The sequence below is a fragment of the Macaca nemestrina genome, chromosome 15 (genome assembly GCF_043159975.1).
Source record: "Macaca nemestrina isolate mMacNem1 chromosome 15, mMacNem.hap1, whole genome shotgun sequence".
NCBI lineage: Eukaryota > Metazoa > Chordata > Mammalia > Primates > Cercopithecidae > Macaca > Macaca nemestrina.
Window position 1 is genome coordinate 11,171,194 of NC_092139.1, and position 71,175 is coordinate 11,242,368.

Genomic DNA, 71,175 nt, shown 5'->3' on the forward strand with positions numbered 1-71,175 from the left:
CCACAACCGCGCCCGGCTAATTTTTTGTATTTTTAGTAGAGACGGGGTTTCACCGTGGTCTCGATCTCCTGACCTTGTGATCCGCCCGCCTCGGCCTCCCAAAGTGCTGGGATTACAGGCGTGAGCCACCGCGCCCGGCGAGACGGGGTTTCACCGTGTTAGCCAGGATGGTCTCGATCTCCTGACCTCGTGATCCGCCCGTCTGGGCCTCCCAAAGTGCTGGGATTACAGGCTTGAGCGACCGCGCCCGGCCAACCCCTAAGTTTTCATACAGAAGCTATCCATTCTCTCGGCATTGGTAGGGTTGAAGCTATAGCTTCAGAGCTATAAACTCTGAAGATGTCTCAAATGACTCCCTAATGGACTAAAGTGTTTCTCATGTTAAAAGTATGCAAATGGCACTTAATCAAGTGAAGGAAGACTCTGTAATTCAGTAAATAAAGCTGAGAGTGTTACTGTGGTCACCCTGAACTCATTTGCATACAAGCTTCTCTTGTTTTTAAAGCAGAAGGAAAAAAAAGAGGAGGAAGAAAAAAACATCCCAACGTTCACCACACGTTCTCAAAATAAAAATCTCATAAGGCGAAACCGTTAACAAAGCAAAAACTGCTTAGTATGGATGAATCCAAAATACATTGAAATTATTTTCTAAAATGCAGACAGCAAGCATAGAACCTGCCTCAGGTCCTCTTATGGAGAAAATTGCACAATGAAACTTTTTGTCATTCATGTCTGTTGTGTTAGGTCAGGGCTGATTCTTTTTTTATTTTTATTTTTTATTTTTTATTTTGTTTCAGACAGACTCTCGCTCTGTCGCCCAGGCTGGAGGGCAGTGGCGCATTCTCGGCTCACTGCAAGCTCCGCCTCCCAGGTTCACGCCATTCTCCTGCCTCAGCCTCCTGAGTAGCTGGACTACAGTCGTCCGCCACCATGCCTGGCTAAATTTTTGCATTTTTAGTAAAGACAGGGTTTCCCTGTGTTAGCCAGGATGGTCTCGATCTCCTGACCTCGTGATCCGCCTGCCTCAGCCTCCCAAAGTGCTGGGATTACAGACATGAGCCACCGTGCCGGGCCTAAAGATTGACTTTATAAGTATCTTTAGGTGTTGCCATTTTATTTGGTTAGGCCATCTAGTTCTGGGGATGTTGTCAAGGCTTTTCTGAGATTTTACTCAAGGGCGAGCAAAATAGAGCAGGTGTCCTATGATTAGTTACTGTGCCCTTCACCCCACCACTGCCCTAACCCCGAAAAAAAAGATTCTAAAATAAAAAATAAGAGAAGGGCTGGGTGCGGTGGCTCATGCCTATAATCCCAGCACTTTGGGAGGCCGAGGTGGGCGGATCACGAGGTCAGCAGATTGAGACCACCCTGGCTAATACGGTGAAACACCGCCTCTACTAAAGTACAAATAATTAGCCCGGCGTGGTGGCGGGGCCTGTAGTCCCAGCTACTCGGGAGGCTGAGGCAGGAGAATGGCGTGAACCCGGGAGGCGGAGCTTGCAGTGAGCCGAGATCAAACCACTGCACTCCAGCCTGGGCGACAGAGCGAGACTCTGTCTCAAAAAAAAAATTGACATATGTATCTTTTATGAAGTTAAAACATAATTCTGATATCAAAAGGTACACAGAGAAGTCAGTCTTTCTCCCACCCACTGTGGTTCCCCTGACTGTCGAGTCCTCTTCCCCTTGCAGGGTCATTCCTAGGACCAGAGTAAAGATTATTTATGTATTTATTTGTGAGACAGAGTTTCACTCTTGTTGCCCAGGCTGGAGTGCATTAGCATGATCTCGGCTTACTGCAACCTCTACCTCAGAGGTTCAAGCGATTCTCCTGCCTCAGCCTCCTTAGTAGCTGGGATTACAGGCATCAGCCACCACATTCGGCTAAGTTTTTTTGGTAGTTTTAATAGAGACCCAGTTTCACCATTTGGCCAGGCTGGTCTTGAACTCCTGACCTCAAGTGATCTACCCGCCTTGGCCTCCCAAAGTGCTGGGATCACAGGCATGAGCCACCGCGCCCAGCCCGTATTTACTTATTTTTATTTGTATAAAAATGCAAAGACGGCTGGGCGCGGTGGCTCAAGCTTGTGATCCTAGCACTTTGCATGCTGAGGCGGGTGAATCACCTGAGGTCAGGAGTTCGAGACCAGCCTGACCAATATGGTGAAACTCCATCTCTACTAAAAGTACAAAATTTAGCTGGACTTGATGGCGCACTCCTGTGGTCCCACCTACTCGGGAGGCTGAGGCAGGAGAATTGCTTGAACCCAGGAAGGAGATGTTGCAGTGAGCCAAGATTATACCACTGCACTCCAACCCGGGCGACAGAGGGAGATGTCGCCAAAAAAAAAAAAAAAAAAAAGTGAAGATTAGCTGGGTGTGGTGGCATACTCTTTTAGTCTCAGCCATGATCCCGACATTATACTCCACCCTGGACGACAGTGCAAAGCAAGACAAAGACCCTGTCTCAAAAAAAAACAAAAAAACTTTACATTATTATTATTATTAAAATTATTATCAATAATTAGAGACAGAGTCTTGCACTGTTGCCCCAGGCTGGAGTGGAGCAGCATGATCATGGCTCACTGCAGCCTCTAACTCTTGGTCTCAAGTGATCCTCTCAACTCAGTCTCCCAGGTAGCTGGGACCACAGGCACATGCCTCCACGCCCTGATAATGTTTTCTAGTTTTAGTAGAGACATGATTCTGCCATGTTACCCAGTCTGGTCTTGAAATCCTACCCTCTAGTCATCCTTCAGCCTTGGCCTCCCAGTGTGCTGGGATTCCAGGTGTGAGCCATTATGCCTGGTCTTACATTATTTTTGACACCTAAAAGAAATGATCATTGTAAAGTATCAGATAAAGAGCAGGGGTCAATTAAGTACTATGCCATTTTAATTTTTTTTATTAATACATAAGGGTTGTACATATTTTGAAGATACATATGGCCATTTTTTTTCTTTTTTATCATCCAGACCAAAATGTCACAAATGGCCTTTTTTTTTTTTTTTAAAGCTGCAAGAAGGCAGCAAAATTGGAACAGTGGTTATTTCTGCATGTTATGTATTGGGTTTATGGGTGCAATTTTCAAATTTTCTTTTTCTTTTTTCTTTTTTTTTTGAGATGGAGTGCAGTGGTGGGATCTCGGCTCACAGCAAGCTCCGCCCCCTGGGTTCACACCATTCTCCTGCCTCAGCCTCCCAAGTAGTTGGGACTACAGGTGCCTGCCACCACGTCCAGCTAATTTTTTGTTTTTAGTAGAGACAGGGTTTCACCGTGTTAGCCAGGATGGTCTCGATTTCCTGACCTCGTGATCCACCCACCTCAGCCTCCCAAAGTGCTGGGATACAGGCGTGAGCCACCGCGCCTGGCCAATTTTCAAATTTTCTATAATGATATGTAGGGCTTTCTTTTCTTTTCTTTTTTTTTTTTTTTTTTTTTTGTGACAGGGTGTTGCTCTGCTGCCCAAGCTGGAGTGCAGTGGCACAGTCATGGCTCATTGCAGCCTCAAAATCCTGGCCTCGAGCAATCCTCCTTCCTCAGTCTTCCAAAGAGCTGGGATTACAGATGTCAGCCACCACACCCAGCCAAGTAAGGCTTTCTAATCATAAAAATAAAAAAGTATTCTTTAAGAATTATATATTGCCGCCTGGTGTGGTGGCTGACGCCTGTAATCCCAGCATTTTGGGAGGTTGAGGCAGGCAGATCACCTGAGGTCAGGAGTTTGAGACCAGCCTGGCCAACATGGTGAAACCCCGTCTCTACTAAAAGTACAAAAATTACCTGGGCTTGGTGGCAGGTACCTGTAATCCCAGCTACTCTGGAGGCTGAGGCAGGGGAATTGTTTGACTCCAGGAGGCAGAGGTTGCAGGGAGCTGAGATCACACCATTGCACTCCAGCCTGGGCAAAGGGCAAGACTCCATCTTAAAAAAAAAAAAAAAAAAAATACATTGCATGACTAGTACGAAAGAAGACTTAAAAAAAAAAAAAAAAAAAAAAAAAACAACTGGGTGGGCATGTTGGCTCACGCCTGTAATCCCAGCACTTCAGGAGGCCCAGGGCAGGCGGATCACGAGGTCAGGAGTTCAAGACCAGCCTGGCCAAGATGGTGAAACCCCATCTCCACTAAAAATAAAAAAATTATCCAGGTGTGGTAGTGGGCACCTGTAATCCCAGCTACTTGGGAAGCTGAGGCAGAAAATTGCTTGAACCCAGGAGGTGGAGGTTGCAATGAGCGGAGATTGTGCCACTGCATTCCAGCCTGGGTGACAGAGTAAGATTCCATCTCAAAAAAAAAAAAAAAAAAAAAAGAATTATACATTGCATGTCCGCTAATCTTTCCTAAGTGACCTTATAAAATGTGAGGACTCTTGTATTTGAAATATGGCAGATACGCAAACCTAATAATAATGTTCTTCAAGTTTAGTGAAAAGTTAACCTGAATCATTCTGATTCATTTATGGTGGCTTCTACTATATGCTATTTACATTTGCTCAACACGCATGTATAGTTGAACCACAGATATCATCTGAGCACCTATCCTCACATTTGGAAGATGGTACTTTTTGTTTTGTTTGCTTTTTCTTTCTTTTTTTTTCCTTCAATTTTTTGGTTTTTCTCTTTTTTTTTGATGAAGATGGTCCTTTTTAACACTGTGCAGGCTGTTCTGTATGAGATCAATAAATACTAATTAAATTTGAAGATTGAAGATAGGATTAGCTTTTCAAAGGGTTGATCTTGGGACTTATAATAAGTCTGAGAATGGATTATAGATACTCCACCCTAATAATGCTATAAATACCTCTGATGGTGGTTTCTAGGCTTGATCAGCTTAATGATTCATTTTACTTGCAGTGATCTTTTTCAGTTGTGTGCCTGTGTGTGCTTTAAAAAGGACAAAAATAAGTTTGGAGAAAAAAAATTTTAATTGCTTTCAAATGTTCCAATAAATTCAAACCCGTATACTCTTGCTCAAAAATTTCCTTGCTAGGTTATTACATACTTTGCCAAATCTCTCTAGCTTTCTCCTATTTTCTTAATCTTGGGAACTATGGAAGATTTTAAGTGTTGCTGGCTGGTCAGAAAATGTAAATGTTGGCCGGTCGCGGTGGCTCAAGCCTGTAATCCCAGCACTTTGGGAGGCCGAGACGGGCGGATCACGAGGTCAGGAGATCGAGACCATCCTGGCTAACACAATGAAACCCCGTCTCCACTAAAAATACAAAAAAATTAGCCGGGCGTGGTGGCGGCGCCTGTAGTCCCAGCTACTCGGGAGGCTGAGGCAGGAGAATGGCGGGAACCCGGGAGGCGGAGCTTGCAGTGAGCCGAGATCGCGCCACTGCACTCCAGCCTGGGCGACAGAGCGAGACTCCGCCTCAAAAAAAAAAAAAAAGAAAAAAAAAAGAAAATGTAAATGTTTTCAAGCAACTTAATTAAATGTCATAAGAGAGAGTTTTTAAAAATCAGATATCCACTCATAAAAACAGCTAAAAGTTTAAGAATCAGCAAAAACCAGGCCGGGCGTGGTGGCTCACGCCTGTAATCCCAGCACTTTGGGAGGCCGAGGCGGGTGGATCACAAGGTCAGGAGATCGAGACCACGGTGAAACCCCGTCTCTACTAAAAATACAAAAAACTAGCCGGCCGTGGTGGCGGGCGCCTGTAGTCCCAGCTACTCAGGAGGCTGAGGCAGGAGAATGGCGTAAACCCAGGAGGCGGAGCTTGTAGTGAGCCGAGATTGCGCCACTGCACTCCAGCCTGGGCGACAGAGCAAGACTCCGTCTCAAAAAAAAAAAAAAAAAAAAAAAAGAATCAGCAAAAACCATCTTAGGTCCCCGAAGAGAAAGAGTATATACATTTTTCACATTCTTATTTAAATAACCATCTGTTATCTGCAAATGTAGTTCCTACTGAGAACATCCAATAAATGGCCGGTTTGTGACTAAGGAAATACTCTAGCTAACGATTCACTGATAGGCAAAGAAATATCAACAAGGCCAGGAGGCCTCATTGGTCGCTATCTAACAGACCTGGTAACGGCAGCAGTACCAGCTAGATGGCAAAGGAGCAGTGGTTGTGCCCAAACCATTACAAGTTTGCTAGGATTATTTCAGTCCATCTAGCAACTCACTCCAGGTGGGCAGCATTTAGGCTGGATTCTATGCAAACAGAACACAATAGGATACACTGGCAATGAGGGGTGCCCTTGTGTTCTAGATAACAGAAGCTTTGAATTCTTATGCGCTAAAATTGTAGTGTTTCTGTAATGGATCCACAGTGTTTTGCTGCATACCTTGAAAACCAAGACAGACATAAAATCTTTAAAAACTTAGAAAAAGAAAAAGGAAAAAAGGCTATTTTTTTTTTTTTTTTTTGAGTCTTGCTCTGTCACCCAGGCTGGAGTGCAAGGTGATCCTCCCGCCTCTGCCTCCCAAAGTGCTGGGATTACAGACGTGAGCCACCGCGCGGCTACATTTCTTTAAAACCTCTGAAGTTAAAAGTAAATAACTGTTACAATGATTACATCCAATATTTACAAGTAGAACGTGTTTCCTGAGAATTTGCCCTTTCATTTCAGGTTGCAGTAGTGCTGCCACCACGTTTTCACACGTGATCAAATATATCCTATTAGAAAACCATGTAATCTTGTTTGGAAATCTTCCTCAGGCTTTGGCATCCTGTAGGAGTTCTGCCAGAGAACTTTAATGCAAATCATAAATTTAAGTCATAGGTACTAAAAAAGAAACTTCTGGTCCAGGACTTTGAATCTTTTGACTTTTAATAATCAAAAAAGCTGTATTCTCTTTCGTTTAAAAAATAGAGACGACTGGTGGTGGTGGGGGCTGGCGGGGGGTGGGGTGGGGGGATGTGTGGCTCATGCCTGTAATCCCAGCAATTTGGGAGTTTTAGGTGGGCCGATCACTTGAGGTCAGGAGTTCGAGAACAGCCTGGCCAACATGGCGAAACCTCACGTCTACTAAAAATACAAAAATTAGTCGAGCGTAGTGGTGCATACCTGTAGTCCCAGCTACTTGGGAGGCTGACACATGAGAATTGCTTGAACCTGGGACAGGGAGGTTGCAGTGAGCCGAGATCATGCCACTGCACTGCAGCCTGGGCAACAGAGTGAGATTCTGTCTTAAAAAGAAAAAAAAAAGAAAGATTAAAAATAGAGACAGGGGTCTCACTATGTTGCTCAGGCTGGTCTCAAACTCCTGGGCTCAAGTGATCCTCCCACCTTGGCCTCCCAAAGTGAAAGTTGTCCTTTCAAGGTGGTCAGGTGTTCACCTACTCTGCCTCCAGCTGTGATTTCAGTATATACGGGCATCCATAAAGTCTGGAAACAAAGAATCTACGTCATTACAAACATCCTTAATTTGTAAAAATTAGAATACATACAATAGAATAGAGTATAATAGCATAAAGTAGGATAAAACAAAACAGAGTAAAAGGAAATAAATTAAATAACACTATGTCTCCAGACTTTATGAAAATCTTTTACGTGAACTTGAGGATGTACTGAGCCAGTGGAGTGGCTGGATGAAATGGGAACTCCACTGCAGGAAGTGGTGTTTTCTGATGCTGCTAATTAAGGAATGTGGAACCCTTCTTTCTGAGTCAGCTCGGCAGTATGTAGAATTCTGTCCCACTCAGTGCTTACATGATTATTGCATGAAACTTTAGAAATAAACCAGAGTATCTTGCCACTTAACACTCAAGAGGCAAGAGGTGGTGTGTGTGTGTGTTTTTATTTTTATTTATTTATTTATTTATTTTTTAAATTTTATTTATTTATTTTTTTTGAGACGGGGTCTCGCTCTGTCGCCCAGGCTGGAGTGCAGTGGCCGGATCTCAGCTCACTGCAAGCTCCGCCTCCCGGGTTCACGCCATTCTCCTGCCTCAGCCTCCCGAGTAGCTGGGACTACAGGCGCCGGCCACCTCGCCCGGCTAGTTTTTTGTATTTTTTAGTAGAGACGGGGTTTCACCGGGTTAGCCAGGATGGTCTCGATCTCCTGACCTTGTGATCCGCCCGTCTCGGCCTCCCAAAGTGCTGGGATTACACCGTGCCCGGCCGTGTGTGTTTTTAAATGGTTCCTAATCTTTAAAATGGTTAGTTGCAGCTGGCCTTTTTATCAGTTGATCGTATTTACAGCAGTCTCAGATGGCATGGTGCCGTCCCAAAAGATTTGGACCATTTAGGAGCTCACATTTTAAGGTACACAGGCTTATCATAGCATTCTGAGGATTCACTAGAATTACACGGCAAGAAAAACTTTTCTGTGGGACTGTTTACTATTCTTATTTTTAATTTATTTTTGGTAAAATAAATGCTAATTTATTTCAAAGGTAATACAAGTATATTATGAAAAATAGAGAAAAACAGAAAGTGGAAAAAGGGTCATACATATTCCATTATTGAAAAACAACCATCAAAAAATGTTTAAATGTAACCCGTCATAAGATTAAGGGTAAAAAAAAGAAAAAAGGAAACAATTTTAATAAAAATTTTGAAATGTATGCAAAAGTAGAGAGAACAATAAAAATAGCGTAATGAGTAACCCCCCCATACCTGATGCCCAGTTCTAGTTTCAAGATGTTAACCGCATTTGGTTCAATTCTCTTCTTTTTTTATTTACTAAAGTATTATAAATTCTCATATATCATGTCATTCTTCTACATGCTTCAGTATATATCTTTATATATATGTATACATATTCTGTAATAATCCATGCCATTATCGCAGCTAATGAAATTAAGTTTTTTTGTTTTCATATAATATTCAGTCTGTACTAACATTTTTCTGATAAAATTTATTTTAGTATTTTTATGTATATTATATCCTTTTTTCTTTACTAATAGAAAAAATTAGAGTTCGTTAAAAATACAACTTTGCATCTCGGTTTTTTCATTTGCTATTATAAATATTTCCCAATGGCCTATTTTTCAAAACGTTCTAATTTTAAAATGACTGTGTGTAATCGTGTGGGGATACATAACTTGGGTGACTAACCACTCCTTTATTTGTGTGCCTCCACACATGTATGGAGAGTGAACATGTATTGCTGTCCCCCTCGTAGTAAATCTTGTTACCACGAAGATCTTTGTTCTTAACACCTTTTCCTACATTAGGGCTGTTTCCTTAGGATTGATTCCAGGAGTGTTACTGCTGCATCCAAATGTATGAACATTTGTAAGGCCCTTGACTTGTCTCATTGAGTTGTTTACAAAAGGACTGTACCAATTTACACTTCTACTTACAAAGGATGAGAGAGCCTCTATTAAAATGTTTAAAGGCTGGGTTTTTCAGAGCTCTTATAAATCATTGGCTACAAGAGGCTGACTTAGGTTTGTCATATGGTCATAGTCATCTCAAAATAAATAAATATGCATTTTCTATAGCTATAAAAACATGGCATGCGCAGACTGCTAAACAACCACAAAGTAACTTTGATTAAAGGAGGAAACTGGTCTACTTGTTGAAAGTGTGGTAATGAGATAGTTTCCACCCAGCCGGGAAGCGCGGCCCGGAGGGGGAGGGGAGCCTGCATTTCTTCATGCCTCTACCCATCCTGAAGAAGGTAGAAAGGAACAGGTCAGCGTTCTCTTCGTTTACTTTGTAATTTTTTTTAAAGCTGAATATTTCATTTGTTTCCATATGCCTGAGTTGATGATGCCAAAATACGGTTGAAAACTAGCAGAAAAGTTCTCGTGGCAGGGGTTTCCTGTAAACAAACCCCATACTACTGGGTAAGAGAGGATTAGAGCAGAGCCATTTTAGCTGCAACTCCAAATTCTATTTTGTTTCCTTGGGGACATGCTGTTTTTATTTGTGGGCTTCAAATAAAACTGCTGGAGAAACGGTTTATTTCTGTTCAGAGCATTCTTATTTTCTTTAAGGAATATATCCTATCAGTTACAAATCTTTGTAGAAAATTCAGCTGTATTGCTTTGGAGAAGTTTATGTGTCAGTTTTGTGTTTTTTTTTGAGTCAAGAAAAAAGGAAAAACTCACTACTGTTATGTTTATATGAGGGCAAAAAAAAAAAAAAAAAAAAAAGAGAAGGAAGTTGATAATACTTAGCATGACGGTCTTTAAAATCCAGCATCTGAATTTTTAATTCCTCCCTCCCCTCCTTTTTTAAGAAACAGTACAGGAAAGATGGTCTTATTACCCTTGTTCGCATTTCACTGTTTTCACCCCACTCAACCAGGACGAAGTGTTTCCTCAAAGCAAGTGGGAACAAAACATAATCTCTTAAAATATTTTTAAGAGAACATGCTGACTTGGTCTTTGTTAAAAAAAAAAAATCAACAAAATGTGCTAACCACATTAAAAAAAAAGTTGTTCAAGGAGTCAAAGGGATTAGCCCTCATTGAAGGGCTGTTTGAGAACAGGCAGCCTTCCGGGGCGAATCCTGGCTAACGTCATTTTGGCGGACGTTTATTGCGTGATCGCCATGTGCCAGGCACCGTTTTAAGGCTTCATGGTGATGAGGGCATTTAACCCTCGGGACCACCCATTCTGCAGGTGAGGCTGGGAAGCAGGTGAGGCCAAGGCCCTGGTCTCCCAGCGGCTGAGGGCGGCGCAGGATTTGAGTCCCGGCGGTCTCTGGAGACTGGGTTCTGAGAAAACCCGCTGTGTGAGTGCTGGGGGACCGCATTAAGCCCTCCGCTAGAAGCGGTGAAGACGCTTTGGGCCAACTCAGTTCCGAGCGCCAGTGTAGACGCGTGGCTTCAGGTTGTCCAGTAAGCCGGTCAGGGGTGTGGCTCTGATCCTAATCTCATCTCCGGTCTTCCCCAGTCTCAGGGCCCTGTGGGAGGGTGTGGTTGAGGAGGACACACCTACCTGGAGCTCGTCGGTTTCACCTCCGTCTCTGCGGTGGGGTCGTCCACACCTTCCCTCTGTTTCCTCCTAGGCCTGGCTCGACCTCCACTTTGGAGAAGGTGCCCCAGGAACACTGAAGGGCAGGTCGTCTCCCACCTTCTATGAGGATTGCCCAACTCAAGGTATACCCTTCAAAGAATTCCACTTGCTTTGTCTACACTGGGCGATCTAGCTGATGATTGAGCGACTCAAGTTCTGGAGGAGACGGATCCGGGTTCAGACTTGATCTCTCCCTTCCCTACTCTGAACACCCTCTGGTATAAGAGCCCTGGCAGGTCCCTGCGCGGGTGAAGGACGCGTCTGTGGGTGTCCGCCCTGGTGTTCAGAGCGGGCATGTTCTGCGGCCGCGGGCGATGGTCGTGATCATAATAGCGTGACTTAATTGAGCGCTGTGTGCCACCCCCCACTTTCCCCACCCTGCGCCCGTTACCACGAGTGAGGGCTTGCTTATTCCTCCCAAATTCACTTGTCAGCGAGTACTATTTTTTAAATTTTATTTTTATATTTTAATTAATTATTTAATGCATTTATTGAGACGGAGTCTTGCTCTGTCGCCCAGGCTGGAGTGCAGTGGCGCCATCTCAGCTCACTGCAACCTCCACTTCCCGGGTTCACGCCATTCTCCTACCTCGGCCTCCTGAGTAGCTGGGATTACAGGCAGGCCACGGCCAGGCTGTATTTTTAGTAGAGACGGGGTTTCTCCTGACCTCAGGTGATCCACCCCGTCTGCCTTGGCCTTCCAAAGTGCTGGGATTACAGGCGTGAGCCATTGCACTCGGCTATTTATTTTATTTTATTTTTTTAAGATGGAGTCTCAAATACAAAAAAATAATTTTTGTATTTTTATTAGAGACAAGGTTTCACCATGTTGGCTAGGCTGGTCTCAAACTCCTGACCTCAAGTGATCCACCCACCTTGGCCTCCCAAAGTGCTGGGATTACAGGCGTGAGCCACCGCGCCTGGCCTATCTATGTATCTATCTATTTTTTGAGACAGAGAATCGCTCTGTTGCCCAGGCTGGAGTTCAGTGGTGCGATCTAAGTTCACTGCAACCTTTGCCTCCCGGGTTCAAGCAAGCGATTGTCCTGCCTCAGCCTCCTGAGTAGCTGGGACTATAGGTGCGTGCCACCACACCCGGCTAATTTTTTGTATTTTTAGTAGAGACAAGGTTTCACCTTGTTATCCAGGATGGTCTCGATTTGACGTCGTGATCCGCCCACGTCAGCCTCCCAAAGTGCTGGGATTACAGGTGCGAGCCACCGCACCCGGCCTATTAGTTTTTATTTTTATTTTTTAAATAAATTGAGATGGGGTCTCACTATGTTGCCAGGGCTGATCTTGAACTCCTGGACTCAAGCAGTCCTCCCGCCTCGGGCTCCCAAAGTGCTGGGATTACAGGCTTCAGCCACCATGCCTGGCTAAATTTTGTATTTTTTGTAGAGATGGCGAAGGGGGGGGGGTCTCGCTATGCTGCCCAGGTTGGTCTTGAACTCCTGAGCTCAAGTTACCTGCCCACCTCAGCCTCCCAAAGTGCTGGAATTACAAACGGGACCCACTGCGCCCGGCCATTAGGGTGTGCTATTATCCCCATCTGTAAAATGGGGAAAATGGAGTCAAAGAGAGTTCAGAGGAAGCCCCAAAGCGGCACATCTGGGGAATCGAGTTTTGGTTTGAACCCAGAGAGCCTTTTTTTTTTTTTTTTTTTTTTTTTTTGAGACGGAGTCTTGCTCTGTCACCCAGGCTGGAGTGTAGTGGCCGGATCTCAGCTCACTGCAAGCTCCGCCTCCCGGGTTCCCGCCATTCTCCTGCCTCAGCCTCCCGAGTAGCTGGGACTACAGGCGCCCACCACCTCGCCCGGCTAGTTTTTTGTATTTTACGGGGTTTCACCTGTTAGCCAGGATAGTCTCGATCTCCTGACCTCGTGATCCGCCCGTCTCGGCCTCCCAAAGTGCTGGGATTACAGGCTTGAGCCACCGCGCCCGGCCCAGAGAGCCATTTTCAAGAGCTCAGCCCTGACCTGCTGCGGGGTCACCGCTCCTAGGTGCTACTTTCTACTCTGGGAGACTTGGATTCCGACTCTGCGGGGGGATCTCGAAATGGGGTATGGTGTGCTTGCCCCAGAGTTAATGCCCAATCAGTGATCGTTATTATTATTGTTTTCCTAAGGCCAAGGTCAACCACTTAGGACAGAAAAGAATGGTATGAGTCAGCATGGCTTTTGGCGCTGGATCTGGGCTGGAACCCCACTTTCTTCTAGTTGTAGATCTTCAAGTAAGAGAATTAAGTCAGAAAGTTAACCTCAGGCCCCAGTTTCCTCATCTGCAAATGGATTTAAGCATGAAAGTTATCAGGAGAACTAAGTAACACCATAATATAAATCAGCTTTGGAGCTGAGAGTGGCACATAGCGGGGCTGCAGTAAATCGTTTTGTTTTTTCCCTTTTATTATTATTACTGTTTTGAGGCAGAGTCTCTGTTGCCCAGGCTGGAGTGAAGTGGCTCAATCTCTGCTTACTGCAACTTCCGCCTCTGGGTTTCAAGCGATTCTCCTGCCTCAGTCTCCCAAGTAACTGGGATTACAGACATGTACCACCATGCCCGGCTAATTTTTGTATTTTTTAGTAGAGACAGGGTTTCACCATGTTGGCCAGGCTAGTCTGGAATTCCTGACCTCATGTGATCCTCCTGCCTTGGCCTCCCAAAGTGCTGGCCTCCCACCGAGCCTGGTCTGTTTTTCCCCTTCTTATCCCTCCTCTTCTCCTCCCCATTCTTCCTATTTTATTTATTTATTTTATTTTTTGAGAGTATCGGCCAGGCTGGAGTGCAGTGGCCCAAACACTGCTCACTGCAGCCTCGACCTCTTGGGCTCAAATTATCTTCCTGTCTCAGCCTCCCGAGTAGCTGGGATTATAGGCACGTGCCACCAAGCCCGGCTAATTTTTATTTTTATTTTTATTTTATTTAAGACAGAGTTTCACTCGTTTTGCCCAGGCTGGAGTGCAGTGGCGTGATCTCGGCTCACTGCAACCTCTGCCTTCCGGGTTCAAGTGATTCTCCTGCCTCAGACTTCTGAGTAGCTGGGATTACAGGCGCCTGCCACCACTCCTGGCTAATATTGTAATAATTTTTGTATTTTGTAGAGACAGGGTTTCACCATGTTGTCCAGGCTGGTCTTGAACTCCTGGACTCAAGCAATCCGCCGGCCTCGGCCTCCCAAAGTGCTGGGATTACAAGCATGAACCAGCCACTGCGCTCAGCCCTCTTCTTACTATTATTATTATTACTGTTATGGTTGTAAAAGTACCTGAAATAGATACATTTAAATATCTGAGTGATTTCGGCAAAGGAGAGAGACCCTGCGTTACTATTTTAGGAGTGCTCTTGACTGTGTCAACCCGTTTAATACGCCACTTACTAACTGAGCCAGGTTATTTTGCTCAAATTATTCAGAGCTCTCAGGCCCATTCAGAATGAAATCCAAAATCTTTATCATGGCCAGAAAGATCCGTGCAATCAAAATGCACCATCCCCATCCTAATTTCCTGGCTTGTCTCTACACCAACCACAATGCCATGCTGGCCTCCTTTCTGTTCTTTGAAACACTGGGCGCACTTTGCTTCAAGGACTTTGCTTGCCTGTCCCTGAGCCTGGAATGCTCTTCCCCTAGAACCTCTGTGGCTCCCACTGTCACCCCCTTCAGATCTTTATTTAGATATGTCTATGATGAAGCCTTTCAGGGCCAATCATTTAACATTTCCCTCACCATCCCTCCACTCTGTAGCCCCTTTGCCCCTTGTATTTCTCTCCATAGTACTTATTATAATATCTAACAGACTATAATATCAAATGTTAACTCCATGAGGATAGGCATTTTGATCTGTTTGGTTTCCTGTGGCATCTCCAGCACCTAGAACAATGCCTGGTACGTGGTGGGTGTTTACTATGTACGTGTCACATGAGAGAATAAAAAAAACGAGTGTATTAAAGAATCCAGGAGCCGGGCAAGGTGTGTCATGCCTGTAATCCTAGCACTTTGGGAGGCTGAGGCGGGTGGATAGGCTGAGGTCAGCTTGGCCAACATAGTGAAACCCTGTCTCTACTAAAAATACAAAAAATCAGCTGGGTGTGGTGGCAGGCGCCTGTAATCCTAGCTACTAGGGAGGCTGAGGCAGGAGAATCACTTGAACCCGGGAGGCAGACGTTGCAGTGAGCTGAGATCACACCATTGCACTCCAGCCTGGGCAACAAGAGCGAAACACCGTCTCAAAAAAAAAAAAAAAAAAAAAATCCAGGGAGGCCAGGAGCAGTGGCTCACACCTGTAATCAATCCCAGCACTTTGGGAGGCCAAGGCGGGCAGATCACTTGAGGTCAGGAGTTGGAGACCAACATGGTGAAACCCCGTCTCTACTAAACATTTAAAAATCAGCCAGGTGTGGTGCATGCTTGTAATCCCAGCTACTCAGGAGGCTCAGGCAGGAGAATCGCTTGAACCCCAAAGGTTTCAGTGAGCTAAGATCGCGCCACTGCACTCCAGCCTGGGCGACAGAGTGAGACTTTGCCTCAAAAAAAAAAAAAAAAAAGAAAATCCAAGGAGCACAGAACAGCTAAGTATTGGGACAGCTAAATATTGATTGGAGCACTTACTGTGTGTTGACCATTCCACAACATGGAGGAAACCGGTCTTCCCTTGGAAAAGCCTCCACCCTATACAGGTGGTAAGAGAAACAATATACCCAGGGCTAGGCATCATGCAGACAGTGTCATAAAGGAGGCATTGAACAAAGGAGAGAGTAACTGAAGGAGGTGGCATTTGGAGTGACCTTGAGGCTGATTAGGGTGGTTACAGGTTGATGTTTATATATATGGCATATATGTTGGGGGATTGGGTGGCAGGGGAGGGGTGTAGGCTGTTGGAATAGAGCAAAGAGAGGAGTAAGTATAGAATGGTTTATCAAATGTTTATCCAAAAGCAGGATATGGAACTAGTAAACATTTTATTCCTAAGTTTTTGTGCTGCACAGTAATTAACACAGTGGGTTTTTTTTTTGTTTGTTTTGAGAGGGAGTCTCTCTCTGTTGCCCAGTGGCGTGATCTCAGCTCACTGCAACCTCCACCTGCCAGGTTCAAGTGATTATCATGCCTCAGCCTCCCAAGTAGCTGGGATTACAGGCGTACGCCACTACGCCCAGCTAATTTTTGTATTTTTATTAGAGACGGGGTTTCACCATGTTGGCCAGGCTGGTCTCAAACATCTGACCTCAGGTGATCAGACCACCGCCGCCTCCCAAAGTGCTGAGATTACAGGCGTGAGTCACTGCACCCGGCCTGTTGTCTATATTATATATACAGATTTTTCTGAGACGGAGTCTTGCTCTGTCACCCAGGCTGGAGTGCAGTGGCACGATCTTGGCTCACCGCAACCTCTGCCTCCCGGGTTCAAGCGATTCTGCTGCCTCAGTCTCCTCAGTAGCTGGGATTACAGGTGCCCGCCACCGCACCCAGCTAATTTTTTTTTGTATTTTTAGAGGAGACGGGGTTCACCATGTTGGCCATGGCTGGTCTTGAACTCCTGACCTCATGATCCGCCCACCTTGGCTTCCCAAAGTGCTGGGATTACCGGTGTGAGCCACCGCACCCGGCCTGTTGTCTATATTCTAAAATTTGGATATGGTATGTTTTATGTGGCCATTTTCTTTTGATGAATATGTAGGTTGTTTCTAGCCTTTCACTATTGTAAACGGTGCTGCATCCTTGTGTATGCTTTCTGCATGAGTGATAATTCTCTAGGATACTGTAATTATATGCTTGTCTATTTTTTTGTGCTTTAATTTATTTAATGTCTATGTTTTCTGTTAAAATATAAGCTCCATGAGGGAAGGAATCCAATTTGTTTTGTGCCTCACTCTTGAATTACTATCTAGCTAAGTGCTTGGGAGAAAGGAGTGGTCAATAAATATATATTCAGTGAATTAGGCTGAAAGATTGGCTGGGACCGTGGTGTGGTTCTTGTATCCCAAGAGAGGGAGCTTGACTTATTTTGGAAAAGTAAAATTTTTTTTTGGAGAATTTCACACAAAGCAGTAGCAGGATGGTTATTAGTGGAATTTAGGAAAAAGTATTCTGGACTAGAAAGAAGGCAGGTACAGGAGAAGCGATTATGAGATTATTACACAGGCCAGAAGGAAACAAAGAAACATGGGTGGTGAGAATAGAAAGGAAACGGTACATTTCAGAGAGATTAGAAGGATAGGATTTGTGAGATTTACTAACTAGCTATGAGGTGTGAAATACAGAAGGCATAGAAGGAAAGTTGATATCTAGCATAGAACATTTTAATTTTACAAACATTTATTCTCTCCCAGCTCCATGGAAAAGGCACTCACTAATTGCTGTTGGTATATTAATTTGTATTACCTTTTCTTCCCCGCTTTCTTTTCTTTTTTTTTTTTTTTGAGACAGGGTCTGTGGCCCACGCTGGAGTACAGTGATGCCATCTCGGCTCACTGTAGTCGTGACCTCCCCGGGATCAAGAGATCCTTCCACCTCAGCCTCCTGAGTAGCTGGGACCACGGGTGCCAGCCACCATGCCCAGCTAATTTTTCATAGAGACAGGGTTTCGCCACATTGCCCAGGCTGATCTTGAACTCTCGGGTTCAGGTGAACGCCTTGGCCTCCCAAAGTGCTGGGATTATAGGCATGAGTCACGGTGCCCGGCTTCCTTTTCAAAAGAGATTTCAGCTGGGCATGGTGGCTCACGCATGTAATCCCTGTGCTTTGGGAGGCCGAGGCAGGCGGATCACCTGAGGTTAGGAGTTCCAGACCAGCCTGGCCAACCTAGCGAAACCCTGTTTCTACTGAAAATCCAAAAAGATTAGCCGGGCGTGTTGGCGGGCGCCGTAATCCCAGCTACTCAGGAGGCTGAGGCAGGAGAATTGCTTGAACCCAGGAGATGGAGGCTGCAGTGAGCCAAGATTGCGCCATTGCACTCCAGCCTAGGCAGTCAGAGCGAAACTCCGTCTCAAAAAAAAAAAAAAAAAAAAAAAAAAGATTTATAGTCTGTTAGAGTCTGGTGAGGAAGAGGGTCCTGTACACAGGTATACCAAGAACTCAAGGGAGTGACACAGGTGGGAGGAAACTAGCCCTCAGGCAACCAAGTGAAACACTGTATTGCTGTTCCAGAATGTGGGGAGGGGAGGACAGTGGGTGAGGACATTTCAACCTTGCCCCAGAGCCACACATGACTGACTGGTAAACATCCTGGAAATAGGGGGTCGAGAAATATGCATCAGTGTCAGTTTTGAGAATTGAGGAAATGTAGGTTGGTGTTAAAGGGGGAGTCTGACTTTGGGTTCAGTTGGTGCATTGGCTTTACTGTAGTCGGGAAAGTGGGGAAGCAAATTATTAGCTGTGTGACCTCAGGCAGGTTACTTAATGATCCTGAGCCTTAGTTTTCACTTTTCTCTCTCTTTTTTTTTTTTTTTTTTTTGAGATAGGGTGTCACTCTCTCGCCCAGGCTGGAGTGCAGTGGCGTGATATCAGCTCACTGCACCTCCACCTCCCTTTGTATTTTTTTAGTAGAGACAGGGTTTCACCACGTTGGTCAGGCTGGTCTGAACTGCTGACCTCATGATCCACCTGCCTTAGCCTCCCAAAGTGCTGGGATTACAGGCGTGAGCCACCGCACCCAGCAGGACTCCAACTTCTTAGAGTTTGTCATGTCCTCTTTGTTAAACCAGGATGGGGTCTTTAGGAGATACTAGTATCTCTTGGGAAAGAAAGACTTAGTTGACGTTCGATGGTTCCTTTGGTTTTATTTCCGTTTCATTTAGTGACTTCCCAGTGCTCTTGGAATAAAACCCAGAGTCTTAGCATGGTCCACCAGATCTTGCCAGCCATGTTCTCAGGACTTTTGTTTTGTTGTTGTTTTTTGAGACAGGATCTTACTCTGTTGCCCAGGCTAAAGTACAGTGGCACAATCTTTTTTTTTTTTTTGAGACGGAGTCTCGCTCTGTCGCCCAGGCTGGAGTGCAGTGGCGCGATCTCGGCTCACTGCAAGCTCCGCCTCCCGGGTTCACGCCATTCTCCTGCCTCAGCCTCCCGAGTAGCTGGGACTACAGGCGCCCACAACCATGCCCGGCTAATTTTTTGTATTTTTAGTAGAGACGGGGTTTCACCGTGGTCTCGATCTCCTGACCTTGTGATCCGCCCGCCTCGGCCTCCCAAAGTGCTGGGATTACAGGCGTGAGCCACTGCGCCCGGCAACAGTGGCACAATCTTGGCTTATTGCAGCCTCTGTCTCGCTAGCTCAAGTGATCCTCCTGCCTCATTCTCCTGAGTAGCTGGGAGTATAGGCACACAACGGCTAATTTTTTATTTTTTTGTAGATATGGGGGTCTCGCTATGTTGCCCAGGCTGGTCTCAAACACCTGGACTCAAGCACTATTCCCACCTCACACTTCCAAAGTGCTGGAATTACGAATTACAGACGGGAGCCATCTCACAAGCCATCTCGCCCAGCCGGGGACTTTGTTTTTATTCTAAGACGCATGAGGGCTGTGTTATCGGGAATTTTGTTTTTATTCTAAGATGCATGAGGGCATGACATAACCAGACGACGGCTTTTGAAAAGGTCAGTTGTGGCCACTTAGAATGGGACTGCCTACATTTCTGCCCTGTAAACACAGGGACCTTGCATGCAGAGACAAATCAGCAGCTGGAAATGTGTTTTGGGAGTTGAGGGGAGAGTTCCAGGTGGGAAATATGTACATTTAGGAGCTTTCCAAATATTGATGGCATGTTGAACCTTCGGACTGGATAAAATCACATGAATAAGAAAGTGTTGCTAGCATTGGGCATGTCAGCACCTGGAAGTCAAGGAGAAGAGTCTAAAGAAGGAGCCACGGGGTCTGGGAGGGAGCAGCCAGAGAGGACTAATGGAGATCAGGAGAGCATGGGGATCCAACTGCAAGGCAGAAAAGAGCTCTATCAAGTGTTGCAGATGTGGCAAATACCAGGGAACAGTGAACTGGTCACTGATATCCTGCTGCAACGAGAGTCAAATCTCCGGTCTTCACATGGGCCTGCCTTGATTTCTTGCTCCTCTGTCCCTACCCTGTCTTCATTCCATGGCCCCCAGACACACTGGCTGCCCGCCAGTTCTTTCTCCAAGCTTGGCTCTCTTCCTCTCTGGTCCTTCTCCCCTTCTGTTCCCTCTGAATGAATGGAACCCTCTCCATCCTGGTATGATTTGCCACCTGACTTCCTGGAGGGTCTCTGCTCCTCAGGGAGCCTCAATTTAAAACAGCAGGCTTTTCCCCTCTCCTATGACCCAGTCCCAGTAGGTTGCAAATATAACTACCGGTGTGTTGTCTGTTTCCCTCCAGAAGATAAGCCCCAACAGGACAAGGAATTCATTTGTTTTGCTTACTGCTCTATCTCCCATGCCTAGAACAGTGCCGGGGCCCCCAAAACTCTGGGCTCACAAGCTCTGTAGTGTGTCTCATTTCATTCTCCAGAGTCTTGAAGAAATGTGACTACTACTTATATAAGTAACACAAACAATTATTTTAATTGTCTTCTTCATCATCTTCATCATTTCCCTTTTATAGATAAGGAAACTGAAACCCAAGAGAGATTAAATAATATTCTAGGCCTATGCAGCTCTCCAGAGGTAGAATTTGAGTATCTGAGCCCAAGTTATTGGAGAGAAAATGTTCATAACCAGGACACTATGTCAGAGCCTCCCCCTCTCCTCCCCCTCCCAGAGAACCAGGGAGTTTAAACCACTCTCAGAAAGAACAGAAGCCAAGTTCTTGAAGAGAATGAGAAAAGGGGTGCTAGGCTAGGGGAACCCCAGGGCTGAAGGCTCTAGGTCAGAGAGAAGGCTGGAGTTCAGATGCCTAAGTGAAGGGCTTGCCAGGACTTGAGGCTGGAGTTAGGCAGGGGCCAGATCTGCAGGGCTGGTGGGGCAAGCTATGGAGTTTTTCTTCCCTCAAGGCAATAGGAAGCCATTAAGGGGTAGTGAACTTATTTGATATGCATGGTAAAAGACTTGGGTCTTTCTGGGTAAAAATCTTGGATTATAGGTAGAGAAAGCATTAAGGGAAACCTAGAAAGGAAGAAATTTGGAGAAACCTGTACATACAGTACTGTCTGTGTCTGGAGGAGAACATGTGGTGGCACTGACACCCTTTTTTCCCTTGCATTTGGGCCCCCATGCTCTCCTGAGGTCCCTCAGACCTTACTGCCTGCTCCTTCTCAGTCCCCTTTGCTCTCTTTCTCTTCTCCTTGACTTCCGGGCGCCGAACCACCCTAGGGCCCAATACTAGCACCTCTTTTGGGCAATTTTATCCAGTCTGATGACTCAACATGCCATCAGTATTTGGAAAGCTCCTAAATGTGCATGATTCTCACCGGGAACTTGCCCTTCCCAACGCATTTCCAACAGCAGACTCCATGTTCACGTGCATGGCACCTGCCAGTGGCACCTTGGTGTAGGCTTTTGTTACCGATAAAGGTAAATGGACACAATTGAGACATATGAGGGTTTGCTGACAGATGCAAGGTCTGTGTACGGTGGAGTAGGGTGGAGATTAAATATCCTGATTAGATTTTAAGATTTTGGCTGGAGATTATAATGATGATTGAATTTCAATTAATGTTAGTTACCTTCTTCTTCCCCTCCATCCCTCATTCCAAAGCTACCCGTTTGGAATATCTGATGAAGGCAGAAAACTTTAAAGAGGTGTTCCCAGTGTTGTGTTTTGTGTGCCATTTTTAAGGGAGTTTACATTAACATTTTGAGTGAAGGTAATTTCAGAAAACGATCCAGAATATTAGGAGTCATGAGTTGTGTTTGCAGTGGGGGAGGGCACTCATCAAACGCACCAATGGGACAAATCCAGTTAAAAAATGCTGTCAACCTTATCAAGATTGACTAATCCAATCAAGTTGGGAGGGTACTAAAACCTTTATTTAAATTGAGCCTTATTCTTGACCCCTCCCTTTTTGGTGTGCTTATAAAAACCAGCAATCACATCTCTTCCAGTATTGTTTAGAGCCAGGTAGAGTGAAGTCCTGTCCTAGAGAGTTATCAGGTTCCAGACCCTGCCTTCTCTTCTGAAAGGTAAGTTCTGCTATATATATATATACACATATATATATATGTTTTTTAATTGTATATTATTGTGATACTTTACAGAGGAGTGAGTTGCATGGGATCAAGAAACTTAATAGAAAAGAGAGCAATGTGTTGCTCCTTCGAGCTGTTTGTTATTCCTACTTACTTCAGTGCATTCAGTCTTGTTCAAAGGGCTGTCCCTGTTTCCTTCTCAAATGTCCTTTGTAGTTTGCAGATGCTGGCAGGTTTGCCTAACTTTTTCATGTTCTTTTCCTGCTAACTCCTCGCTGCAGTTTTTCAGGTTTTCCTGCTCTGAACACTGAATTCTTTTACGTCCCGTATCTATGTTGGCTCTGTTTCAGCTCCAGGGATTTACACACAGTTTCCAAATAGTTTTTCTATAATAATTCCACAGTAAAATAAAGACTTGTGAAATAAGATCATACCTCATTCTGTTCTTCTAATTAAGGCTGAGTCTCAACAGATGATTCCAGTAAGTGTTAAATACAGCAAATCAGAAGTTTTGGTTTTTTTCTTCTTTTTTTTTTTTTTTTTGTTATGTTACTAGCTCTGAGCATGAGCATGCTGGGACTGGCAGGATCTGGATAGAAAATCAGATGTTGACTAAACGAAGAGGCCTTATATCACTAGAATTAAATCAGAGATAATGGTGTGATTTTATAAGCGCATACTAGGAAATACGTCTTAAGGAGGGCCTGTCTGTTTGGATAATTGTGAAAAATGAAGTGTAGCTGATGTTTGCTGCATTAAAACAAGGTGAAGTGGAGCTTTTCTGCCCTTTCTCCAAGTAACATATGCAGAGCTTTTCTTTGGGTTCCATTCTTTGTTTTTGTTGCTGGCATCTAGTAGCACCTGACTCCTTTAGAGATGGCCTAGGCAGGGAGTGATGGCGAAGCTGGATTTCTTGTGGGTGGAGCTAAGCGTAGGAAGACCAACGTTCGATTTTCAATTTTCACTTCGTGCAATATGAGTTCCTGGATTTTATTACAAAACCAAATGTTTCCAGTGTTCTCCTGTTACTTTTGGAGTTTCCATATTTTAATTGTTTGAACTATACATGCTTTCCAAATAAATGTGAAGTATGAGTCTCACATTCTAAGGGAAGAATGTGTCTCAGGGAAGCCCTCCCGGGCGAATTCAGATCCCTCTATGTCCTTCGGGAAACACAGTATGTATTTGCAACCCAGCAGTCAGTCACTGGCAGAATTTTGCAACGATTTCCCAGTTTTGTTGGCAAGACTCCAGGAGAAGGTTCTTTGTAATTCTTTGCTCAAACATAAGGAGGATCACATATAAATAAAACTCTTAGAAGATAGATCAGTGAATATAATCATCTTTCAATTTTAAAAGCTACAACATAATAAGGCACTTTTTTTCTTTTTTTGAGGGAGGTGGCGAAACAGTAACAAATCATGATGCTATAATGTGAACAAAGTGGTAGCTTTGGAGGGCACAGGGGAAAACAAGCACAACCGTTTTTGCTCAGAAAATACTTCAGTAGCAACAAGGTCTGAGAGCCAGGAATCTCCTTGTTCTTACTGAAACGATTATTTGTCAAAATATTTGATTGTTTCCCTATTCCCCCTGAAAAGTTTGGACTTTTCTTTATGCTCGATTTTGACACTGGAATTTTTAACTATCAGTGCTATTGTGTTTACAGCATTCAAGATCTCAGAGTTCAAAGGTTATCCATTAACATGTAGAATGAGGCTACACTTAAGGCTCAACCTGGTTCCACTTGTTCAGTTTCTTTGTTGTGTAGCAAGGCTCATAGTCATTTGTTTTCATAAAGTTAAATGAAGTTTCTTGTTTATGAAGAGTGTTTTTGGACTGTGTTTTAGAATGTGACAATAAGATTAAAAAATATATTTTAAAGAAAGGTATTCATCTTTTGTGACAAAAGGAATCCTAATACTAAAAGTGATCAGTATCAGTGGACTTGAGTGAAAAAAATCACCCAATTTAGGTTTTTAGTGCTGGCCTAAGAATCTACTGGCACTGCTAATTAATTGTGAGTAAGTAATTGATTCACTTCCTTTTTAAAAAAGACTAACCAGACCATATGTGGGGTTAGTAGTTATATATAAAATGACAGCAAAACATGACACTTGGCAAATTCTTCCCCTTTGCTGAGCTAGCTGTCTTCTCAGATTCCTTTTCCTATTTATTAAGATTGCATTGCTCACCAGCTCCGGATCATTTCTGTAGTGCGTTCTTTCTTTTGATTTAGGAAATACATATTTTACATGCTTTTCTTGATGTGTTTTAAAGTTTCATTTTGGATATGCCGAAGGCCAGTAAATAAATATTTGGCTATTTTGTTGGTAGCGACTTGCATAGATCCATTTCACATTTGCATTAGTATCCATTTTGGGGCAGAAAAGTTGGGGGTGTGCTTGTTGTGTCTATGGTTCCTCGAGGCTTACTTAAAATGGGGAAATATCACAGGCTTTGGGAATCAGAACCTATTTTTGTCCTTTTTTTTAGCAAGGAAAAAAAAAACAGTTGGGAAACGCTTTAAATGAGTTGGGCGTAGGGAGGAGGGGGAAAGGGTAGCTTTTTTTTTTTTTTTTTTTTTTGTCCCCACTTTTTTTGTCCCCGGTTTCCTCCAAATGGATTTCTATCAAAACCAAGTAGATTCTTGGAACCTAGACTAAGTTTAGAAATCTCAAGTTAGAATAGCGCAAGCACGGCCCTTTCAGGAAAAAAAAAAAATCAGAACAATTAAATAGCTTTCTGAAGATACTCATTTAAAAACTGTTTATCTTCTCGACCTTCTTCACGCTTGAAGAAAATCTGAGGTGTTTTTCGCGCACAGCTGCCTTCTAACCCGCGCGCAACTGCGTTAAGGTTTTTGTTTGTAATTCGGGGTGACTCAGGGGTTCGGGCCCCGGACCCCTCCCCTCGCCCGGGCACACCTTGCAGAGGAGAGGGGGACGGGGGAGGGGGACGGGTCTGCGCCTGCGCACACCCTCGCGGTCCCCCTCCCCTAGTACCTGTCGCGGCTACGGCCGCGGCGCGCGCCCGCCACGTTAAGCCGGATGGCGGGAGGAGGGGTGCGGGGCGGAGGACGCGGGGAGGGTGGCACGGCGCGCGCTCGCGCTCGCTCGCTTCCCGGAGGCGGAGTCGCGGCGGGGGGCGGAGCGGGGGCGCGCCTATGCTGCTCACGTGGTTGCTGGGGCGGGGCCGGGCGCGGAGCGGGGCGGGGCCGGGCGGCCGGTGAAGGCAGGGGGCGGGGCGTCTCCGAGCGGCGGGGCCGAGGGAGGGCGCAACAGCTGCTCCCTGAACACTTTCTGACCCAACAGTCCCCCGGCGCCGGACGCGCCGCGCCCCGGCGGCTCTAGGGACCCCCCGTGCCTGCACTGTCCCCGCGCGGACGAGTAGGGGGCGCCCGCGCCTTTGCCCCCCGTGCGCACCCCCGCCCCGCTCACCTTAGCCCCGCGCCCGAGGTGAGCCCGGCCCCCAAATCTTCCGGGCGGGGGTGGGGGTGGGGGACGCTTTTTTTTTGTCGGGGGGGGTCTTGGAAGCGCGAAGCTACGAGGCGCCCCGGCGGATGGCTGCATCCCTCGCCCGGGGCTCCCCGTGTCTTTTGGGGGGCCGGGTGCGGGCGGGGAATCCGGGAGGTGTCCGCACAAAAGGCCGAGAGAAACTCCGCGACGCCTCCCTCCCTCCCTCCGCCCTCCCCGCCCCCTCCCCTCCGCGTCCGCTCCTCCTCATTCAAACCCGGCCGGCCCGAGTGGTGTCAGCTCAGTCCCGGCCGCCGCCGCGCGAGGAAATGGCCGAGGAGCCGGAGCCGCAGGTAAAGGGGGCGCGCCCCCCGCCCGGGCCACCCGGGGCGCCCGCCCGGTCCTGCGGAGGCTCCCGCGCCGCCCCCGAGGCGCCCGGCTCGTTGTCTTGTGCCCCCCAGGATGACCCCAGTTCCCCGCCTCAGCTTTCTATCCGCTCCTCTAGGGCGCCCCCTCCCCAGCCGGCTCCGGCGTTTCCGCCCGCGGGAAGGTGCGGGCGATTCCGGACTGCATCCGCTCTTGGCCGTCACACTCACGCCGCACGATTCAGAAGGGCTTGGGGTGCGGTGTCCCCAGAATCTCCTCCAGGAGCAGGGGTCCGGGGGCTGCGGGGGTGTGCGGTAGGGGGTTGTTCCGAAAAGTTGCGTCGCTCCTCGGGGCGGGTCTCCCAATTTGCCCACTCGGCCCTTGGGGCGCGGGCGGAGAGGGTACGTCGGCGTGGGGTCCCCCGCGATGCCCGGGAGGGGCTGGGGCAAGTTGGAAACGGCCAAAACAATGCGTCCGGACGGGCATCCCCCGCAAACAATGGCCGGGACGGTCCACACGGGCCGGGCGGAGGGCGCGTCTAAGGGACCGCGGGAGGGGCTGGGCCTCGCCGCGGACCCCGACGCGCGCCCCGGTGATTTCCTCGGGTGCCCAAAAATCTGTCCCCGGGAGTCTCGGGGCGCCTGCTCATCCCTGAGCAGGGATGCACGGGCTGCGTTTCCTGGATGTGTGCGATAAGGTGGCTTTTTTTCCCTCTAATTTTAAAGATTTTTATTTAAGTCTTAATGTTGTATAAAACAATGTCTTTACAACTCAATTGTAGTGGAACACCCAAAGCCAGCTGGAAGCAGAACTGGGAGCTCTAAAGGGCAGGAAGGATTGAAATGCCCAAAAGTGCTGCTGCTTTTTTTTTTTCTTTTAAAGGGAAGTTTCTGCCAGGAGGTGCCGAGTGGTGAAACCGCTCAGTTTCAGATGCACAGCCCTCTTGTCTCTCGATTTGGCCCCGACTGCGAGCGGGACGGGATGGTGGAGGGGCGGAGGGCGCTGCTGGGGGCTCAGGAGGCTGGATTTGGGGCCGCCTGGGCGGTCCCGCCCGAGGGGCTAGAGCCGGCACGCGGGGCGCGCAGCCGGAACCTGGATCCCGGGGATTTGGGAAGACGTTCAGGGCCCCGGTTGGAACCCACATTTTGGGATTCTGGGTAGGGCCACCGAAGACGGGAAGGCGCATTCTTGGGCGGGTGGGGTGGGGGTGGGGTGAGCAGGCGGGGAGTTTTCCGCCAGGTTTAGTTACAGGAGCTAGAAAAGGCCCCTTCTGGGACCCTGGCATCCGGGCCACCCTGGGAGCCCCAGAAAGTCTTTTCTCTTTTTCTATTCTCCCCGCCCCCCCCCCCCCCCGCCCCAGAAAAGGATAGTCATTTCAGGTTTAAGGCTTAAGGCTTTGGTGTATTGTTCCACTTCGAAATTCCTTGAGCCTCAGTTTATCTTCTTGAATCAGCCTATGGGGCTTGAAGCGTTGAACATTCCTAAACACAGAGGAAGTAAATGGCGGTTGCAGTTGTCCATTGGCCAGTTTGGGGGTCCTGTATTATTGGCCACCGTATGTCCTACAGCGTAGCTAGGTTTCTTAGTTTTCTAGATCGTTTGGAAGCATTAAGCTGTATGTTTTAAGAAGCCTAGGTCTGATTTAGTTCAGGTTGATTCAATTATGTCTTCATCGCTTTTGAGTTGGTTGAATGACTTGACATGAGATTAAGCTCAACAAAAGAAAAGGCGAGGTAGCAACAGCTGCCGTCCAGGCCTGGCCACTAGGTAGGGGTCTTAGGAGGCCTTTTACCTTCTCTTTTGTATATGTCAAGAAGGACATTTACAATATTCTTATTTTACTGTACTTTTTTCCCCGAAATGGAAGTTCTTTCTTGACTGATATCAAGAATTAAAATGCTAAGTTTTATGATACTTAGACATTGAGTAATAGATGTAGTTTCTAAAAGCCTTTATGTGTCTGCAGTGACAAGTGTAGAGGAATAACCTCATTTCTTTTTCTCTGAAAATATAACAGGCAAGCCATTAGTTTGTGCTTGCTTAGTTAATGTGTGCTAAGAACTTTTAAGGTGTGTCCTTAATGGTAGATAACTTTTTTCCTTCTGAGAAGTCATATTTATTTTAGATACTGTTTTGTTCAGTGTTCCAGAGACTAATAGTGTTTCGATTTGTTTTGTTTCCTAACCCTGATGTTGCTGCCATTTTTATTCGGTTATACAAGGATTAAATTCAAGAGGCAGTGACTTACTTAAAATTCAGTTGTCAGTAGTTACAAGGCAGATTTATAATTTATTTTAATTGTTAGAATAGGATTAATAATCTGCTTGTTTGGAATTTTAATTATTTGGCGTGATGAGGAAAGCTAGTCCTTTAGATAGAATTGTGTCTTTATTTGCCTACAGAAGGAGGAAGTAGAGGACAAGATATGACTTTTATTGGTGAAGGACACACACTTTTTTCTTTAGTGTCCCACTTCTTTTAATCTTTTTGTCTTCACAACACTTTCCTAACGCTTTGCAGTTTGACCTTTGCTGTTTTTTAATAACTTGTGAGATCGAAGTTTAGCAGTTCTGTTGGGTTCCTATTCCCTTTCACTTCTTACTCAGAAAAAGGAACTAATACACCACTTAGAAAAAATGTGTAGAAAACTTTTCTCCCCTTTACCCTGAGGAATCTATTTTGGTAATAGGTCAAAATTTTTTTCCAGGTAGTAGGGGAGGAAGGAGGAGCAGTGAAGGTTTTGACTTTGACTGCCTTTACTTTTAAGGTGGGGGTAAATTTGCATTTTCTTTGTAAGCCTCCATTTTTGGCAGGAAAACTTCAGGGAGGAGTAGGAGCTCCTAATCCCCTTCCAGTGGACTTGTTTTGGAGGAAATCTGAAAATAAGACTTAATCATCAAGTCACTTATAAACTGATGAAATAATTAAGGAATATAATGGCCTGGCAATGACTAAGTTCTTCTATCTCCTCATTGCAGATACATGCTAATCACTTTTTTCTCTCTTAACAACATTTATTATGAAATGGCATGTTTTCGCCACAGCAGGGTAGCCATTTCCCAACCCTGGAGCACTCCTAATTCTGAGATGCCTGATTAGAGCCTCGGGGGTCCCAGAAGATGTGCTGTTTTCCCACTTTATAAAATTACATTCTTTTCTCACAGTTGTCACAAACATGATATTGGTTGGTAAGAACTTTGGAGTAGTTTTAATGACTCTTGACTGCCTCAAAGATGGCACTTTAAAAAAGGAGCTACTTTTATCTGACGCTATTTGAAAGTAAATGATTGGACCCTTTTTATGTTTTATATGAAGCTTTGTTTCCATTCGCTTAAAAAAAAATCCAAATTGTCCCATCTCCTGTATGCCCGTATGGCCTGTATGTTATAGATTTTGAGGTTGCTGGGTATGATTTGTTTTAAATGATTCATTCCTAATTTCCCATTTCAGTTTAATCCCTGAGCAGAATGTTTAATGAATGAATTGGGAAGGTGAAGCTGAAGGACTGAGCAATGGCTGTTTTCAAGCCTTAGAATTAGAAAGTAGGAATGAAAAACATGAGAGAGTTGCATAAACTTGAGTATTGCACTAATAAATGTAATAAGATTTTAAATCCAGTTACTACAATTGAAATATACAGAATTAGTTTTTAGATTACTGGGATATTAAAAAATAAAAACCTGAAAGGTATTTACAGAACAGCTACCAAAATGGAATTAAAGGAATCTCAATCTTGTTAAATATTCTAAAGAGTGAAGGGTTTGGTTACAGCATGTAAATTAAACTTGAGACAATGGCGGGGTGGGGGGGGGGGTCTTGATCCGCACACCTCATCTCCAGATTTTGGCGGGGAGGGGTGTTAACTAGTTTAAATGCACGTGGAAGAAAAAACATATTACACAAAGACGGCAGGAAATTTCTTAAATTCGGGTGAAGGAAGCCTGATTATTGAATATCACTTAAGGGCCTCATTTTAGAGGCAGTATAAAAACTTTCCTGAAATGCTCATGTTTTTGGAGTAAGGTGAACTGGGTTATTTTTCCCCAACCAGTAATAACAGACAAATTTGCAGTGGTATCTGGGGCAAAGGTTTTTGAATTTAGACCACGAGGGCAGATAGAAATCTGACTTGAAGGAAGTAGAAGAACAGGGACCATTCTTTCCTAAAATCTGCAGCTCACGATGACATGCTCAATTCTTGTACACATCTATCTTCCAGATAAATAGGGGGGAAGCCCCTGCTAGCCAGCTGCCGCCACATATTACCCTTTTATATTTAACGTTGGAATGCTTTCCATTTGAACATTTGTTGACTGACTGTTCTGAACATCTCCATTACTTCCTGCCCAGGGTATCAGCATAACTGAGTTACTGGAAATTTGGGGACAGTTTGGTAATTTTATGATAAAGTTGAGAAATAAAATTACTAAACCTGAAAAGACAGCTGAAGAAGTTGTATGAGAGAGTTAGTTGGATTCCTTACTTAGCCTTTGTTCTTATTAAGCTTTACAAAACTTGTTTCTGACCTCCACATGCCTGTACTTCCTATGGAAAAGCTCCCCTAGACTCAGAAGCTAGGTTTTTAACGGATTCGTGTAGTGTTTCTGTATTGGTGTTCCATTATTTTCGGGTGTGTCTGGAAACCTTTGAAATTTAAAATAAAGTTAAATGGACCGGAAATGTAGACTCTAGACATTTCTTGAATCAAACTTAGGAATAATACTTCTACCTGTATCAAATAAGGATAACATAAAGCATCTCAGTTATACTGAAGAAGTGTGTTTCTTTCTTTTGTAATCAATATATATATTTTTTTCAGTTTATAAGTCTACTGAACAGTGATTGTATTATTAATTGAAAGGAGACTTTTCCCCTTGATTTTGAAAGCAAACAGGTGACTGGAAAGAGCCAGATACACAACTTTAGTATGTAGTCAACAAAAGATAGGATGGCAATATTTAAATCTTGCAGAAGAAAGATGTTATGCCTTAAAAGGCATTGCCTAAGCTTGTATTGAACTAGGTTACTTGAATTGTGTTTAATTCAGAGCGCTCACTGGAAAAAGCGGTATGGTGTAGTGGTCTAGTCATGGGCTTAGTTATTTGTGTGTGTGTGTGTGTGTGTGTATATATATATGTGTGTAATACACACACATTCAGTGTTTTCATTGCAGAGAGTTAGTGCAGGTAAAGATAGAACAGTTTATTTAAACAGTTTATTAATTTGCTGAAATCTTTTTGGTGCAGTTAGGCCTGTCAAATTTTTACAGATACAAGATTGTACTGGTTAAGTAGTAGTAATAGGAGAAATGGATAGCAATGCTTAATCTTGCTTAATTAAAGTTTTTAAAAATTCACTTTCCTTATAACTTTTTTTCAGATCAGGATGTTTTTAAAAACTACTTTGGAGATGACAGTACCTGTTAATATTGAAACTAAAGCTACTGTGTTATACTTTAAGTTCTTATTAAGATCCCTTAACTGACCTTAACTGATTTTATGATGAATCAGGCAGTTTCTAGTTAATGACACTCAAATATGCTATATGATTATATTTTTATAGTAGTTTGATCTCTAATCCTAGTTATAATTGGTAATTTATGAACAATTTCAGCAAAATGAAGTTATTTCCTTTACGAGCTTCCCAAGTTTGAAGAGTTGAGGTTGTAACCTTAAATAAAAACTTTGAATATTCCAATCTTTTTTTTTTTTTGCTTAACTTGGAAGCATCTTTCCACAGCTATATTAGGAACGTTGGGTTGACCATTTAGCCTCATGGGTGTGACCCCTAGTAATTTCCTTGAAACAGTGTTGAAGAATTTAGAGCATTAAAAATAAAAAATAAAAAAAACCTGTAGCTTTTTGATTGTTAGTAGACGGCTCTACAGAGTTTTCTTCACTTGTCAGATTAAGAAAAAATACTGTGTGTAAAATCCAGAGGGAAAACTTTGAGAAAAAGTGTAAACTTCTAGCCCGGTCTTAAAGATTCAATTTTGTAGTTTTCAGGGTACAAATGCATTGGCCAGAGAATAGATATTTAAGTTGAATTTTTTAATAACTCCTGATTTGGACACTTCAGTAACTCGGGAAAAAGTAGCTTTATTAGCAGTATGACAGATTGTGTATAAATATAATTTTTCTGTGTTTTTGAGGACTTTGAATACCTTATTGCTTCATATTATGGTAGATACATATTTCATATCAACAAGGTAAGATAACCTGTTAAGCCGAAACAAAGAAGCTGTGCTGTTTCTAAAAATTAACAGTTTGAGTACATCTGGATGTAAAGAAAAATATTCCCAAGTTACAGTAATTGTGAGCAAAGTGGCTGTTGTACCTAATTAGTTGTACTTAAGCACAGATTACTGTGGTTTTTATTAAGCAGTGTATAATGTGTCGTATTTGCTAATTTCAAGATCTACAGGTAGTGGTAGCTTTAGTCACAAATCAGTGTGTAATTAGTGATCTGAAGAACATCACATTTCTAGTCCAGCCTTTTCTAGCAATATGGTTCCTACTGGATTTCAAAGATTATGCTCTGGCAAATTGTAAAAGTGTCTACTTAAATAATCCCAATATAAATTAAACCCTAGTATTTTCTCAAAATATGGCTCTACTGCATAGCCACTTGCCTTAGGTGTTAGGGGGTATTTGAGTTAAGGTTAAGTTCTGTCGTTTACTGGAGTAAAGATTTTAAAATGTTTTTAAACATTGGAAAACATTTTTGTGAAGTACTTTTCAGTAAGCTTAGTGTGTTCATAATGCTCACTTCCTTGCAAACTAGAAGCATTTAGATTATGGTGTTGGATTATAATATCCTCCTTTTCCCCTTCAGTTCTTTGTCAAGAAAGACAATTGGCTCTATCAGCAGTGCCATCAGTTTACTGCTGCCTTATGTGTGCAGGAGTGTGGCGAGCTGGAGGCTTCTGGGAAGGCTTATGTTTGTGCACACACCCCATTCAATTGGAATGGTGATTTGCTGTTAGTAGATTAGAATTTCTATTTTGCTGTATTCCGTTATTAACGTCTTTATTGTTACAACCACTTTGATTACTGATTAGCAAATTGGTTTTAATCGATGTAAACCTGGTTTAAAATTATTCATTGTTTTAGAGTTTAAGGAAGTGTTCTGTCCAGTATGTTACAGTTTCTAAGTCCAAGAGCTGAAGGCATTTGCTGTCAGAGATAGCCCTAGGATGCCCAGCATTTTTGTTTTGGAGGGCCATAAGTGGAGTGAGTATAAATTCAAATGGTGCAGTTTTTTTTTTGCTTGTGCTGATCAACTTTATGGTGTGTTTAATGCAATTTTTTTTATTACACTCTTGAAGTTGCAGAATGGCAATTAGATGGCAGCCACTGATAGCCATGTAGAAGTTTTGATGAATATGCAAGTTAATTTTAATTTCTGATCAGTTACGGTTAGTGACTGTGGCCAAAACATGTGTGTACTGATTCTACACGTATGCTAATTCCATGACGTTTATTCACCAGCTGTGTGTTGAGTGGCTGACCCTGTGTCCAGCACCTTGTTTCAGGCATTGGGGGCAGCAGTGGACAAGACAACAGAGTCTTGGTCCTGAGGTGTTACTTTTCGAAAAAGACAGTTACAAGCAAACATGATGGTTTTAGATCTGGACAGAAGTTCAGAGGAATTCATCCCCGAGCTGTCACAATGCTTTGGGGGTAGGGTGTGCTGGGCAGTCAGGGATGGCACCTTTGGGGTGCCTAAGGATTCCTGTGACCCTGGGAGCTTAGGACAGTTAGGCACAATTGATTATCAGAGTCTGTCTCAGAAGCCTCCCTGGAGAAAGAATTGCTGCTGTTTTGCCAGGAGGGTTTCCTTCCCCATCTGACCACAGAGGAAGACCCCTTGGCCTAGAATGCCTGCCCTCATCGCCAGGTCTCCCAGGCTGTTCACCCTCCCAGGCAAAGTGGAAGCTTCCTCTCTTCTTAGATCGTTTCCCACTGAACCTCCTTCATTGTCCTTCACTGCAGTGAAATAATCCTACAAGGTCTTGGGTGGAGAGTAATGGTAACTTCAGATAATTGAGAATTGGAACCAAAACATTCTTCTATTAGTAAATGTTTTCAGTAAGTTATGCTGTTTCCCTGAGTGGGAAATAATAAAGACCCTCCATCGTGTTTCTTTTTTTTTTTTTGGGGGGGAGACAAAAGTGTTGCTCTGTTGTCCAGGCTGGAATGCAGTGGTGCGATCTTGGCTCACTGTAACCTCCACCTCCTGGGTTCAAGTGATTCCCAAGTAGCTGGGATTACAGGTGTGTATCACCATGCCCAGCTAATTTTTGTATTTTTAGCAGATAAGGGGTTTCACCATGTTGGCCAGGCTGGTCTCCAACTCCTGGCCTGCAGTGATCCACCCACCTCAGCCTCCCAAAGCATTGGGATTACAGGCGTGAGCCATTGTGCCCGGCCTCACATCTTATTTCTAATCCCGAGACTGAGTGTAGAGCTGGTGTCTGTTTTTGGAAAAGATGTCAGTAGAGAAGTGGAGTTCCCCAAAATTACAGTTTCACATATTAGTCAAGTTTCTAAAATACAGTAATAATGTTGAGAGCTGACATAGGGACTAACTTAGATTTTTTTTTCCCCCAAATTCTCACCTAACTTTGATTTTGCTAAATAAGGACATTTAAAAACAAAACAAACAAAAAAACTCCACTATTGCTTATTGCCACTATTTGATTTTTTGAAAAATAAGCGTATTTTAGCATCTAAAAGTAGGAATGACCTCAAATAAATGAGGCTTTGTTCTTGGCCAGGGAAAACGTTGTCAGAGTTTGATAACTGTTTTTCTAGGGTATGTGCTGTTATTCAGTTAAAATATTGCCTGGGATGCTGGCATTCACTAAATACTTGTTGAATAAGCAAATGAAACTTAAACTTCTGTGTATAGAAACCTAAGTTGTCAGACTCATGTCCAAATATCACTTCACATTCTGATTAGCAGAGTAATTGAATATTCTTTTCAGTGTGTAGATCTATCCCCAGAATCACAGAATATTGGAACTGTAAAGGCCATCCTATAGTTTAACCAACTGCATTAAATACATAATAGAAGGAGGTGGTATGTGGCAGTGACAGCTTGAAGGTTGTGACTAGAACTCGGGTCTCTGGTGTGTTCTATTATATCACACCAAGCTGGTCACCAGCCCATGTGTTGATCCTCCATTGTGATTGCAACAAAGAAAAGACTTCAGGACATTCTTTCTTTTACCCTAATCCTTGATCTGCAGTCTTATTTAGAAAAGCTTAATGTTAAAGATCTAGTTTATTCGAAACTAAAGATAACAAGGAGTATGAGAATTTATTTCGGAGTGTAAAGGAGATGTTTCCTTGCCTTCTCTGAGCCTACAGGCCCTCGTTACTCTTTAAGGAAGTAGAGAGAGGGAGGAGAATAAAGTATGGTTTTGTTTTTTATGGTTACTTTGCTGGGAGTAGTTTGCATCCCTTTTGATTTTCTTGGGTGGAATTAACTGACTTAAGTTTTAAGTAGTTGGGACTATTTAAAAACAATGCCTATCCAATGTTTGCCATAAAGGCCCAGGGTATTGGCTTTAGAAGTTAATTCTTCTCCAGGAGTGAAAAATTAGCTTCTAAACCAGAAGCAGCGGAGCTAAATAAAGTAATTTTCCACCTGGCCAGTGCATGATGTGAAAGGTAGATTAAAAAACGAGAGGACCCATTTTCTGATGAAAGACTAAGCCCTGTTGAAACAGCCCTGTTGGAGGATTTTATTTTAAATCTATACATTCACAAAGGAGCTTTGTGTATGTCTTTCCCTATTTGTTGTTTGGACTAGGAAGCCCCACCCAGTGCTTGTTGAAGGCAGAAAGTTGTTGAAAGCAAGCCGGGATTTGAACAGTGGATTGAGGTTTGGAATATACAGTGAACCAAAATATATCAGGGTTCCCCTGCCCAAGATGAGTGACTGTTCTGAGGTGTTTCATATTTCTTGAATGGGGATTTTAGGAAAAGTTTCTGTATTTCTGTGCTCATTTTGTTGATCTCTGTATGTGCAATCTCTGAGGGTGTGTTTGGGCACTTAGATTTCTTGGATGCAGATTTGCTTGTATACAAAACATTTTAAATTGTTTTATATACACTGGATTTAAAATTTTTTAGTTTACTAAATTTTTTCATCTTAATTTTCACAGTTCTTACAGTCTTTAGATTTAGGAAGGCTGTTGATGGCATCCACATGTGCATCTTAGTGACATTTAAAATGTGTTCAGCTGAATTTAACCATTTCTGACCTAAAACTTGACATTTTAGATTTAAGTCAGTAAAGCACTGATTTAAACTGGATTTTAACTGGATGGAATTCTGATTTAATAAGTGTACTGACTGGATAAAATGCCAGTGATTTAATTAACAAGCATGTTTAACAGGATGCTGTATATATTAGTTAAAAGTGAGGCAATTGAATTAGGTATCTTCTCTGCTGCATGGAAAAGACCGTCTGACTCACCCACACCAGCCTTCTCTCTGCTCTGAGTGTAGCTAACCGTTTCTGTTTTTTTTCCTCTAGGGTTTGGAAATCCCTTGTCTCCAGGTTGCTGGGATTGACTTCTTGCTCAATTGAAACACTCATTCAATGGAGACAAAGAGAACTCATGCTTTGTGCTGATTCATATTTGAATCAAAGCATTGGGGAGTCTGTATGCCTCGTTTGTGGAAAGAACCAGTGACACCACCACTGAGCTTCCTAAAAGTTCCGAAGAAGTTAGAGGACTAGACACTTTCTTTTGAACTTTTATAATAAATATTTGTTCTGGTTTTTGAAGCCCAGGGCTGTTAGAGGGGTGAGTGACAAGTCTTACAAGTGGCCTTATTCCAACTCCAGAAATTCCCCAAGGGAACTTTGAGATTATATGCAATCGAAAGTGACAGGAAACATGCCAACTCAATCCCTCTTGATGTACATGGATGGGCCAGAAGTGATTGGCAGCTCTCTTGGCAGTCAGATGGAGATGGAGGATGCCATGTCAATGAAAGGGACCGCTGTTGTTCCATTCCGAGCTACGCAAGAGAAAAATGTCATCCAGATAGAGGGGTATATGCCCTTGGATTGCATGTTCTGCAGCCAGACCTTCACACATTCGGAAGACCTTAATAAACACGTCTTAATGCAACACCGGCCTACCCTTTGTGAACCAGCAGTTCTGCGGGTTGAAGCAGAGTATCTTAGTCCGCTTGATAAAAGTCAAGTACGAACAGAACCTCCCAAGGAAAAGAATTGCAAGGAAAATGAAGAATTTAGCTGTGAGGTATGCGGGCAGACATTTAGAGTGGCTTTTGATGTTGAGATCCACATGAGGACACACAAAGATTCTTTCACTTACGGGTGTAACATGTGCGGAAGAAGATTCAAGGAGCCTTGGTTTCTTAAAAATCACATGCGGACACATAATGGCAAATCAGGGGCCAGGAGCAAACTGCAGCAAGGCTTGGATTGTCCCGCGACGATCAACGAGGTCGTCCAGGTGCACGCGGCTGAGAGCATCCCCTCTCCTTACAAAATCTGCATGGTTTGTGGCTTCCTATTTACAAATAAAGAAAATCTAATAGAGCACAGCAAGGTGCACACCAAAAAAACTGCTCCCGGTACCAGCAGCACGCAGACAGACTCTCCACAAGAAGGAATGCCGTCCTCCAGGGAAGACTTCCTGCGGTTGTTCAACTTGAGACCAAAATCTCACACTGACACGGGGAAGAAGTTTGTCAAATGCATACCTCAGCTCGATCCGTTCACCACCTTCCAGGCTTGGCAGCTGGCTACCAAAGGAAAAGTTGCCATTTGCCAAGAAGAAGTGAAGGAATCGGGACAAGAAGGGAGCACCGACAACGATGATTCGAGTTCCGAGAAGGAGCTTGGAGAAAATAAGGGCAGTTGTACAGGCCTCTCGCAAGAGAAAGAGAAGTGCAGACACTCCAACGGTGACGCGCCCTCCGTGGACGCGGATCCCAAGTTACCCACCAGCAGCAAGGAGAAGCCCACGCACTGCTCCGAGTGCGGCAAAGCTTTCAGAACCTACCACCAGCTGGTCTTGCACTCGAGGGTCCACAAGAAGGACCGGAGGGCTGGCGCGGAGTCGCCCACCATGTCTGTGGACGGGAGGCAGCCGGGGACATGCTCTCCTGACCTCGCCACCCCTCTGGATGAAAATGGAGCCGTGGATCGAGGGGAAGGTGGTTCTGAAGACGGATCTGAGGATGGGCTTCCCGAAGGAATCCATCTGGGTAAGCTGCCCTGTCTCCCTCCCGTGCTGTTCCGCCTGTGTCTGTCTGTCTGTCTGTCTCCCCCTCTCTTCCCATCTCTAGACAACGCTGGCCAGGAATGGAATTTGGAGAGCCAGAGTCAAATCCAGGCTCTTTTTGGTATCACTCTGTGTAAGCCATTTAACTTCTCGGGGCCTTAATTTTCTCATTTCTGTAATAACAGGGTTGAGTTAAAAGGTCTCCTTGTTCTGAAAATCTTGTGTGTTTTTTTTTTTTTAAACGTTGAACGTTTTGCTCACAAAACATGGTGTTTTTTTTTTTTTTTTTAAATAACTTGTGCATCCAGTCCAAATGCACTGCTTCTTAACTGGGATGATTTGCTCCCAGTCAGTATCTGGCAATGTCTGGAGGCATTTTGGTTGTTATACTGTGTGTGGGGGTGTGTGCATGCACGTGTGCTTGTGTGCCTACCGGCATCCAGTGGGCAGAGGCCAGGGACACTGCTCAGTATGGTACAATGCACAGGACAGCCCCATCATCAAAGAATTATCTGGTCCCAAGTATCAATAGTTTAATCATTGAGAGACCCTAGCCTTCACCTGAGGTTTTCTGGTGTTCCTGATCTTTTCTGTAGTGAATTTCCAGTGGTCATAAGAGGTACTGGGAGTGATGATCAACTAGAGCCAGGAATATTACTTGGGCAGCCATTTGGTGCTGTCCGAAACCCTATCCATTCTGTCTGGCAAGCTGGTATCCATTAATAGGTACTTCAAGAACCCAAATGATTTGTCATAAAATACAAGGAATGTGGGCACACCAAGACATTTTTAAGAAAGCTCATTTGCTCAGCAAAATCTTCAGTGTACTAACAGCATTTATAGAAACAGAAGGCGATCACTGAAGGCATGCTCACATAATATTCCTGAACCTTGGTGGGCGTTATCTAGGGCAGAGGATTCCACCTGTGTTTGGAGTTGTGCCCATCCTCATTGTAGCCAGAGCTTCTCCTATCAGAGTTTAATATTTTGTTTGAATAGAGGATCCTGCTGCTTAAAACAGTTGGAAAAGACCCCTGATGGGCAGGCCATAATTGACAAGTGAATGATGAGAACATGAATTGGTCTTGGGGAAGCCTTTATTAAAGTGGTCCTCGGTTCAAACAAGTTCCTTCTCCTCTCAGTGTAACTTGGCTGTGTGTGTGAATTCTTTGGAGAACTGTGTATATGAGACCCATGGTGAATTTGCCCACACAGTTGATCAGACTCGTCCTTCACCTGCTCTTCAGGCAGTGCCAGTTCCTTTTCTGATCATGTGATTGACATGAGAACTGTAGTCTGTATATCACATCTTTAGAATGTTTTTGAGTTTCCTGGGACACAGGAAACCTAGCACTTAGCATACTACAAATCTGACGTCTTACTGGCATCATAAAAAGAGGCTTTAAACACAGACTCCAGTTAGCGAAGTGGTTTCTGCTAGTGCCGGTACTGTTGAAGGGGCCTTGTGAGATGCCCCAGTGCCCTGAAAGAAATGAAAAGACCGGTTACTGGTGGGTGGTGTGGAAAACATGGGCTAGATCATCAGGCAGGACCGAATGCCTGGCTGTGGGTGGAAGCACCACAGCTTGGCACTGAGTTCTCGTTCTACCACTGCATTGTTTTGTGACTAATTATGAGTTGCTTAACCTTTCTTTGCCACTGTTTCCCTGTTTGCAAAATGGTTCATTGACCCTTGTCTTCCACCTCCCAAGGACAATTTGAACAGCCTATTTGTAAAAAGATCACAGTCCTTTAAAAAATATAACTGTAAAGTCAGAGGTGATGCTTGAAAGAGCAGGAATCAGGTAGATGTGGAAATGTCACGTCCTTTGTTCTAAAGAAAAGGCATTTCATAGCTTTTTGGATATGACGCAACATACCATAAATCCTGACACCTAGTTGGGAGTCGGAAATTGCAAGAACACCCAGTTATAAACCCAGCTAGTTTGGGTATGCTTGTAAGAAAAAAAAGCTGGCCATTCTGTTTTTGGGGAATTGATTTTCCTAAACTTATATTATCTTAGTAGTCTAGATTTATCATATTGTACTATCAACCTGGCTTTTTTTAAGATTTAAGAAGATCAGGTAAATTTTTTTAAGTCTTTCTTTAGACTATAGATCAAGGGTGTGTCTGTCTTACAGGTGGATAGTCATATGATCTACAGTAAGGGGACATTTATTTAAAAGTTAAACATTCATGTGTGTTGGGGCTGGTATTTTAACGGCGGCACCTCTCAGTCTTTTGGAGGGCCGGTGTGTGTCTGAAGTTCTGTCCTCCTTCGAGTGGACTTCACTGATGCACGTGAGACACATTGTCCTATTGTCCTGCAGAGACTGAAGCTAAACACTGTGTCATTTAGGGACAGGTTTTCATTCGTCAGATCTGTTTCGCCCACATGAGTGTTTGTGGACAATACAGCCTGCTTTCCAAAACTTTGCTAAATTTTGACAAACTTTCCTAGGTGCTTGCCGGATGCCAAACTTTCTTTTCTGTTGAAGATTAAGTTGTGCTTGCTGCCCTCTAGTGGTCACTTGTTTAATCTTACCCTTAAACGGCTTATTTTTCCCATGGTGGTTGGTGGTTTGTAATTGGCTCATTTTTCTAAATGATTCTGAAGAAGATCATTTTTCCCGCCAGTATGTGTGTCCACCTTCAGTTTGCCAGATCCTGCCTGCTCACAGAGATACTGAGAACCGGAAGCTGTCCGGGCAGTTCGGTCTATTAAATTATCTTTTTTGTGATTAAGGCAAACAAAGAACTGAATCTTTAATGGTGTACTCTGCTGTACCCAGAAAAAAAAAAACAAAACCACGTTACAACACTCTGAAACTTCAGACAACCTCAAAACAGCATTTGGTGTGTGTCTAGCCTTTTCTAACCCGATATTATATTAAAGAATTTTTTCATGCTTTCCAAAAATGTTTGTCAAGAACATTTAAGTCAGCATGCCTTATTCCCGTACTTCAGCTACCTTTTTATATAAATGTTTCTGTTTTTCCTTTAAGATAAAAATGATGATGGAGGAAAAATAAAGCATCTTACATCTTCAAGAGAGTGTAGTTATTGTGGAAAGTTTTTCCGTTCAAATTATTACCTCAATATTCATCTCAGAACGCATACAGGTAAAGAACTTTTATATTTTTAACCATGCTTTAGTTAAACATTATGTAGTTATCTCTCTGATTTTTTTGGTGGTGGTGTTCAGATACTCTGCCAGATCCTTGGACTAGCTTAAGGATAAATATGTAGCGTGTTGATTACAGCGGTTATTACTATTTTTTTAGTGCCATTGTAATTTGAGCCTGATGCAATCAGTCAAGTTTTTTGTCTTTTGAGATGGAGTCTTGCTCTGTCACCTAGGCTGGAGTGCAGTGGTGCAATCTCGGCTCACTGCAGCCTCCGCCTCCCTGGTTCAAGCAATACTTCTGCCTCAGTCTCCCCAGTAGCTGGGATTACAGGCGCCTGGCACCACACCCGGCTAATTTCTGTGTTTTTAGTAGAGATGGGGTTTCACCATGCTGGCCAGGCTGGTTTCGAACTCCTGACCTCAAGTGATCCACCCACTGGGATTACAGGCGTGAGCCACCGTGCCTGGACAAAGTTCATTTGTTTAGTTTATGACTGCTATATCCTGACTCTCATCTTATTAAAACTACAATATTTTAAAATGCTGCATCTTATGTCTTTATGATTGAGAATGAAATGAGAATCTATTTAGTAGTCTTGAGATTGTGAAAGGAGCTGTGACATCATGGTGTAGGAGGCTGCGTAGATTTGAAATTTCATCTCTTCCACTTACTATCTGTGCACCCTTGGGCAAGTTATTTAACCTTTTTGTGCTTTTAGTTTTCTTCACTGTAAAAGTGGAATAATACCTATTTCCCTAGGGCTGTTAGGAAGATTAAATGAGTTAGAAGTGTTGCTGTTAATTTTTCTACTGAAGATAGGTATTCACAATTTCACATATTCATTACAGTAAGGGTGATAAAGAACTGATGAGAAATACTAGGTGAGACCGGGCGCGGTGGCTCAAGCCTGTAATCCCAGCACTTTGGGAGGCTGAGACGGGCGGATCACGAGGTCAGGAGATCGAGACCATCCTGGTTAACACGGTGAAACCCCGTCTCTACTAAAAAATACAAAAAACTAGCCGGGCGAGGTGGCGGCGCCTGTAGTCCCAGCTACTCGGGAGGCTGAGGCAGGAGAATGGTGTAAACCCGGGAGGCGGAGCTTGCAGTGAGCTGAGATCCGGCCACTGCACTCCAGCCTGGGCAACAGAGCGAGACTCCGTCTCAAGAAAAAAAAAAAAAAAAAAAATACTAGGTGATAGCAGATAGAGAAAGCAAATGGAGGAAAGAAGCCTGTTTTCTCAGTCAATAGCCCTTTGCTCTATTTCAGTGCTTTTCATACACTTCTCTAATAAAGTGCCGTATCTTGCCTTAGGTGAAAAACCATACAAATGTGAATTTTGTGACTATGCTGCAGCCCAGAAGACGTCCCTGAGGTATCACTTGGAGAGACACCACAAGGAGAAACAAGCCGACGCTGCTGCTGAAGCCAAGAGCGATGGTAAAAATCAGGACACTGAAGATGCACTATTCACCGCGGACAGTGCGCAAACCAAAAATTTGAAAAGATTTTTTGATGGTGCCAAAGATGTTACAGGCAGTCCACCTGCAAAGCAGCTGAAGGAGATGCCTTCTGTTTTACAGAATGTTCTGGGCAGCGCTGTCCTCTCACCAGCACACAAAGATACTCAGGATTTCCATAAAAATGCAGCTGATGACAGTGCTGATAAAGTGAATAAAATCCCTACCCCTGCTTACCTGGACCTGTTAAAAAAGAAATCAGCAGTTGAAACTCAGGCAAATAACCTCATCTGTAGAACCAAGGCGGATGTTACTCCTCCTCCGGACGGCAGTACCACCCATAACCTTGAAGTTAACCCCAAAGAGAAGCAAACGGAGACTGCAGCTGACTGCAGATACAGGCCTAGTGTGGATTGTCACGAAAAACCTTTAAATTTATCCCTGGGGGCTCTTCACAATTGCCCGGCAATTTCTTCGGGCAAAAGTTTAATTCCAAGTATCACCTGTCCATTTTGTACCTTCAAGACATTTTATCCAGAAGTTTTAATGATGCACCAGAGACTGGAGCATAAATACAATCCTGACGTTCATAAAAACTGTCGAAACAAGTCCTCACTTAGAAGTCGACGTACCGGGTGCCCGCCAGCGTTGCTGGGAAAAGATGTGCCTCCCCTCTCTAGTTTCTGTAAACCCAAGCCGAAGTCTGCCTTCCCAGCGCAGTCCAAATCCCTGCCGTCTGCGAAGGGGAAGCAGAGCCCTCCTGGGCCAGGCAAGGCCCCTCTGACTTCAGGGATAGACTCTAGCACTTTAGCCCCAAGTAACCTGAAGTCCCACAGACCACAGCAGAATGTGGGGGTCCAAGGGGCCGCCACCAGACAACAGCAATCTGAGATGTTTCCTAAAACCAGTGTTTCCCCTGCACCGGATAAGACAAAAAGACCTGAGACAAAATTGAAACCTCTCCCAGTAGCTCCCTCTCAGCCCACGCTCGGCAGCAGTAACATCAATGGTTCCATCGACTACCCTCCCAAGAACGACAGCCCGTGGGCCCCTCCGGGAAGAGACTATTTCTGTAATCGGAGTGCCAGCAACACTGCAGCAGAATTTGGTGAACCCCTTCCAAAAAGACTGAAGTCCACCGTGGTTGCCCTTGACGTTGACCAGCCTGGGGCCAATTACAGAAGAGGCTATGACCTTCCCAAGTACCATATGGTCAGAGGTATCACCTCACTGTTACCGCAGGACTGCGTGTATCCGGCGCCAGCGCTGCCTCCCAAACCGAGGTTCCTGAGCTCCAGCGAGGTCGATTCTCCAAATGTGCTGACGGTTCAGAAGCCCTACGGTGGCTCCGGGCCGCTTTACACTTGTGTGCCTGCTAGTAGTCCAGCATCCAGCTCGACGTTAGAAGGTATTGCGTGAGGGGTGTCGTGTTTCAATGGCACTGATGCCTACGGTGACTAACAGCTAATCCATGCATTCTCAATGGAGATGGTACCACTCCCAAGGGTCGGGGGTGGGCAGCACAGAGTTCTTAGGGGTCACGGAGAGAAGCATTCTTAGATACGGCAGTGGTTTGTGGTCCTCCAAAGCTTACTTTGTGGGTGTAACTCTCACCCTGAATATTTTATTCTTTTTATTTGTTTAGTCTTATTTTATTTTTAGAGAAAGGGTCTTGCTCCGTCATCCAGGTTGGAGTGCAGTGGTGTAATCATAGCTTACTGTAGTCCGGAATTCCTGGATTCAAGAGATCCTCCTGCCTCAGCTTCCCAAGTAGCTGAGACTGTGCTGCTACCATGCACAGCTGATTGTTAAATTTTTCTTGTAGAGATGGAGTTGCCCAGGCTGGTCTTGAACTCCTGGCCTCAGGTGATCCTCCTGTGTTGGCCTTCCAAGTATCTGAGACTATAGATGTACTCCACCACGCTTGGCTAACTTAAATTTATTTTTTTGTGAGACAGGGATTTGCTTTGTTGCCCAGGCTGGTCTGAAACCACTGGCCTCAAGTGATCCTCCTGCCTCAGCCTCCCAGAATGCCAGGATTACAGGCATGAGCCACCATACCCAGCCTTATTCTTGAGTAATTTTTCTTGTTCGTTTTATTTTTCTGTTGTGGGAGTGATCATGGAAACAGCGGGTGAGAACACTGGTCTATCTAGTCCATTCTTGTCTTGCTGTTGAAATTCCAGATGCAGCCAATTTAGGCCCCATCTTGCCTCACTTCATCGCAGCCCTTTTTCTTCCTTTGCACATTTATGGCGTGCTCAGTAGTCACTGCCAGTCCACCTGGAGTTGCGGGGTTTTTTTGTTTTGTTTTCTTTTTTTTTTTTTTTGAGACGGAGTCTCGCTCTGCCGCCCAGGCTGGAGTGCAGTGGCCAGATTTCGGCTCACTGCAAGCTCCACCTCCCGGGTTCACGCCATTCTCCTGCCTCAGCCTCCCGAGTAGCTGGGACTACAGGCGCCCGCCACCTCGCCCGGCTAGTTTTTTGTATTTTTTAGTAGAGACTGGGTTTCACCGTGTCAGCCAGGATGGTCTCGATCTCCTGACCTCATGATCTGCCCATCTCGGCCTCCCAAAGTGCTGGGATTACAGGCTTGAGCCACCGCGCCCGGCCCCCTGTTTTGTTTTCTTGAGACGAGTTTCGCTCTTGTTGCCCAGGCTGGAGTGCAGTGGTGCGATCTCGGTTCGCTGCAACCTCCTCCTCCAGGGTTCAAGCGATTCTCCAGCCTCAGTCTCCTGAATAGCTGGGATTATAGGTACATGCCACCATGCCCAGCTAATTCTTACATTTTTAGTAGAGACAGAGTTTCAGCGTGTGGGCCAGGCTGGTCTTGAACTCCTGACCTCAGGCGATGCGCCAGCCTCGGCCTCCCAAAGTACTGGGATTACAGGTGTGAGCCACCACGCCCAGCCTGGGGGTTCTTCCTCGGGTATTTTACCACTCCCTGCTGGCCTGTAAACTTCTTAAGAGCAGAAACCACGTTTTATACGTACACGTCAAGTCACATGCTTCCCACACAGGGCAGAATTGGGGGGCGGGGGGGCGCCTAGTAAGGACCACATGAGGACCTTTGACCTGGCAAGAGCAGAAAGCATAAGAAGTTCCAGTTAAATGGTCTTGTGAACTGTTATGCTGTTAAATGTCGTCAGCCCTCCATATCCTTGGGTTGTGCCTCAGTGGATTCAACCAACTGCGGGACTGAAATATTGGAGGGGAAAATGGGATGGTTGCATCTGTACTGAACATCTGCGGATTTCCTTCTTTTGTCCACGTTACCTAGATAATACAGTGTAACAACTATTTACATAGCATTTACTTCGTATTAGGTGTTGTAAATAATGAAGGAGATAATTTTTTTTTTTTTTTTGAGATGGAGTCTCGCTCTGTTGCCCAGGCTGGAGTGCAGTGGCGTGATCTCAGTTCACTGCAGCCTCCACCTCCCGGGTCCAAGCAGTTCTCCGGCCTCGGCCTCCCAAGTAGTTTGGATACAGGCACCCGCCACCACACCAGACTAAGTTTTGTATTTTTAGTAGAGACGGCATTTCGCCATGTTGGTTAGGCTGGTCTCGAACTTCCGACCTTAGGTGATCCACCCGTCTCACCTTCACAAAGTGCTGGGATTACAGGTATGAGCCACCATGCCCAGCAATGTAGAGATGATTTAAAGTATATGGGAGGGGCTGGATGTGGTGGCTCACATCTGTAATCCCAGCACTTTGGGAGGCTGAGGTGGGCAGCTCTGTTGAGGCCAGGAATCTGAGACCAGCCTGGCCAACATTGGCGAAAACCCGTCTCTACTAAAAATACAAAAATTGGCTGGGTGTGGTGGTGGGCACCTGTAATCTGAGCTGTTTGGGAGGCTTAGGCATGAGAGTTGCTTGGAACCAGGGATGCAGAGGTTGCAGTGAGTAAGTGTAGATTGTGCCACTGCACTCCAGCGTGGGCTAAAGAGCGAGACTCTGTCTCAAAAAAAAAAAAAAAAAAAAAAAAGGTACATGCGAGGATGTGCATAGGTTACACTACGAATACTACAAATTAATAGTACTACAAGGCCGGGCGTGGTGGCTCACGCCTGTAATCCCAGGACTTTGGGAACCAGCCTGACCAACATGGAGAGACCTCATCTCTGCTAAAAATACAAAATTAGATGGGTGTGGTGGCACATACCTGGAATCCCAGCTACTCGGGAGGCTGAGGCAGGAGAATCACTTGAAACCCAGGAGGCGGAGGTTGCGGTGAGCTGAGATTGTGCCATTGCACTCCAGCCTGGGGGACAGAGCGAGGCTGCATCTCAAAAAAAAAAAAATTGTACTATAAATACTATGAATACTGCAAATATGACACTTTTATATTCGGGACCTGAGTGAGCATCCATAGATTTTGGTATCTGTTGGCGGTGGGGCAGGGGCGGTGGGGGGGGCGGTGGTCCTGGAGCCAGTGCCCTTCGGATACTTAGAGACAACTGTATAAATTTAAAACCAGCCTTATTTCCCCTGTAGGTAAATTGTTGACCTCGTAGATGACTGGGGTTTTCCCCATGGAAACGTGTCGTGGTGGTGTCACTTCGTACAGGTGTCTGGCACATACCTGTATGTGTAAAAAAGGAGCTCAGTGTCCCAGGGACATCTTCCCCTTGGCAAACTTGATCAAACCACAGTGCCTTCCTTTATCAGATAGAGGCTCTACTGGTTTGTGCTCCCCAAGGAGACAGTTGGTTTTACACATTTCAGTTCGTGTTAGTTTCAAACTGAGGCTTCTGTGTGGTGACAACACTCTATCAAGATTTGCTTGATGCTGATTGGTTCGGTAGAGATAGCAAATTAAAAAACAATTGCTTTCACACACTTCAGTAGATTTTATAAAAATTGTGATGAAATAGTAATTTTTACTGCCTTTTGGTTAAAAAGGTTCATTTTCCCCCCCATGGTGCTTAAAATGGATGGGAATCAAAACTTTGTCCTAAAGGGGGAAAAGGCTCTGTGTGTTGCAAGTCAGATCCTCCTTTTTTTTCTCCCCCCGCCCCCTCTTTGAGACAGGGTCACACTCTGTTGCCCAGGTTGGAGTGCAGTGGTGCAATCATAGCTCCCTGCAGCCTTGACCCGGATCCGGGGCTCAAGCAATCCTTCCGTCCTTCCGTCTCAGCCTCCTGAGTAGCTGGGACTAAAGGTGCATGCCACCATACCGAGCTACTTTTTTATTTTTAGTAGAAAAGAGGTCTCACCATGTTGCCCAGGCTGACAAATCCCCTTTTAAATGATTAAAAAAAAAAAAAAAAAAAGCAACACTTACATAGTTTGGTTCATGATGCATATAGGTTTCAAGTATTTTGTGATATAATTTTTTTCTGGCTTTTTAATTCTTTCTAGTGACAGACAATTTTAGTTTTAGTGACATCAACCACATTTGTGCTAACAAGTGTCATAAACACAATTCAGCTGTAACTGAAAAACGCGCATGCCACTATGTGACTTATGTGTTGTGATTACATTATCAGTGTCAGGAATTTTGAAAATTGACTTCTAACAACCTATACACATCTTACCTAATTGTTTGACCTTAACTCTAAATAGTTTTTTTTTTTTCCCAATCAGGAAAAAGGCCTGTGTCATATCAACACTTATCTAACAGCATGGTACAAAAGAGAAACTATGAGAATTTTATTGGGAATGCACATTATCGACCAAATGACAAAAAAACTTGATTCACTAATTTGGGGGAAAAAAGGTGAGCATACGTTTCAATTAAAAACACTGAATTGGCTGAGCGCGGTGGCCATTTGGGAGGTCAGGGCAGGCAGATCACCTGAGGTCAAGCATTTGAGACCAGCTTGGCCAACATGCTGAAACCCCTGTCTGTACTAAAAATACACAAATTTAGCCGGTGTGGTGGCGGGTGCCTGTAGTCCCAGCTACTCAGAAAGCTGAGGCAGGAGAATCACTCGAACAACCCAGGAGGCGGAGGTTGCAGATTGCAGATTGTGCCACTGCGGTCTATCCTGGGTGACAGAGCAAGACTCCGTCTTTAAAAAAAGAGGGGGGTGGGGATTGAGTTTACTTGATTGGAAATAAAGTTAACTTGTCTAATATAATGTAAAAAAATTGTTTTTAAGTTTGATTTTGATTTTTTTTAGGTGTTTAAAATTAGAGTCCTCAGGATCTTTGGATATTAGTGAAAATAATGGGAAAAACAGTCATGGTGACTGGAATTTACTGAGCATTTACTTTGTGCTAGGCATTGAATGAAGTATTTTATAATCAAGATTTCATTTAATTCTGTTGCAGCAGAGGGCTTAGGTAAGGGATGAGCAAACTAGCTTTTCACCCATCGTCATCAATAAAGTTTTATTGGAACATGACCATGCCCATCTGTTAACATACGGTCTGTAGCTACCTCCTTGCTGCAGCAGCAGTCGGGCAGCTGTGACAGACCATGTGGCCTGCAAAGCTGAAACTATTTACCATCTGGCCCTTTACAGAAAAAGTTGGTGACCTAGCATTAGGAGGTATCGTGCATGCTTTTCAGATGAGACCAAGGCGTGGATTATGCAGTTTGCTCAAAGCCTCCCTCTTGCCTGTGAGAGGCAGGAGCCTGGTTTTTGTCTTAGGTCTGCAAAGATCCAGGTTCTGTGCCCAATGTTCTAGGTTAAGAGCTTGTTCAAAGACTTGGCAAGTCCTTATCTGTTGGAGGAGAACTGGGACAGGAGCAAGCATATGTGAGCATGCGGTTCACATGTTAACGGTCTGATGGTAGTGCACTCCCGTCCCATAAGGCTCAAGTAGTAGTATCAGAATTACATGTGTTGTTTTGTTAGTTTATATTTAGTTAATTAGCTTGGGCAGAAGGTGTGATGTCTGTGTACAGGTTATACTATGACTCATTCAACAATAAGATTAAATGGACAGCTTGGGGCTCATGGGCAGATTTAGTTGTTTCTCAGATAACTCTTGTCCCATAAAACCATCACTGTATATTCATTGAGCAGCCTCTTGACTGAGTGCCTGCTGGCTGCTAGGATACAAAGATGAAAGGATGCTCGTGGTCCAGGATGGTCCAGGATGGAATTTCTGTCATATTTTCACTGGGACTCACATGGGAACCGAGATGATGTTCTCTCTGGGCAACATGAGCCTTATACAGTTCTGCAGCCTTTTCTCCTACTTAGGATAATAGCTGAAGAACACGAGGGAGTAAAGCTTTGTCATCACAGGATTAAGATTCAGTCCACTGTATATTAAAACATAAAAATAACTTATGAATTATAAGGAGCAGATTTTAGTAGCAGGTTACTTGCAACATCCATTACAACTGATAAGTAGTAGCAAACGGCCATGCTCCTTTATCTGGAGCTGGTGTCTCTCTAGGACTCTGAGATTCTCTGCTTGTGTTTCCTTCATCTGGAGAACTGCCTGCCTGCACTGTCTTTGCTTTTCAACCTCTTCTTTCTGATCCTAAGGACCAGCTCACATACTGGTTTTGTTTGTTTGAGACAGGGTCTGGAGTGCGGTGGTGCGATCTTGGCTCACTGCAGCCTCAAACTCCTGGGCTCAAGCAGTCCTCCCACCGCAGCCTCCTGAGTAGCTGGGATTTTCTTGTGCATGGCAATTGCCTTTTACTCAATTCTGATTCTTGGTTAAGTCATCTCAGTTAAATTACTAAAAGTAGCTCCAAAGTTTGCAGCATTATTTAATTAGTTATTCTCCTGATACTTTCATGGCAAAAGTTGAACTTAAATAGAACCCAGGGTCGGGCGCAGTGGTTCATGCCTGTAATCCCAGCACTTTGGGAGGCCGAGGTGGGCGGATCACTTGAAGTCAGGAGTTCAAGACCAGCCTGGCCAACATGGTGAAACCTGTCTCTACTAAAAATACAAAAAAATTAGCTGGGTGTGGTGGTGCATGCCTGTAGTCCCAGCTGCTTTGGAGGCTGAGGCAGGAGAATTGCTTGAACCTGGGAGGTGGAGGTTGCAGTGAGCCAAGATTGTGCCGCTGCACTCCAGCCTGGGCGACAGAGCGAGACTCCATCTCAAAAACAAACAGAACCCATTGCATTTCTATGCCAATTTGTTTCTATTTATTATACTTTTTTAAAGAAATAATTTTCTAAACTGTGTTCATTTTTGATCTTAATCATTAAAAAAATTTTTTTTCCTTAGGTCTTGGTGGATGTCAGTGCTTACTCTCCATGAAATTAAATTTTACTTCATCCTTTGAGAAGCGAATGGTGAAAGCTACTGAAATAAGCTGTGATTGTACTGTACATAAAACATATAAGGAATCTGCAAGGAACACTACAGTTTTGTAAAGTTGTTCTGTTAACTTTTGTACCAAATAGCAATAAAAACTAGTTGGAACAGTTGGAACCTACATACATGGGGACTGGAAATCTCTATTTTGTCCCTCAATAATATTTTTTTTAGAATCGACCAAATAAGAAGTGGAATTTTTGCATACTTGAGCGCTGCTGAAAAGAAATCATTTGGGTGGGGTGGGGTGGGATGGGGGAAAAGTATATAATGCTTGCACCTCAGGTAAAAATCTGTAAATATCTTAAGTTGTAAACCTGCTTGTTCAAATACTGTGTGTATTCCTTTTCTCTAATACAGCTCATCACTTGGAGCAGTTTCTGCTATTGTGCTCTTTCATTTAAAATGTATGTTTTTTTTTTTTTTAAACTGCCAATGATTTTGTATTATGTTGAATCCTCCGAAATCTATTGTTGTCTTAAAATTGTTAATGGAAGTATTGACCCTCTATGTGATACGTGCTGCAGATATTGAGTCAGCCATTTGGAAGTTGGCAGCATTTTATTGCAACTTTCAGCATCTCAGCTGGGGAAGACGCCTCCTTCCTCGCCTCTCCGATTGTCCTGGAACCTCCAGAATCCTTGACTGAGGGGCTTGGGATGGCTCGTAGGATTTTTAAGAGTGTGTGTCTACAGAGAAGCGTTTTCCCTGTAGAACAGCCACACATTGTGTAAACATAAGAAACTGTATGTGCAGTTATTTATATTTGTTTCTATCAAATTAATCACTTTTGTTGGAAGATTCATTGGGGGGGGGCCTAAATTAGTATATAAAAACAAAAATGGTAAATTATACCATTGTGAATTGCAGATATTGGGGAACAGTTTTAAGGGAAATTTTTGGGGAAACATTTTAGGTTTGTATTTGGTAGTCTTAATGTATCTGGCATTTGGGTGAACTGTGGACATACTAGAGTTGATTATAGACACATTGATTCTGAATAAGGAACTGCTGGCCGAGCCTCCTGGGAGTCTAGAAAGAGGAAATCTGTTTCTAGACCTCAGTTATCTTCCCATTTTTGGTTGTTGTGAAGCAGTAGCATTTTTCTCAGTGCACATGCAATTTGGGTTTTAGAGAAGATGGCCACCAGCTGGCTTCCTAGATATTTTAAACTTTTGTTCTTTAATGTGCTGTCCATGGCTGAGTTTATTAGTACATGGGCGTAGTGACCACAAAATATTTTATTAAGAAATTTTTCAAAAATAAATTTGCACTGTTCATTTTTCTGGCCTCGCTGTTCTCCATAGAGCAAGGGTAAAGTCCTAGAAGATTTTTTTTTTTCTTTTTAAATTATGCAACGTAAGATGTCCTCCTTGATAGAAGTCTTAGCTCCTGTGTTACAAGGGAGAAGTAATTTGAGATCAGTCTGCTGGCATTGCAATGAAGTGCTTTGTATCAGGAAAGTGTACACTATTGACCTTTTTTCCTGTTCACAAGCTGAGCCATATGTACATAATCTAGATTTTTGTTTTCATAGTTTTGCACTTTTATAGCCTATTTTTGAAGATTAACACATTTGCAAGATGATTGACTCAATCTTTGCCTAATCCAATGAGTGTTACAGAGAGCTTGAACTAGAACCATAAATCTTAAAAGGGGGTATGTGATAATAGAGGGCTGGAATTTAAACCTGTATTTAAAAAAAAGAATCACCAAATCTATTTGAAAACAAGTCAATTTGTGTTATGCTGGAATTTTTTGGGCTTTCAGATTTCTCTTTTTAACCACATTTCTGAATGTATGAAAATACCAATTATTTTCCTACAGCCCTTTGTACTTCAAAATATGTTTTTGTGTCCATCAGTATTAACTATTGGTATACTACTGGTTTTATATGTTTGTTTTTTTCTTTGAGACAACAGTACATATAATAGAGGTACAATTCGTTGGATTTTGTTTATGTATTTATTTCATTCCAGTTTGATTTATTTTAATTGTTGATACTTAAGTTGTCAAACAGTAGACATTACTTGTTTTATTTATGATATATTTCAGCTTAAAGTTATGTTATTATATGTGGAAGTGTAAATATAGATTTGGTGTTTTGCAACCTTGAGTTTTAGTGTTTATTGTGTTTCTGGTTTCTCATTTTGTTTTATTTAACTTTTTAGTCTTCTTTCTTTCTTTTTTCTTTCTTTCTTTTTTTTTTTTTGAGATGTGCTCTCACTCTTTCACCCAGGCTGGAGTGCAGTGGTGCAATCACGGCTCACTGTAGCCTTGAACCCCTGGGCTCAACTGATCCTGCAGCTCTCAGCCTCCCGAGTATCAAGCCATCATGCCTGGCTTATAAACACAATCTTAAGGCAGCATGTGACTTAGCCTGTAATCCCAGCACTTCGGAAGGCCAAGGCAGGTGGATCGCTTGAAACCAAGAGTTTGAGACCAGCCTGGCCAACATGGTGAAACCTCATCTCTACTAAAAATACAAAAATTAGCTGGGTGTGGTGGTAAACACCTGTGGTCCTAGTTAAGAGGCTAAAGCATGAGAAATTGCTTGAACCTGGGAGGCAAAGGTTGCAGTGAGCTGAAATTGCGCCAGTGCACTCCAGCCTGGGCGACAAGAGCGAGACTCCGTCTCAAAAATAAACACACTTTTTTTTTTGGAGGTAGGGTCTTTGTTGCCCAGGCTGGAGTGCACTGGCACGATCTCACCTTGCTGCCACCTCTGCCTCCTGGATTAAAGAGATTCTGCCTCAGCTTCCAAAGTAGCTGGGATTACAGCCATGCGCCACCACACCCCGCTAATTTTTGTATTTTTAGTAGAGACGGGTTTTGCCATGTTGGTCAGGCGGGCCTTGAACTCCTGACCTCAAGTGGTCTGCCCACTTCAGCCTCCCAAAGCGCTGGGATTACAGGCGTGAGCCACCGCACCTGCCCAAGCTCACAAGTCTTTATACACTGGATACGTTGAGAGCATGTGGTCATCATTTTGATTCCTCGAGTCTCTCATTTTTGATCAGTGGGAGTTTTAACTTGGCCCAATGTTTGCAGGACAACAGCCTGAAGGCTGCTTAACTTTTTGTTATCTGTAATCCCAGCTCTTTGGGAGGCTGAGGTGGGCCGATCACCTGAGGTCATGTGTTTCAGACCAGCCTGGCCAACATGGTGAAACCCCATCTCTACTAAAATACAAAAATTAACCGGGTGTGGTGGCTGGCGCCTGTAATCCCAGCTACTAGGGAGGCTGAGACAGGACAGTTGCTTGAACCCAGGAGGCAGAGGTTGCAGTGAGCCGAGACTGCACCACTGCACTCCAGCCTGAGCGACAGAGCGAGACTCGGTCTCTAAAAACAGACAAGAAAAACCCCCAAAACAAAACCCAAGATGTTCCAAATCCCACCTGTACTGACCCACACCTGGGAACTGTCGTTTATCCGAGGATCCCGGATTCTTTTTATGGGAAGCGGTAGTCGGAGTGATGTGGGTGCAAGGGGTGCTTAGTCCTACCTGGGTGGTTGTGCTCCTGGCCTTTTTAATGTAGGGAAAAGAAATATGGGCCGGGCGCGGTGGCTCAAGCCTGTAATCCCAGCACTTCGGGAGGCCGAGACGGGCGGATCACGAGGTCAGGAGATCGAGACCATCCTGGCTAACACAGTGAAACCCCGTCTCTACTAAAAAATACAAAAACTAGCCGGGCGAGGTGGCGGGCGCCTGTAGTCCCAGCTACTCGGGAGGCTGAGGCAGGAGAATGGCGTAAACCCGGGAGGCGGAGCTTGCAGTGAGCCGAGATCCGGCCACTGCGCTCCAGCCTGGGCGACAGAGCAAGACTCTGTCTCAAAAAAAAAAGGAAATATGATCAAAAAGGAAACCTCCGTGAATTATACTGCCATTTTGTTTTAGAGTTTTCTTTGTTTTTTGATTTTCTGAAAAGCTGGGTTACCTGGCTTTAACCTGTATATAACAATGTCAATGTTATTACTCATATCACTGCCCAGTGAACTTTTCAGATTTTTTTTTGAGACAGTCTCACTGTCTCCCAGGCTGGAGTGCAGTGACAAGCTCCACCTCCCGGGTTCACACCATTCTCCTGCTTCAGCCTCCTGAGTAACTGGAACTACAGGTGCCTGCCACCACACCTGGATAATTTTTTGTATTTTTAGTAGAGATGGGGTTTCACTGTGTTAGCCAGGATCGTCTCGATCTCTTGAACTTGTGATCCACCTGCCTTGGCCTCCCAAAGTGCTGAAATTACAGGCGTGAGCCACCGTACCTGGCCTCAGATTTCTTTTTATAGTTCTGTTTGCCTATAGTTTTCAAGTTGTCCCTGACTGGCAAAATCATTGAGAAATTGTTGGAAATGCAAACTACTAGGTTTGCCCTAGACATGCTCCATCAGGAACTCGGCAAGTGGGGCCCAGCAGTCAAGCCCTCCAGTGGACACTGGTCTCTACTGGGCAGATTCCACTCAAGGAATACCGAGTGGGCATCACCGAGCCTGTTGAAACTGTGTGTGGCTATGCCAACCCCTTCACACGCAGAATCATCATTTTCCATCTTTAGACACTGCTGTGCTCTTTTTCATGTTTTGTTATGCAAAACATTTACATAGTTTCAAAGTCAAAATTAGAAAACCAGGTATATTCAGAGAGATCTAGCTTTTCATCCTTTCACCCTGTTCTTTTGCAACCTTTTTTTTTCTTTTCTTTTTTTTTTTTTTGAGACGGAGTCTCGCTCTGCTGCCCAGGCTGGAGTGCAGTGGCGCGATCTCGGCTCACTGCAAGCTCCGCCTCCCGGGTTCGCGCCATTCTCCTGCCTCAGCCTCCGAGTAGCTGGGACTACAGGCGCCCGCCACCACGCCCAGCTAATTTTTTGTATTTTTAGTAGAGACGGGGTTTCACTGTGTTTGATAGGATGGTCTCCGTCTCTTGACCTCATGATCCCTCGGCCTCCCAAAGTGCTGGGATTACAGGCGTGAGCTACCGCACCCAGCCTAAAGTAATCATTTTTTAAAATTATCTTTTTTTTTTTTTTTCTGAGAACGAGTCTTGCTCTGTAGCCCAGGCTGGAGTGCAGTAGCACGATCTCGGCTTACTGCAACTTCCCCTTCCCGGGCTCAAGCAATTCTCCCGCCTCAGCCTCCCGAGTATCTGGGATTGTAGGCACATGCCACCAAGCCCGGCTAAGTTTTGTGTTTTTAGTAGAGACAGGGTTTTACCATATGGGTCAGGCTGGTCTTGAACTCCTGAGCTTAGGTGATCCACCTGCCTCAGCCTCCCAAAGTGCTAGGATTACAGGCGTGAGCCACTGCGCCTAGCCTAAAAATTAGTTTTTGATTTATCTTTCCATTATTTCTTTTTGAAAATACAGGCATATTTGCAGGTCTATTTATATCTCCCTTTCTTATATAAAAAACAGTTTACAGTCCACACTAGCACAGGCTGATTTTAGCACTGTTTCATTGTTTTCCTGGAGAATGAAACAGCACACACACACACACACACACACCACACACACCACACACACACACACACACCACACACACACACACACACCACACACACAGACACACACACAGACACATACACACACACACAGACACACAGACAGACACACACACAGACACACACACACAGACACACACACACACACAGTCAGGAAAAGTCAAATGCTGAAAAAATTCTGGTTTAAAAAAGAACACGGTTTTCTGCTGAACATCAAATGACTCGAAGGAAACTACTTTGGAGAGGTTGAAGTTGGTGGTCTTTTCTCCACCTGCTTTTATTTCTCAGTACATCCTTATTGAGCTTTCACTAAGTACCAGGCACTCGAGGCTAGTACTGGTTGGGTGCCAGGGACATGTGTCTCATGAACCAGGTAGCGTTTCCTACCCTTCTGGGGCTGTCTTTGTGGGGTTGCTGGGGGTGGAAGATATATTGAAAACAGGTCATCATGGCTGGGTGCGGTGGCTCATGCCTGTAATCCCAGCACTTTGGGAGACCCTGGCGGGTGGATCACTTGAGGTCAGGAGTTCCAAACCAGCCTGGCCAACATGGCAAAACCCTGTCTCTACTAAAACTACAAAAATTAGTCGGGTGTTGTGGTGGGCACCTGTAATCCCAGCTACTTGGGAGGCTGAGACACAAGAATTGCTTGAACCTGGTGGGAGGAGGTTGCAGAGTGCCACTGCACTCCAGCCTGGGTGACACAGCAAGACTCTCAAAAGAAAAGAAAAGTGGGAGGGGTGGGGAGGGGAGGGGAGTTCAACAGACCAGTTACGGCCCTGCTGTAGTGGCTGGGGAGGAAATCAGCAGGAGACTAAGAATAATTAGGAGAACCCATGAGAGCTGGGTGGTCAGGACAGGTCCTAACAGGTCCTAGAGGATGAAAGGAGGTGGCCATGTAATTAATGCCTTAGTAAAGGATCTTGGCCGGGCGCGGTGACTCACGCCTGTAATCCCAGCACTTTGGGACCCTGAGGAGGGACGATCACGAGGTCAGGAGATCGAGACTACGGTGAAACCCCGTCTCTACTAAAAATACAAAAAAATTTTTAGTCCCAGCTACGCGGGAGGCTGAGGCAGGAGAATGGCGTGAACCCGGGAGGCAGAGCTTGCAGTGAGCCGAGATCGCGCCACTGCACTCCAGCCTGGGCGACAGAGTGAGACTCCATCTCAAAAAAGAAAAAAAAAAAGGCCGGGCGCGGTGGCTCACGCCTGTAATCCCAGCACTTTGGGAGGCCGAGGCGGGCGGATCACAAGGTCAGGAGATCGAGACCACGGTGAAACCCCGTCTCTACTAAAAATACAAAAAATTAGCCGGGCGCGGTGGCGGGCGCCTGTAGTCCCAGCTACTCAGGAGGCTGAGGCAGGAGAATGGCGTAAACCCGGGAGGCGGAGCTTGCAGTGAGCGGAGATCACGCCACTGCACTCCAGCCTGGGCGACAGAGCGAGACTCCGTCTCAAAAAAAAAAAAAACAAAAAAAACCTTTTTGTTTGTTTTTCCATTCATTATTTGTTTTTGTTGTTGTTGTTGTTGTTTATTTTTGAGACGGTGTCTCACTCTGTTGCCCAGGCTGGAGTACAGTGTTGCTATCTCGGCTCACTGCAGCCTCCACTTCGCGGGTTCAAGCAATTGTCCTTTTTTTTATTTTTGAGACAGTGTCTTATTCTGTCACCTAGGCTGGGGAGGTCATGGCTCACTGCAGCCTCGACCTCCTGGGCTCAAGTGATCCTTCTGCCTTGGCCTCCCAAAGTGCTGAGATTACAGGTGCGAGCCACTGCGCCCAGCCTAGGGCACCCTTTAAGAAAGCACAGGGCGGCCGGGCGCGGTGGCTCAAGCCTGTAATCCCAGCACTTTGGGAGGCCGAGACCGGCGGATCACGAGGTCAGGAGATCGAGACCATCCTGGCTAACACAATGAAACCCCGTCTCCACTAAAAATACAAAAAAATTAGCCAGGCGTGGTGGCGGCGCCTGTAGTCCCAGCTACTCGGGAGGCTGAGGCAGGAGAATGGCGGGAACCCGGGAGGCGGAGCTTGCAGTGAGCCGAGATCGCGCCACTGCACTCCAGCCTGGGCGACAGAGCGAGACTCCGCCTCAAAAAAAAAAAAAAAAAAAAAAAAAAAAAAAAAAAAAAGAAAGCACAGGGCTTGACTCAGGTCAGAAAGAGCTGCATGGATTTGAAGACCTGAATGGAGACCAGCGTGGCTACAGAGCAGAGGTCTTAACCTTGGTATTATTAACATTTTGGGACCAGATAATTCTTTGTGTTGGGTGCAGGGAACTGTCCTGGACACCACAGGATGTTTAGCCGCATCTCTGGCCTCTACCCAGTAGATGCCAGTAGCAGCCCCTCCCCAGTGGTGACAACTAAAAATGTCATCAGGCAACCCCAATGTCCTTGGGTGTGCAAAATGTCCCTGCTGAAGGGCTGACCTGGATAAGTTTGGAGAAATTTGGAGAATGCCACATTAAATCTCGGTAGGGATTTGGGCTTTTTGTTTTGTTTCTGGGGGGTTGGTTTAAGTACAGTGGCAGCCTTTGAATGTATCTGGGCAGATGGTGGGATCAGATTTCTGTTTTAGGATTACTCTGGATACTGTAGGGAAATACTCTGGAGGGCCAGAGTGGAGCTAAATATCCTAATTCCTTAGTACTTAATTACTGGAGATAAACAGAAACCAGAAAAATCATGGATATTGCTTTTGTGCATTCAAGCCATTTTTTTCTACACAGTTTCTCCTATAACTTAAATTCAAAATTGGTGGGGTGTGGTGGCTCACGCCTGTAATTCCAGCACTTTGGGAGGCTGAGGTGGGCGGATCACTTGAGGTCAGGAGATCAAGACTAGCCTGGCGAACATGGTGAAACCCTGTCTCTACTAAAAATACAAAAAATTAGCTGGGCGTGGTGGCGGACGCCTGTAATCCCAGCTACTCAGGAGGCTGAGGCGGGAGAATTGTTTGAACCCAGGAGGCGGAGGTTGTAGTGAGATCGTGCCATTGCACTCCAGCCTGGGCGACAGAGCAACTCCTTCTTAAAAAAAAAGGGTTCAAGTGATTCTCCTGCCTCAGCCTCCCTAGTAACTGGGATTACAGGCGTGTGCCACCACGCCTGGCTAATTTTGTATTTTTAGTAGAGACGGGGTTTCTCCATATTGGCTAGGCCGGTCTGGAACTCTGGTCCTCAGGTGATCCACCCACCTCGGCCTCCCAAAGTACGGGGATTACAGACGTGAGCCACTGCACCTGGCCCTCAAAGGAGTTTTAGAGAAAGAATGATGGTTGGGTGTGGCGAGTATTTTAGAAGAATAAAAGGTGGATGGGATCAAGAGAGCTGAAGTATTTGAATGGTTTTTGTTTTTGTTTTTGATGGGAGTGAGTGATGGTGGAGGAAGTACAGGAGGCTGGAGGGCAGAGTATCATAATCAGATCATCAAAGATTACAGATCCTTGGGGAAAGGGCATTATGTGCATTTGAGAAACTGAGACATTCATCAGTCACAGAAAAGACATTCTTTGGTTCATGCCAATCCATTAACATTCATTGTAGGAAAAGTTAACATAAAATGACCATTCTCCAAATTTTTGGTTTCAGAATCCCTTACACTCTTAAAAAGCTTTCAGGATCCTCAAAAGTTTTTATTTATATAGGTTATAGCTATTGATATTTACCTTATTAGATAAGGAAAACAATTAAATAATTTACAAATTCAAGAACAGCAATAATCCCACTACATGTTAATATAAAGAAAATCTGGCTGGGCTCGGTGGCTCACTCCTGTAATTCCAGCTTTTTGGGAGGCCGAGGTGGGCAGATCATCTGAGGTCGGGAGACCAGCCTGGCCAACATGGTGAAACCCCGTCTCTACTGAAAATCCAAAAATTAGCCAGGTGTGGGGTACTCACCTGTAATCCCAGTAATCCCAGCACTTTGGCAGGCCGAGGAGGGTGAATCGCTTGAGCCCAGGAGTTTTAGACCAGCCTGGGGAACATGGAGAGACCTTATCTGTACAACAAATACAAAAATTAGCCGGCCATGGTGGTGCATGCCTGTAGTCCCAGCACTTTGGAAGGCCGAGATGAGAGGATTGCTTGAGGCCAGGAGCTCAAGACCAGCCTGGGCAACAGAGTGAGACCTCTGTCTGCACATAAAATAAAATAACAAAATTATCTGGGCCTGGTGGTGCAAACCTGTAGTTCCAGCTACTCAGGAGGCTGAGGTGGGAGGATCACTTGAGCCCAGGAGGTGGAGGCTTCAGTGAGCTATGATTGTACCACTGCACTCCATGCAGTCTGGGCAGCAGAGCAAGACCATCTCAATGGAAAAAATAATAATAACTTTTTGTTTGTTTGTTTGTTTTGAGACAGAGTCTCACTCTGTCTCCCAGACTGGAGTACAGTGGTACGATCATGGCTTGACCTGGGTTTAAGGGATTCTCCCACCTCTGCCTCTCCAGTAGCTGGAACTACAGGTATATGCCACCATACCTGGCTAATGGTTTTTTTTTTTTTTTTTTTTTTTTGAGACAGAATTCACTTTGTCACCCAGGCTGGAGCACAGTGGTGTGATCTCGGCTGATTGCAGTCTTTGCCTCCTCAGTTCAAGTGATCCTCCCACCTCAGCCTCCTGAGTATCTGGGATTACAGGTACATGCCACCACACCCAACTAATTTATATATTTTTAGTAGAGACAGGTTTTTGCCGTGTTGGCTAGGCTGGTCTCGAACTCCTGACCTCAAATGATCTGCTGCCTCGGCCTCCCGAAGTGCTGGAATTACAGCTGTGAGCCACTGCACCCGGCCTAATTTTTGTGTGGTTTTTTTTTTTTTTTTTTTTTTTGTAGAGATGGGGTCTTGCTACATTACCCGAGTTTTGCAAAATGGTTATTTGTGTGAATTTAGCTAAAGCGGTAATGAGGATTTGGTTGCATTGGAAACCAAACCAGTCTCTAGTTATGAAGAATGCAATGAGCACAACACACTTCCACCAAATCGTAGGGGAGAAGTGCATTCTTGAAGACCATCAATAATTGAACACCTGAATTATTCAAGGCTATTTTTCTCAATGGAACTAACTGACCAATGATGGGGCATTTTACTTAGTGCTATAAAGTGTCACCTCCAGGTGGAATGGGTGTTAACAAGTTTGCCAGTTCCTTGTTCTAGCAGCTTTGAAATTCAACTTTGATAGTTGGAGCAACTTTTCAAAGATGGAACATCTGTGTTATTTCAAATGCTGCAGAAAATATGATACTCTATTAGTAATGCTTTTAATAAACTTTACATTTTTTATAATTCAAAGTTCCTCGAGCTATGTTCATTACCTAGTGTAGTCCTTGTGCTTAGTGATTGTAACAGCAGAGCAAAATGACGCCACTATTATCTGGATTTTTATTTCCAGTGATGCCAAAAGCCCAGGGTTTTCTTTTCTTTTCTTTTCTTTTCTTTTCTTTTCCTTTCCTTTCTTTTCTCCTTCCTTCCTTCCTTCCTTCCTTCCTTCCTTCCTTCCTTCCTTCCCTCCCTCCCTCCCTCCCTCCCTCCCTCCCTCCCTCCCTCCGTCCCTCCCTCCCTCCCTCCCTCCTTCCTTCCTTCCTTCCTTCCTTCCTTCCTTCCTTCCTTCCTTCCTTCCTTCCTTCCTTCCTTCCTTCCTTCCTTCCTTCCTTCCTTCCTTCTTTCCTTCCTTCCTTCCTTCCTTCCTTCCTTTTTTGTTTTTGACAGAGTCTTGCTCTGCTGTCACCCAGGCTGGAGTGCAGTGGAGTGATCTCGGCTCACTGCAACTTCTGCCTCCTGGGGTTCGATTCTCCTGCCTCAGCCTCCTAAGTAGCTGGTATTATAGACATGCACCACCACGCCTGGCTACTTTTTGTATTTTTAGTAGAGACAGGGTTTCATCATCTTGGCCGGGCTGGTCTCCAACTCCTGACCTTAAGTGATCCGCCCGCCTCAGCCTCCCAAAGTGCTGAGATTACAGGTGTAAGCCACCACGCCTGGCCCCAAAAGCCCAATTTAATTAAAAGAAGAAGAAAAAAGGAACCCTCACTGCCGTTGTGTTCTCCACTTTGCCCCAGGTGCTGGGCTCTGAGAGCCCCAGGGGCAGGGCTTGTATTGTAAGGCAAGAAAGCCCAGGGGAAAATAAATTACCCTGGGAAGGAGGAGTCAAGTCCTCAGAGACAGGATTTGGCCCTGGAGGGAAAAGGGAGAAAGCCAGTCCTGAAGGAAGGGAAGGAGTTGCTGAGGCTCCAGGCGGGGTGGGGTTGAGCCTGGAGCCGTTCCCCTCTCCTCCTGGTTCTCTCACCCCTTCCTCCTGCTTTCTTGTCTCCCCACTTCTCTTTCCTCTATCCCTCATTTGCAAATAGATCCATCAAGAACTTCTGGGCCAGACGCAGTGGCTCACATCTGTAATCCCAGCACTTTGGGAGGCTGAGGCAGGCAGATCACCTGAGGTCGGGAGTTCGAGATCAGCCTGACCAACATGGAGAAACCCCGTCTCTACTAAAAATACAAAATTAGCTGGGGGTGGTGGCGCATGCCTGTAATCCCAGCTACTCGTTTGGCTGAGGCAGGAGAATCACTTGAATCTGGGAGGCGGAGGTTGTGATGAGCTGAGATTGTGCCATTGCATTCCAGGCTGGGCAACAAGAGAGAAACTTCGTCTCAAAAACAAAACAAAACAAAACAAAACAAAAAAACAAAAAAAAAAACACACTTCTGGAAATGGACCAGGCTTAGTGTGGCTTGTGGAACTTAAAGATGACTAGCAAGGAAAATTGATCCAACTCACCATTTGCCTCAAATGGGAATGAAACTCAGGATGACAGAGATCACAAGGCTTCTGGAACTTCTATTCAGATGCAACTTTATTTGTTTTGTTTTTTGTTTTGTTTCGAGACAGAGTCTCACTTTGTCTCCCAGGCTGGAGTGCAGTGGCACAATCTCAGCTCACTGCAACCTCTGCCTCCCAAGTTCAATTGATTCTCGTGCCTCAGCCTACCGAGTAGCTAGGACTACAGGTGTGTGCCACCACACCTGGCTAATTTTTGTATTTTTAGTAGAGGTGGGTTTTGCCATGATGGCCAGGCCAGTCTCAAACTCCTGGCCTCAGGTGAGCCTCCCGCCTTGACCTCCCAAATGCTGGGATTACAGGTGTGAGCAGCTGTGCCCAGCCCAGATGCAACTTTAATGCCACAAATACCTCCTTGGGTGTGCCATGTGATGCCAATTATTCTGGTTACAGATTTTGTTAAGTACAAAAATAATGGTAGTACATGAACAATAATACTGATAGTTCAGTACTTTAAAATAGCATAGGTTGGGTGCGGTGGTTCTTGCCTGTAAACCCAGCACTTTGGGAAGCCAACGTTGGAGGATCACTTGAGCCCAGGAATTCAAGAACAGCTCGGGCAACATAGCGAGACCTCATGTCTACAAAACAAACAAACAAAGTAAAAAATAGCAAAGGTGCAAAAGCCTGCCAAGAATGGAATGGATGAGTAAATTGTGGCATCTCCTTGCAGTGGTCAGTACACAGTGACAAGAACAGATGATCTACAATCATAAAGTAACATGGAGAAACTTTGCAAATATAATGCAGAGCAAAAGACGCCAGACACAAAAGAGTGTGTTCTGTCTGACTCCACTCATGCAAACGACCAAAATGAGCAGCACTAGCCTATGCTGCTGGAAGTCAGGATGGTGTGTGCTATGCGGGTGGTGGTGGGCAAACAAAAGTGGGTACAGACTCGCTTGGGATTCTAGACCTTTTGTTTCATGGTCTGGGTGCTGGTCTATGTGAAAATAAATTGAAGTCTATACTTATGATTTGGGCACTGTGTGTGTGTGTGTGTGTGTTTGTATATATATATACACATATATGTGTATATATATATACTTCAATTTTTTTGTTTGTTTTACAGAGAGGGCCTCACTCTGTCACCGGGATGCTGGGGTGCAGTGGTGTGATCATAGCTCACTGCAGCCTCCAACTCCTGAGCTCAAGTGATCCTCCTGCCTCAGCCTCCTCAGTAGCTTAGACTACAGGCATGCACCACCATGCCTAATTTTTAAAAATCTTTAAAAAATTTTTTTTTAGTAAAGATGATCTGTTGACCAGGCTAGTCTTGAACTTCTAGCCTCAAACAATCCTCCTGCCTCAGCCTCCCACAGTACTGGGATTACAGGCATGAGCCGCCATACCTGGCTGTATTATATTTCAATTTAAAAAAGGAAAAAGTAGCAGAATGAAGTATGAACAAATTGAGGTTACGACTCACAATACGCCTCCTTTTTTTTTTTTTTTTTTTTGAAACAGAGTATTACTCTGTCACCCAGGCTGGAGTACAGTGGCATGATCTCAGCTCATTGCAACCTCTGCCGCTCCCCCTGCCGCCCAGGTTCAAGTGATTCTCTGGCCTCAGCCTCCCAAGAAGCCAAGACTAGAGGTGAAACCCTCTAGTGACTCTTACTGATTTTTGCTGATTCTTAATATAAATAGGCATGCATCACCAGGCCCGGCTAATTTTCGTAATTTTTAATAGAAATGGGGTTTTGCCATGTTGACCAGGTGGTCTTGAACTCCTGACATCAGATGATTTGCCCACCTCGGCCTCCCTAAGTGCTTAGATTACAGGCGTGAGCCACCACACCCAGCCCAGTTTTTATTTTATTTTATTTTAGAGACGGAATTTTTCTCTTGTCACCTAGGCTGGAGTGCAATGGTGCGATCTCAGCTCATTGCAACCTTTGCCTCCTAGTTTCAAGCGATTCTTCCACCTCAGCCTCCCAAGTAGCTGGGACTACAAGCATGTGCCGCCATGCTGGGCTAATTTTTGTAATTTTCAGTAGAAATGAGGTTTCACCATGTTGACCAGGTGGTCTTGAACCCCTGACCTCAGGTGATCTGCCCACCTTGGCCCCCCAAAGTGCTGAGATTACAGGCGTGAGCCACCATACCCGGCCCAATTTTTAGCTTTTGCTCTAAGTGTGATGGGGAGTTGTGGGGAGGTTTAGCAGAGGATTTAAGTGACTGGACTTAGCACAGCTGTGTTTTCCATCACGGTGTCTGACCTGGGGGTCATTTCATCATTGATGTTAACTCCAAATGAGGCTGAATATTTATACAGCAGAGAAACCAATGGGGTTGACCGGAGCTGCTCCTCCCACCTCGTTGAACTTGATTGCCATTTCTGGAACGCTTCATCTGTCAGTGCCCCTGACCCCCAGGAGGAGGGTTGGGAGGGCTTCCTGGAAGAAGAACTGCCCAATCACAGGCTTGCACAAGGATCTGGGAGGGTTTGCACCTGCTGTTTCCTCTCAACTTCCCTTTTGGGAGGAGGTTAAAGGCAACAAGGCATGTTCCGGGGATCATCAGGAGGGGGATGCCGTTGAGTAGGGAGTTTTCTGCCAGGAAAGGGTATGAAGAGGCTGAAGAGGTGGTGGTGAGCTGGTTAGGGAAGTTTGGGCACTATCTTGTGGTCAATAAAAAGACACTGAAGAGGCCAGGCATGATGACTCATGCCGGTAACCTCAGCACTTTGTGGGGCCGAAGTGGGAGGATTGCTTGAGCCCATGAGTTTGAGACCAGCCTAAGCAACACAGTGAGACCCTGTCTCTACAAAAAATACCAACAAAGTTAGCCAGGGGTGGTGGCATGTGCCTGTAGTCCCAGATACTCTGGAGGCTGAGGCAGGAGGATCGCTTGAGCCCAGGAGGCCAAGGCTGCAGTGAGTCATGATTGTGCCACCACACTCCAGCTTGGACAACAGAGTGAGACCCTGTCTGGAAAAAAAAAAAAACAAAAAGAAGACAATGAAGAGTGCAAAGTCGCAGAATGACAAGATCTACCATTTCATTGACCGGAAGTGGACATGCAATATTTAAAATCAAATGCAAGACAAACTTTTGGTTGAACTTTTATTGGTTTGTCCTTGATACTATCAGTTAGAGTTGAAGGTGATCAGGTGAGTGCAGCGCGCATTGAAAAGTGAAACCTTGGTCAGGTGCGGTGACTCACGCCTGGAATCCCAGCACTTTGGGAGGCCACGGTGGGCAGATCACTTGAGGTCAGGAGTTTGAGACCAGCCTGACCAACATGGCGAAACCCCATCTCTACTAAAAATACAAAAATTAGCCAGGGGTGATGATGGGCGCCTGTAATCCCAGCTATTCCGGAGACGGAGGCAGGAGAATTACATAAACCTGGGAGGCAGAGGCTGCAGTGAGCCGAGATCGCACCATTGCATTCCAGCCTGGGCAACAAGAGTGAAACTCCGTCTCAAAAAAAAAAAAAAGAGTGAAACACTCTAGTGACTCTTACTGATTTTTGTTGATTCTTTTTTTTTTTTTTTTTTTGAGACGGAGTCTGGCTCTGTTGCCCAGGCTGGAGTGCAGTGGCCGGATCTCAGCTTACTGCAAGCTCCGCCTCCCGGGTTTACGCCATTCTCCTGCCTCAGCCTCCCGAGTAGCTGGGACTACAGGCGCCCGCCATCACGCCCGGCTAGTTTTTTGTATTTTTTTTAGTAAAGACGGGGTTTCACCGTGTTAGCCAAGATGGTCTCGATCTCCTGACCTCGTGATCTGCCCGTCTCGGCCTCCCAAAGTGCTGGGATTATAGGCTTGAGCCACCGTGCCCGGCCCTGATTTTTGTTGATTCTTAATATAAAGCAAATAGTCATAAGTTGTAACCAGCGCAATGACCTCATTTCATCTACAATACAGAAGACACCTGGAGTTGAGAAGCTGAAAGACCTTGAGAAGTAGCATTCAGTCTGTTTGGACTTTAGCTGACACGGTGAGGTCTTATTTTCTGCAAATCTGAATTGTGCAAATCTGAAGTTGTGAATTAGAGGCTTGTTAGAGTTCCACAGTATGTACCCAATTTGCAATAATGTGAATCCCACAATATTAGAAATGCTCTAAAAATCTTATTTTAGGGTGGCTGGTCCCCTCCTTGTTGAAAGTAGACTTGAATCTTGTGGGTTCAAACAATGATGGGCTTTGGGTTTTCTTTTTTTCTTTTTTTTGAGACTGAGTCTCGCTGTGTCACCCAGGCTGGAGTGCAGTGGCGTGATCTTGGCTCACTGCAACCTCTGCCTCCCAGGTTGAAGAGGTTCTCCTGTCTCAGCTTCCCGAGCAGCTGAGATTACAGGCGTGCGCCACCACACCTGGCTAATTTTTGTATTTTTAGTAGAGACGGGGTTTCACCATGTTGGCCAGGCTGGTTTCAGACTCCTGACCTCAAGTGATACCAGACAAAATGAGACTCCATGTCAAAAATAACAATAAAAAAGTTACTTCTCTTCAGTTTTCAGATCTCAGCTGGCAGTTCTTTTTTAGCTGTGGCTGCCCGCACATGTAGGGCCTCCTCTCCTGCCTGATCCCGAAGCACTCCCACTTTCCTGTTACTTGCGGGGCTGTGAGCACCCGTTTATTTGCCCTCAGCCCTTGGTAAACCACAAATTCGTGGAGGTCAAGGATGACTTTGGTTTGGTTCATAACTCTCTGCCAAGCACCCGACATTCTGCCCAGTACGTCGTAGGAGCTGGAGAAATAGCATAATAAATCAAATTATGTAAATTAAACTTAATTAGAAATGTTCATTTTTAGAAAAACAAAAACAAGGCTGATAGGCCATTGGTGAAATTGACAAAAATGAACTAAAATTTGCCTAATAAATGAAATATAACACATTATTCAATAGCATTTGAAGGCTGGGTGTGGTGGCTCACGCCTGTAATCTCAGCACTTTGGGAGGCCGAGGCAGGCGGATCACAAGGTCAAGAGATGGAGACCATCCTGGATAACATGGTGAAACCCTGTCTCTACTAAAAATACAAAAATTAGCTGGGTGTGGTGGCAGGTGCCTGTAGTCCCAACTACTTGGGAGGTGGAGGCAGGAGAATCGCTTGAACCCGGGAGGCAGAGATTGCAATGAGCCGAGATCATACCACTGGCGACAGAGCAAGACTCCGTTTAAAAAAAAAAAAAAATTTGAAAGAACGTGAATAGCCAAACCTACCCTACTGTATAAAGAATGTTGGAGGCTTGGTGCAGTGGCTCACGCCTATGATCCCAGCACTTTGGGAGTTCAAGGCAGGCATTGCCTTGAGGTCAGGAGTTCGAGACCATGCTGACCAACATGGTAAAACCCTGTCTTTACTAAAAATACAAAAATTAGCCGGGCATGGTGGCGGATGCCTATAATCTCATCTGCTCAGGAGGCTGAGGCAGGAGAATCACTTCAACCTGGGAGCGGAGGTTGCAGTGAGCTGAGACTGGGCCATTGCACTCCAGCCTGGGCAACAAGAGTGAAACTCTGTCTCAAAAAAATAAAAAAAAGGGCCGGGCGCGGTGGCTCAAGCCTGTAATCCCAGCACTGTGGGAGGCCGAGACGGGCGGATCATGAGGTCAGGAGATCGAGACCATCCTGGCTAACATGGTGAAACCCCGTCTCTACTAAAATACAAAAAAAATTAGCCGGGCGAGGTGGCGGGCGCCTGTAGTCCCAGCTACTCGGGAGGCTGAGGCAGGAGAATGGCGTAAACCCGGGAGGCAGGGCTTGCAGTGAGCTGAGATCCAGCCACTGCACTCCAGCCTGGACAATAGAGCCAGACTCCGTCTCAAAAAAAAAAAAAAATAAATAAATAAATAAAATAAAATAAAAAAAAGTTGGAATTTTGGTTGGAAAAAGTAACACTTCATAAGGGAATGTTTTAGTTTGTATTGATTTCAATTTTGCCAACTGTCTGGCATGTTCAGGATTCTTCCAGCAGCTTCTCAGAAAGCATATCAGCTTTGGTTAGGTACTATTCAGACAATTGCATTTCATAATCAGCAATCAAAATTGTACTTTTCTGTTAAAGCTGTTAAAATATTCTTGCTTTTAAAAAAGCTGTGAAAGGTGTTAAAAACACAATTGGAAAAGTCAGTGAAATGATCATTTGATATTTGATTATTCAGTGAATTAGCTTTAGGCAAATTGGATTGGCAGGCTGCAGAGGTGGCAACAGGCCAGAGGTCATTAGAGGACCAGGAGGCCACAGGAAGGTCACCTCAGCTGCATTTTATAGCTCACAAAACGTTTTTATACACACACTTTCCCCCAACACCGCCCCCATCCTCCCGAGATGGAGTCTGTCGCCCTGGCTGGAGTGCAGTGGCACGATCTTGGCTCACTGCAACCTCTGCCTCTTGGGTTCAAGCAATTCTCCTGCCTCAGCCTCCCAAGTAGCTAGGATTACAGGCGCCCGCCACTATGCCTGGCTAATTTTTGTATTTTTAGTAGAGACGGGGTTTCACCATGTTGGCCAGGCTGGTCTCGAACTCCTGACTTTGTGATCCTCCTGCCTTGGCCTCCCAAAGTGCTGGGATTATAGGCGTGAGCCACTGCGCACAGCCTATATACACACTTTTTTAAAAAAACTTTTTTATTTTGAATTATTATTATTATTTTTTAATTTTAGTCTTGCCCTGTCACCCAGGCTAGAGTGCAGTGGCTTGATCTTGGCTCACTGCAACCTCCGCCTCCTGGGTTCAAGCGATTCTCATGCCTCAGCCTCCCAAGTAGATGGGACTACAGACACCACCACATCTGGCTAAGTTTTGCACTTTTAGTAGAGACGGGGTTTCACCATGTTGGCCGGGCTTGTCTCGAATTGCTGACCTCAAGTGATCCTCCTGCCCTTGGCCTCCCAAAGTGCTGGGATTACAGGCATAAGCCACCGCGCCCAGCCTGGAATAATTTTATATTCACAGAACAGTTGTAAAGAGATTGCAGAGAGTTCCCGAATTCCAACCTAAGTTCCAACCCTGCGCCCAGCTGGCCCTAGTGCTACCATGTTACATAAGCACAATGCATCTGTCAACACTAAGAAATTAACACTGGTATATTACTTTATTTAGAATTCCCTAGTTTTCCCATTAATGGTGGGATTGTTTTTCTGTCCCAGGATCCTACCTTGCATTCAGTCATCATGCCTCTGTAGTCTTCTCTGGTCTGTGACCATTTCTTAGATTTTCCTTGTTTTTCATGCCGTGGACAGTGTTGAGAAGTACTCGTTGGTGTTTTGTAGAATGTCTGCCAATCTGGGTTTGTCTGATGTTTTCTCATGATTGTTTGGAATTGCAGGTTTTGGGGAGTATAATGCAGAGGTAAAGTGCCTTGCCATCTCGTCGTATTGTGGGAGGCAGGGGATGTGACAGCCGCCTGGCAAATCGTGCCTCTACCAGGGTGCCTAATGTTGTCACATGTTTGATTATCACAGCCTATAAAATAACTGGAAAAGTTAAGATTCTATTTTATCATTTCAACAATTTTTTTTTTTTTAATTTTGAGATGGAGTCTCGCTCTGTTGCCCAGGATGGAGTGTAATGGCGCACTCTCAGCTTACTGCAACCTCTGCCTCCTGAGTTCAAGCAATTCTCCTGCCTCAGCCTCCTGAGTAGCTGGGATTACAGGTGTGCACCACCATGCCCGGTTAATTTTTGTATTTTTAGTAGAGACAGGGTTTCACCATGTTGGCCAGGCTGGTCTTGAACTCCTGGCCTCAAGTGATCCACCTGCCTGGGCCTCCCAAAGTGTTGGGATTACAGGAGTGAGCCACCACGCCAGCCTCAACAGATAATATTTTAGTAAGCACTCATATATGCAGGCGTTGCTTAAATTGAAGTGATTCAGTGTTAATGAGGAAGGTCAGATGTGATCCTGTACTTGAGGAGCTGGGAAACTGAGGATTCG

At 44.9% G+C, this 71,175-nt stretch overlaps 1 protein-coding gene across 8 annotated transcripts; it reads left to right on the forward strand.

Moving 5' to 3' along the window:
• Window positions 1-9,571: 9,571 nt before the first annotated feature.
• LOC105470652 (zinc finger protein 217) lies at window positions 9,572-53,060 on the forward strand. 8 transcript variants are annotated; one of them, XM_011722824.2, is made up of 6 exons: window positions 10,917-11,006; window positions 21,932-22,009; window positions 36,385-38,096; window positions 41,120-41,236; window positions 42,558-44,111; window positions 50,855-53,060. In XM_011722824.2, exons 3-6 carry the CDS (start codon window positions 36,728-36,730, stop codon window positions 51,001-51,003), a joined length of 3,189 nt encoding a protein of 1,062 aa, XP_011721126.1. In that variant the 5' UTR covers window positions 10,917-11,006; window positions 21,932-22,009; window positions 36,385-36,727; the 3' UTR covers window positions 51,004-53,060. The 8 variants fall into 8 exon arrangements, with proteins under 8 accessions (XP_011721133.1, XP_011721129.1, XP_011721126.1 ...); XM_011722833.3 differs by lacking the exons at window positions 10,917-11,006; window positions 21,932-22,009 and adding exons at window positions 25,671-25,823; window positions 48,294-48,426; XM_011722831.3 differs by lacking the exons at window positions 10,917-11,006; window positions 21,932-22,009 and adding an exon at window positions 9,572-9,592.
• The last annotated feature ends 18,115 nt before the right edge of the window (window positions 53,061-71,175 follow it).

What these genes read in the sequence shown, in the direction of transcription:
- LOC105470652 (XM_011722831.3), top strand. Translation starts at nt 36,728, where the DNA reads ATGCAATCGAAAGTGACAGGAAACATGCCAACTCAATCCCTCTTGATG. An exon ending in TCCCGAAGGAATCCATCTGG is followed by an intron (nt 38,097 to 41,119) that starts GTAAGCTGCCCT and finishes TTTTCCTTTAAG; the next exon opens with ATAAAAATGATGATGGAGGA. An exon ending in TCATCTCAGAACGCATACAG is followed by an intron (nt 41,237 to 42,557) that starts GTAAAGAACTTT and finishes ATCTTGCCTTAG; the next exon opens with GTGAAAAACCATACAAATGT.